Source organism: Myxocyprinus asiaticus, chromosome 8 (assembly GCF_019703515.2).
Source record: "Myxocyprinus asiaticus isolate MX2 ecotype Aquarium Trade chromosome 8, UBuf_Myxa_2, whole genome shotgun sequence".
Lineage (NCBI taxonomy): Eukaryota > Metazoa > Chordata > Actinopteri > Cypriniformes > Catostomidae > Myxocyprinus > Myxocyprinus asiaticus.
The window spans coordinates 4,734,372-4,803,188 of NC_059351.1; the positions used below are offsets into that span (position 1 = coordinate 4,734,372).

The 68,817-nt window shown below is 37.8% G+C and overlaps 1 protein-coding gene across 2 annotated transcripts; it reads right to left on the bottom strand.

Annotated features, from left to right (window-relative positions):
- Nucleotides 1-876: 876 nt before the first annotated feature.
- Nucleotides 877-43,615, bottom strand: LOC127444497 (testican-3-like). 2 transcript variants are annotated; one of them, XM_051703872.1, is made up of 11 exons: nucleotides 43,498-43,615; nucleotides 43,273-43,389; nucleotides 32,671-32,710; nucleotides 27,772-27,880; nucleotides 22,212-22,317; nucleotides 21,343-21,442; nucleotides 15,869-15,982; nucleotides 15,540-15,761; nucleotides 15,066-15,128; nucleotides 8,028-8,165; nucleotides 877-1,985 (listed from the first exon to the last, which is right to left on the bottom strand). In XM_051703872.1, the coding sequence occupies exons 2-11, from the start codon at nucleotides 43,387-43,389 to the stop codon at nucleotides 1,840-1,842; spliced, it is 1,155 nt and encodes a 384-aa protein (XP_051559832.1). In that variant the 5' UTR covers nucleotides 43,498-43,615; the 3' UTR covers nucleotides 877-1,839. The 2 variants fall into 2 exon arrangements, with proteins under 2 accessions (XP_051559832.1, XP_051559831.1); XM_051703871.1 differs by lacking the exon at nucleotides 43,498-43,615 and having other exon boundaries at nucleotides 43,273-43,395.
- Between the last annotated feature and the right edge of the window lie 25,202 nt (nucleotides 43,616-68,817).

A 68,817-nucleotide genomic window follows, 5' to 3' on the forward strand; every position in this document is an offset into this window, starting at 1 on the left:
CCTCATAAACCACATTTATAGCATAATACCCTTGTAACTACCAGTTTGTAACCTAAAAAAAAACATTGTATGGACCAATAGAGCTGAGAAATTCTTCTAAAAATCTTTGTTTGTGTTCTGCAGAAGAAAGAAAGTCATACACATCCGGGATGGCATTAGGGTGTGTAAATGATGAGGGAATTTTCATTTTTGGGTGAACTACCCCTTTAAGTGATAGGCATTTGATTATGTTTGAATGATTAAACAAGTGCCCAACCCCTCAGATAGCCCATTTTGCGTGCCTTCGAGAGAGTGTGTGTACTAATGAGAAATTCTGGAACAAAAAATATAAAAATTGTGTTTAAATAAAATGCAGCATTAACCAGACCATATCTCACAAACACTCTTACATGCACAAATGCACGTACACATAGGCACATTCACACAGAATTAAGAATAACTCAGTTTTGGTCTGTATAACTTTATTTCAGCAAATGATATACTAATTAATGTATACTGTAAAAAACAAACAAACCAAAAAAGTGTTATCTCTATGACAACAGCTGGACAGATGACAACACTGATAAAGGTTGTTTCTTTGACCTCTCTAATAGATTATCATCATTAACTCATTTGACCGAATAACTCAAATTATTATTATTTTTTTTCAGAAAACACAACAATGTCCATAGAAGGAAATCTGCATTGTCATACAGTATGCACATTTCGAAAACAAAAAGTCTGACAGAAATGCAGAAGCACTGAGAGAGACAAGGAGAATAAGTGACAGCAGCAGCATCTATTGTACGATTTGTTGTCGACAGTAACATACGCAAACTACCTAACATGTCGACTTTCTCCTATAGACCAAAACAACAAAGAGAAAACACCTCTCCATTCATTAAGCTTCATATGGCAGTCAAGAGTTCTTCAGTACATTCTAAATATATCACTCTTTCTTTCTCCAGACCTCTCTATTTCCTCCATTACTTCATGTTGCGTCAAAGGCACCTCATGCCCAAGGACTGCCAAAACGATGTCAAGATCAGTGTGCGTATGCATGTGTGAGTGTGTATTATCCATGTTTCCTCTCATAACATTGACACTCCAGGCTGTGTCTGAACCATTCCAAACATATTAATACTCTAGAATGTCCCCCCTTTACAAATCAAATACTGATTCATTTTGGCTAATCAAGTAGTTTACCTGCAATCTTTATTAGTGATTATAAATTCTGCTGATTAAAACCCAGGATTAATTAGTGTAGGTTTGTGATAATGTAGCATTGTTTTAACTGTTGTTAAAATGAGAGAAAATGTGTGAAAAGGGGTCATATTTTGTCCCTAATAGCAAAATCATGAAAAACAGGAGACAATCTGCATTTACCCTTCATGCCTGTAAAAATCACATCCTTAATTTCAAGAGTTATGGAGTGAGAATTCAAAGTAAGAGAGCTTCTCATGGAATCATGCCTTCAGGTGTGTATAAGCATGTATTTTATATGTGTATGTGTGTGTTTGTGCATGTTTATCAGTGCAAACAATAAACCCTCATTAATCGGTTAAAACGCTCACCAAACCTACTTCTGAATTCCTGAATTCCAAGGTCTGTCAATACACTTCTTCACTTTGGATGATTAAAAAAAAAAAGAAAAAAAAAAAGAAACGTGGTTATCAAATGTTGATATTAATTCTATACAAATGTTATACAGCACAGGGGCAGATGAATCCTTTAGTAATGTTAGTACTGTATTCTGCCAAGGTCACCTAGAAACGTGCTTTTAGACCAAATGAAAGTCCGTTTTTCTTTTATTTGGTTCCTTCTTTTGAATTTTTCTGAAAGTTAAAAATGAAAAACGGACTATGACAGGTATCCATTCTCATCATCAACTTGATCATATTCATCCTCATCATCTCCCATATCCTCTTCATCATTTACAGCATCACCATTCTCATCGTCTGTGAGCAGAGAGTCACCACTGCCAAAATCTCCAGAAGCCTCCATTGCTAAAGGGGAAAATGATAGCTGTTTTAATTCTAGGACTTTGAAAGATTCACCCAAATTTTAAAATTCTGTTAGTATTTACTCATTATTTACTTAAGCCCAAAGTATACTTCGGTCAGATGTGAATGCCAGGCGTATGTGTACAGGATGCATGATGCAAATTTTGTCATAAGGCAGGGTGCTTGAGCACTAAATGTGTGCGGCATGATTTTGTAACTGAACGCAGGTGCTCGAGAAGTTATTTCCACTAATTAGTGGGTCCACAAGGTGGCAATACTTACATTGGAGCTGTCGCATTGATATGTTATTGTTGAGGCAGTCAGATGTGAATGTGTACTACAGTGTAGTATACACATGTGGAGGAAGTAGAGAACGTGGCGTTTTGGCAGCTTGGTTTCAACAAATACTCTTTTTACAGTGAGGAGGAAGTTTTGAGTTCTGAAACTTACAGTATGTTTTTATGACACAGTGACCTCTTATATGTTAAAAGATCAAGGAAACTTTGATTCCTCATGTCATGAACCCTTTAAATGGCTGCATTTGCATTTACTTTATGTTTTAGAACGTCGCTTTCTGCAAAACCCCGGAGAAAGACATTTTCTTAAATGCAAATAGAAAGCGATTTATCTACAGGAGTCTGCAGTTGCGTTGTGTATATATTTGACGTGAATGCTGACATGGAAGTGGCAGCGGAATTGGTAGCCCTCGTGTAAAGCCCTCCTCGTGTGAAGACCTACTTGTGTAAAGACCAGTGAGTCTACCTGTGCGAGTCCACCGAGCAAGGACACCGACAAGGCGCCACTCACCATAGCACTTAAGTATATTTAATTGTATTTATTCTCTTATATTTTCCTTCTACATTAGAATATGTCTTCTTCATGAATAACATGTGCCCTAAAGCACATCCCTGTTATCTGTTACAGAGAGTTTACACGATAGATGCAGGACACAATGCAACCAACACAACATACGGCCACTCTGCACATAAGCGCCTGCTCCGCTCTCTTTTTAGTGGGACTCTGGAACTGCCAGTCAGCTGTGAACAAAGCTGACTTCATTCCAGCCTTCGCCACACATTCCACCCTCAGCATCCTTGCGCTGACAGAAACAGCAACACCCGCTGCTCTCTCCAACAACTTCTCCTTCTCTCACACCCCTCGACTCACCGGTAGGGGTGGGGGACCGGTTTGCTCATTTAAAACAACTGGACATTTTAACCACACTCCTCTCTATGAAACAATACTTCTTTTGAATTCCATGCTATTACTACAATGCAACCCACAAAAATCCATGCTGTTGTCATCTATCGCCCTCCAGGTCAGCTGGCAAACTTTCTTGAGGAGCTGGATGTCCTGCTGTCCTCCTTCGCTGAAAATAGTAGGCCATTTGCGGTGCTTGGAGATTTCAACATACACCAAGACAAGCCCCAGGCCACTGATCTTCATGCTCTTCTGGCCTCGTTTGACTTGGAAAGAATAAGCACAACAGCAACTCACAGATTGGGCAACCAGCTGGACCTAATTTTTACACGTAATTGTACCAACTCAAATATTCTTGTTACTCCTTAACATGCCTCTGATCACTACTTTGTTCAATTCAACATCACTCTCCCATCTATATTAAAACAGACTCCGCCTTTGGTTTCCTTTTACCGTAACCTCCGTTCTCTTTCAACCTCACGCCTTTCCACTGCTGTCTCTACCTCTCTTCCCACACAAAACTTATTTTCCACACATTAAGCTCTACTTTAACAAACTGTCTAGACAGCATCTGTCCTCTCTCCTCTAGGCCAGCGCATATGACACCATCCAGCCCATGGCTCTCTGACATCCTTTGTGAACATCAGAGTGACCTCAGGGCTGCTGAGAGGAGATGGCAGAAATCTAAAGATACAGCAGATCTGGGTAAGTATCAGTCTCTGCTTGCAACTTTTTCAGATAACGTTAAATCTGCAAAAACTTCCTATTACCAGAACAAGATCAACAGCACCACAGACACTTGCAGCTTGTTTAGAACATTTAACACACTTCTCTGTCCTCCCTCTCCACCACCTGAAATATCACTGACAGCAGATGTCTTCGCCACATTTTTTACTAATAAGGTTACAGCCATCAGCAATACATTCTCAGCACCACACCCTCTCAAACACCCCCCTCCTGTATGCAGCTCTTCTGTCTCTATGTTCTCTCCTCTGACTGACACTGAGGTCTCTAAACTCCTCCTCTCCAACCACCCCGCCACCTGTTCCCTTGACCCCATTCCTTCTCACCTTCTCCAGGCCATCTCTCATCCATCCTACCTGCACTTATACACATAATTAACACATCTCTACTTACAGGCATTTTCCCCACTACATTTAAGCAGGCTCGAGTAACCCCGCTGCAGAAAAAACCTGCATTTAACCCCACTCAAGTACAACACTACAGACCAGTCTCTCTCATCCCATTCATGGCGAAAACACTTGAAAGGGCAGTTTTCAATCAGATCTCTGCCTATCTCTCACAGAACAAGCTGCTGGATGACAATCAGTCAGGCTTCAAAAGTGGACACTCCACCAAGACTACCCTGCTGTCTGTCACTGAGTCGCTGAGACAGGCGAGAGCTGGATCCAGATCATCCGTCCTGATTCTACTGGACCTTTCTGCAGCCTTTGACACAGTCAACCATCAGATCCTACTCTCCACCCTCTCTACTCTGGGCATCACAGGAACTGTGCTTGACTGGTTTAATTCCTATCTCTCAGGTAGGTCCTTAAAGGTAGCATGGAGAGGTACCTCAGGGCTCAGTGCTTGGGCTACTTCTCTACTCTATATACACAACATCACTGGGACCCATCATTCAGGCACATGGTTTCTCTTACAACTGCTACACCAAAGTCAAACAGCTCTACTTGTCTTTCCAACCCAACGACACCATGGTGACTGCTCAAATCTCTGCCTGTTTGGCAGACATCTCGGCCTGGATGAAGGAACACCACCTGCAACTTAACCCAGCCAAGACTAAGCTCCTTGTCTTTCCAGCCAACCCTGCTATTGAACATAACATCATCATCAGCTGGGATCAACTACAGTAACACCTTCCAAAACGGTCAGAAATCTAGGGGTAACCATCGATAATCAACTAAATTTTACAGACCACATCTCAAAGACAGCACGATCATGTAGATTTACACTCTACAATATCAGAAAGATAAGACCCTTCCTCTCTGAACATGCCACACAACTTCTTGTTCAGTCACTTGTCATAACTAGGCTGGACTACTGTAACGCTCTCATTGCAGGCCTCCCTGCATGCGCAATTAGACCCCTGCAAATGATCCAGAATGCAGCAGCATGTCTGATCTTTAATGAACCAAAGAGAGCGCATGTTACACCACTCCTTGTCTCTCTTCACTGGCTGCCGGTTGATGCATGTATCAAATTCAAGGCTCTGATGCTGGAATACAGAACAGTTACTGGATCTGCTCCAGCATACCTAAAATCATTTCTGCAGAGCTATGTTCCCACCAGAAGGCTGCAGTCGGCTAAGGAATGGCGCCTTGTTGTACCAACACAAAGAGGCACCAAAACACTTTCCCGGACTTTCAGTTTCATCTTACCACGTTGGTGGAATGACCTTCCCAACTCCATCTGTGAAGCTGACTCACTTTCTGTCATAGAAAATGGCTAACAAAACATCTTTTCCATGAGCACTTAACCAGTCACCAAAAAAAAAAAAAAAAAAAAAAAAAATCTTGTTGCACTTTAATCTGTCTTGAATACTACTATTCTGATGCTAGTGAAACTTCATTATGCAGCACTTCTCGTACCACTGTCTCCTAAAGATGATTCGCTTATAATGTATTCCTCTTTTGTAAGTCGCTTTGGATAAACTGTCAAATGAATAAACGTAAATGTAAAAATGCATGTCAACATGGTCAAAGTCTTGACAGAATGAAAGATACAGAAGCCTCAGAGAAGTGAAATGATGTCCACACAGCAAACCAACAAGAAACTATGCTTCTACCACAGGTAAAGAGCTGTTGTTCCAACCACACAACTTTGCGATGCTGTTTGTGAATGTTCATTGGAAATACAGTTTCAGGAATCACAGAATCATTGAACTATGTTGGTAATGATGGAACTTGCAACCATAGTTGGATAACAGTGCTTTTGGGAAAGGCACCTGGTCTTGTAGAATCACGTTACTATACCATTTTTGCAGAATTATTTTTAAGTGGCTCGTTGTACATATCACAGCAGTTTCCTGGTTAAATAAACACTAGAGGCGCTTCAACAATGACTTTTTTTCACTTTCACATAAATCACAAGTAAATGGCAGATTATCAGTTCATAAATACATACTTTTCGCTCTGTTCCTCACACAATTATATTTTATAACATCAAAACACGTTTACTATAGCGCATGACTTGAAAGGCAATACATTTTAATGTTTGCATTAACCAACTACATTTACAAGCTTATTCGAGTGCAAGCAAGTTGCGTAGTAGCTCAACTGATAGTGTTGTATGTGTGATGGAAAGGACTGTGGTATAAGTCCGAAGAGCATTTGATCTGACATGTGAATCGAAAATAAACAGTGTCACAGCATTTGTTTATTTTATGTCACATTTGCTTTTATGACATTATCGGTTAGGTTTAGGTTTAAGGTTTAGGGTAGGAACATAGGTTTTGTTGATTTAAATCTCAAGAGCCTGTTTCTCAAAAGCATCGTTAGCGAAATAGGGTTGCAAGTTCCATCGTTACAAACATAGTTCAACAATTTGGTGTTTCCCAAAACTGTAGTTCCTCCTGTGGTTAGAAGCTTCTTGTTATTTTACTGTGTGGACATCTTTTGACTTCGTTGAAGCTTCTATATCTTTCATTCCATATATATCTTTCATTCTGTCAAGACTTTGACCACGTTTTCATGCACTCAAGAAAACGGCTTATTCTGGGGGTATTCGCAAAAAGGGGCGTTATGAAACGTCATGCAAATATTAAGAGATTAAAGGCTATTAATAGAAAAAGCTTTAACACACATGGTTTCTCTCAGAAAACACAGCATATTTGTCCATGTTAATGCATAATTGGCATTCTTAAATGTTTTTGAAGTGTGCACATTTGCGTGTGTGCCCAAGTCAGTCAGGGGAACCCTGAAGTCTAATGTAAAGGGAAACCACACTATTGTACTGCAATGCATCTGTTGCATTACACAATGCACGCCACTTTTGTTTCTTCAGCAGCTTTCGCACCTAAAACAGCTTTCTGGTGTAAATCTTCATGTTCTTATTTATTTACATTTATGCATTTTAGCTGACGCTTTTATCCAAAGTGACTTACAGCGCCCTGATTACAGGGACAATCCCCCTGGAGCAACCTGGAGTTAAGTGCTTTGCTCAAGGACACAACAGTGGTGGCTGTGGGGATTGAACCAACAACCTTCCAATTACCAGTTCAGTGCTTTAGTCCACTACACCACCACCCAAATTGTTTTAACCCAATTTTTCTTAACAACAGAGTGGTGGCTCATTCAAACAGTTCTTTCATAGAATTGAATTTTGGAAATCATAATTTATGCATTTTTTAATATTTTATAAATATACAGTATATATTTGAAGTCAAAGAACAATCTCTAATATTCTGGGTGGTCCTAGGTCTAATTTCGGCCCACACTTTGCTACGCCACTGGGCTTCAGAAGACTAGGAATATGGGTCATATGGACTACTAATATTGTTTTTTTTTTTTATCTTTTAGAAGCTTGACAGCCCCTGGTCATTAATAACTATCGTTGTATAGCAAGAGCTGTGCAACAACTCTTTTGTGTACTTTTTGTTGTATGAAAAAATTTTATGGGTTTGTAGTGCATTGGAGTTGAACATAATTTTAAAATAAGTACTAATAAAGACAGAATTTTAATTTTTTGAAATTCCTTTAACATTTTAAACATTTTACAGTTAAAAGATGTACTCCTTTGTATTATTTGTATTACTTATTTGTATTTTCTCATTCCTAGATAATGAATCAAAAGATTTGAGGTAACATATGATGTCCCCGTTCTTACCGCAGTCAGCATGCCCAAGTGTATGTGACCCCGCAACTTCATTTCCATAGCGATCGACACACCAGCACTGACCACTGCTGCCGTGACACTGGTGAGCTTTATAGAAGCCATCCTCATCACAGGAGGGAATGTACGGACCTGCACATACAACATACATTAGCATCAGTCCTAATGTCATGAAACATTACTGGCAAGATTATATGCAGCCACTGAGAGTGTCTCAGCCACACTCACACAAAGAGAGGGAAGATATATTTAATGTCAAAGAACATAACAGTCACCTCTGACATCTCTATCTCTCTCTCTGTCTCTTGCACACGTTTTTTGCATTTCAACTTAACAGCTTCTTGCCAGAGAGTCAGCACAGTAAAAGATTTTTTTTGTCTTTTTATAATTCAGTGCCAGAAGCCATAGAGCCGTCATTGTGCGTTGCACTCAGGGGAGAAACGGCATAAAAATATCCTTCTTTTCATGTCCAATTTCCCCTCATCTCATTCCCCTGCTCAAATTAAACACAAGACCTTCAGAGAGACAGAGGGAAAGAAATTCCTAGTGTGCCTAGTGATTTCTAGTTTTTATAGAACTATTGTTGGCTTTTCTCTCACTGTTTGGCACCCTAGTTTTACTGTAACTGTGCTCAGGATGACATTTTGATGGTTTTTTTTAATACAATGTAAACTGCGAAATTATTTTGAGTTTTGGATTTTAGAGTATAAACAATGGAGAAATACTTCAGTAACAACATCAGAGGATATTTCACTGTTTTCATACATAGATGTTTCACAGTGTAGTAAGTACATTAGTGGTTGATCAATATATCGCAGAGGCAGATAAATCGACCAATATTTGATAATTAAAATTTTTGTCATTGGCCGATAAATTTTCCTGTTAGGATGATTAGTTTCTAAAGCCGAGAAGGTGCCGAAAATCACCTGCTTACATGTGAAGGAGCCGTCTGAGACATGTAAATGCCCAACCACAGTTTGCTTTGTTGTTACGTGCCATTGTGTTTCTACAATAATAGACTGCCGTGCAACAACATCTACTTTTAACTGTCCTGTGTATCAGAGCCGCAACAGAAGCACAGGAGTGTGTTTCAACTTCATATACCGTCTGCAAATTTGTGGGTGTCTCGTTTAAACAGATGTAATTCCCGAACCTCACGGAACTTGTGCAAATCCAGTGTTTTCTTCCTGTGGATTGCTCATAAATCTTCCTCTGAAGCATGTATTCTTTCAACCTGGATCAAAGCTTGGTTACTCAGACACCCCATGCAGGCGATCAGGGCCTTGTAAACTGAAAGCTGTCAGGAGATTGCTGCTTGCTGGATCCACACTAGCGTGAGAGAGCAACTTCAAAGTACAAGCGCTTCACATGTGCTATAAGAAAATGTCATATTCACTGTGCACTCTATGTATAATTAGGCTATTTCAGTCATTTAATTTTGTGAGGAAATGCGATTGCTAATGCTCACATACAGTCCGTGGTTGCTGGACTACTGTGTGCACTGTTGTTATTTCCTTCTTCCTAATGTATTAACGATATCTTTATGTGCATACAAATTACTAAAATGGGAAGCCTGGTCTCTTGAAATTTACGTGAGCATTGCAATGTTTTTGCAAAACTGAAATTACGTGCTTCATTACACGTTTGGCTGCAGTTTTTAAGTGAAATGTCCAGCGGGGGGCGCCAAATCCGAGCGACATGAGGTTGAGACCAGACATGGTTTTTAGATGGCCGTTTTAATAAGTAAAACGTACCTCCCTAATTTAAAACTGTACTCTAAACCTAACCAATAGTGTCTGGAAAGATAAATGAGAGTTTAACAAAACAGACATCTTACCCTTTACCAACACCTAACCCTAACTGATAGTGTTTTCAAATGCAAATTGAGAATAAAAAAAAGAAAACACACATTAACTGAAGCAGTCATGTCATTTTGTGTCATTTCTATGCCACTTTCACTTTCATGTGTCTTTGGCTGGACTTGAACTGCAGTTGTTGAGCCCAAACTCCAATGCTCTATCAGGTGAGCTACCAAGCAAGCTAACCATACAGGAATAAGTGTGTATATGTAGGTGGGTCTGTAATACAATTGTTAAAATGTTTCGTTTTTCAAATCATGCATTAAAGTAAAAGTGTTTTGATATCATAACATAGTGGGGGATGAGTAAAAGAGTGGAAAAATATGTTTTTATAAATCAAAATCAGCAACTGCACTCGTGATTTGTGTGACAATGATAAAAGCACACAGTTATTATAGTGCCTCTAGTGTTCGTTTCACCAGGAAACTGCAGTGAAACATAGAGAGCGGCACATACAAGTCAGTTTGCAAAAATTTATATAGAGTAATGTTCATTCTATGAGGCCAGTTTGAAAATGGGATGACTAAATGGAAACCAGGAGAAAATGCTATCTACCATTAACCCTACAGGCTATCACCACAAAATAACCAGTTAAAACAAAGACATTGGTTAAAGTAAATCAGTTAAGAATGTCAAACAATGTCTAAAATATCCTACATTTATTTAAATTTCTGTTAAAAAGAGCCATTGTGCTCCCTCGTCTCCCCTGCACTTACACATATACATGCACACGCACGCGCGCACATGCACACATTGACACTCGAGTCGCGACCAACAAATAGAGCCGCACCCCTGTGACTTGATCAATACAACAATTTCTATTATCCGGAATAACTTTTAATGTTTCGATGCATTTTACCCTAATCAGCATCCTTCGTTGCTAGTTTTAAAATGACGTTTTTGAATTAGCAATGAAGGCTTGAGCTGTATCAAAGCTGGATACACTTGATCAATACAACATTTTCTATATTATCTGAAATATCTCTGGGAAAAACTCTCGCGCTCCCCCTCTTTTTACACACTTTCACACTCGTGGACACACATTATACGCATAACGCACACACTTAAGGCCCAAACATACTTGTGAGAGAAAAACAGAGTCGTCATGTCAGCGCACTCCTGCATCTTAGTGGGGATGAAAAAAAGTTATTAAGGTTTACAACGGGAATATGGCGACACACGTCTTGGCAATTTTGAAGCAATGTTCTCGTCTTCTGACGAGAGCTGCAACAAAAAAAGGTAATCCCAGAAGCGATCTCTCTCATTTTCTGAGTTTCTCTCTTTCGATCCCTCAAACACACTACCTTATTACTCCAGTAAGTCCTCGAGTAAAGCAGTGCAATCCTCCATTGCTAGTTCTAATGTGACGTTTTTGACTTAGCAACGAAGGCTTGAGCTGTATTAAAGTAAGATGCTGAATCTGTGGCGGAAGAAAGTAGTTCCTCTCATAAGAGCGTTTTAGGGATGAAAACCAGAAAATGTCTTGAGATAAAACCCTGAACGATGTCTTAAGGTGTGGTAACCGTGGTATAAGCGGAATAATTGACTCTGGCCAGTTGAATTGTTGAAAAATAATGCACACCCGAGGTGCAATGGTCACTCCGCTGCGCGTCGAGACTGCATTACCACCTTGGGTGTGCGTTATTTTTCAACAATTCAACAGTCCGTCATCAATTATTCCTTACTTATACGACAGTTAGTTCCGGTTCTCTAATTTGACTGAACAATTGGTGATATTTTGTATTTTAAAATTTTTTTTTTTCCCTTTTTCACCCAATTTGGAATGCCCAATTCCGGTGTCTGAGACTGTCAACCCGTCAATCTTATCATGTGACTTGTTGAGTGCGTTGCCACAGAGACATAGCGTGTGTGGAGGCTTCACGCCATCCGCCGCGGCATCCACGCTCAACTCACCACATGCCCCACCGAGAACAAACCACATTATAGCGACCACGAAGAGGTTACCCCATGTGACTCTACCCTCCCTAACAACCGGGCCAATTTGGTTGCTTAGGAGACCTGGCTGGAGTCACTCAGCACGCCCTGGGATTCGAACTAGCAAACTCCAGGGGTGGTAGCCAGCGTGCTGGAGCTTTTAAAGCCGCAATGTCTCTCTGGCTACAGAAAAGTGAAATAAACCCGACTAATGACACATACACATTCAACTCTACCACAGAGTTGTATCAGAGTTGTACAGAGAGTATCACTTTTATAATGAAACAAACATTATAACTTGCTTGTTTGAGCAGTTAATTCACCCGTTCTCAGTATCAGAGCATTATTGCATCTCTTTACGATCTGCCACAGTGTTGCCAAATATTTCTCATGGGAAATTGCCAAGGCTCGCAAAAATGTCAATAGAAGTAGCTAAATCAAGTGATGAAGTCATTTATTACATAAGATGTCAAATTTACATATGTAAATGAATTGCCGTAAAGAGCTACGGTGTAGAACCATATTTGTTTTTATTGAACTAATGATTTAACAATTAGTATTTAACTACTAATCATTTAGCCATCACTAATTGAAATTGTCAAACATTTAGACAATGGGGGATTTCTATTAATTAGTTTATATATATTTTTTGTTATTTTGTTTTGTAATTAAACTGCATTATTGAACATTGGCAGTGTAGTGTTGGGGATGGTTTTTAAAAATTTTTTAAACATGGATCTATATGCCTTATAATGCCTCGTGTGGAGCTGTTTTGGAGACAATATGCAATATATCTTCTTTTTTTTTTACGTATCTTTTGTGATGCTGAACCATCAGTGTGTATTACTTGTGCCAGTTACTGTGTCACAATGTCTTTTTGACAGTGACACCTCATCTGTTCATATCACTTATCTCTACACTTTATTATAGATCAGGGGTACATATCCATTCTATTCTATCTCTTTCTCTCTCTCACCCTGCTAGATAATTTCTCAATGCTCTTCCAATGCTGTAGTCTGACTTTTCTTTTCTAAATGGAGAGCATGTATGTGAACTGAGGTTGAGACTGTCGCAACAAATACCAACAACACGTAAGCTCGTAAGCCATTCGATTTATAGAATATACGTATATACATAAATACAACTCCTGATGGCATACAGGTCAGTCATATTACTTGAAACACAGAGGGGTGCTAGAACACAGAGAAAAATTAGACATCATTCACGATAGAGCTGATGTTTTTTTGTGTCACCAGATGTCACTAAAGCAGACTACAAAAGTCGCTAATATTGTCGCTAGTTGCTAGATGGCTCTTTTACTCGCTAAGGGGTTCAAAAAGTTGCTAAATCTAGCGACAAATTCGCTAAATTGGCAACACTGCTCTACACAGTCTCGATGGACTGACTTTCTAAATTCCAATAACAACACATAATAGTGTGAGGGTGGGTCTTAAGCAATTAACATCCAATAAAAGGAAACTTGATGGCAAAAACCACGTTTTGCACAAGTGAACTTAAACCAAACTTTAATGTCTGCACTAGGTTTTTTAAAGAAACAAACACCTGTATATACCATTGCAATAATATTAACTTTTACAACCCATTAAAAAATCTAAAGGAACTTGTAATAAAGAAACAGTATTAATTAAAGCACTCCCTTCACTAAAAGCCTATGGGGCTATAGACTAATAAGAATATAAGGAAAATATTCTCAGAATGTATATTTAAAGGTGCAGTATGTAAGATTCAGAAACCCTTGTTATTAATGACACCTGTGGCCGTTAAGTGAACTGCAGCCAGCTACCTGTTGCTTGTGCTGGCACTCGTGCACACACTCCATAGGGACGCGAGCGAGCATCGGCCAGAACAATGACGTAACGAACAAAGAGACTGAACGTGATTCACCGACATCATGCTGACAGATGAGGTAGCATAATTAAAATTACACAGTTATGATTGTTTTACTACAAACTTTGAGACTAAACTAAAACTACTTATCAGCTAACATAGCATACTGATACACACATACAGCTACATACTACCGAACTATACCAGACAGTTTACTGTTGCACTGTTATGTTGCACTATTGTATGTTTTGTATGTCATATGTTGTACTACGATCAACAAACCAGCGTATTTGCTTAAATTGATCCTGTATACCTGACTTTTACTATAAAGAGAAGATCGTTGAAATTATTTGAAAGTTACGAGGTAGCTTACAATTCGTCAGCGTTAGCAGGCAAGATCAAGTTAGCTAAAATTACACAGATCAATCTTTATGGCACTATATTTCACATGCTTTGCACTTATGTAAGCTTACCTGTCCAATAAGAAGAACGCCAATTCAAGGTCGGTTTTGATCCCCAACACCGAACGAAGGTCCCTCCAGGAATCAAATACCCTGCCGATGTTCACTCTAGTTTTTGCTCGACCACGATCACGTTCCCGCTTAGCCAGACCAGATTCAGTAGATACATTTTTTTTTTTTTTTTTTTTTTTGCCTTACTCAGAGTTTGTGTAGGAGTTGATGTTGTGCTGGGAGCTGGCCGTTTGCTGGATTCCATCTCTAAGATAACGTTACCAAGTGTTGCAGTTTGTTGTCGCTGTTGAATAGCAGAAGAGACGCACTGAGGCAAGGCTCTCGGAAGCGCGCATAACGTCACATCCTTTGGATTTTCCCGGCAAAACCGACCCTCTCCCTTCCCTTCCTTGGCATAAAAATCAGTCTACAGGATTTAATAGGCAACCTAGGAAGTCCGGGAAGGGCTAATTTTTTAAGTTGTGTTACAAGCCGTTCACACATTGGCAAAAAAAAGCGAATATTACATGAAGATTGTTACATACTGCACCTTTAAGTGACTCAGTATTCATAAGTGTTGACTTTTCTGTATAGTGACGTCACTTTTAAGTGGGTTACATTTATGTTTGTGCCATTTCGGACAGGTTGTCAGTCTGTGGGTAGCTCGGCGGCAATTTCGATAATTGTGGTGTTGATTCTCTGGCTCAAAGCTCACAAAACAAAGAGTTGAGTAGTTTATATACTGTATATCAGTATATCAGATTGGTGGTATACATGATATTATCATTTGCTGACCAATATGGGTTGTTCAATGAAACGCCAACTTCTGTTAATCATCCAATTGGGAGCAGTTATCTTCTCCTATTTAAAAAATTACACAGTTCCTGCCTGTGAGGAAATTACATAAAGAAACAAAACACACAAGGGAATGGACTCACCAAGCAATTTCTTCCCAGCTAGCTGTTTGTGGATACTGGTCATCTCTGATTGGCAGGGAGCCTCTGCAACACATTGATTTCAGATCAGTGGTGAGGGAAGACACATTACCCCTACCAGCTCCATTCATTGCTATCAAGTTCATGTTGTAATTTCTCTTATATTCGTCTCTGAAGCGATCAACAAAATGCCCTGTCGCTCATCTCAGTCACGACGGTTAGGACAAAATCTAATATTTAAATGGAAGAGATAGATTTTCTCATATCACGTCTGGTTTGGATGCCATGTAAATTAACTGTTCTTTAACTGGAATGTGTTCTGACCTATTAGGCAATGTACATGTGAAGGTTTCTTCTGCAACATGCACAACAGTGGTACAGTATGTGAACAAACTCTTGTGTTTGGCTGTGTATGAGAAGACTGGTTTCTCTTGAAATACTTTAACTGAAAGCATGTGAAAAAGTGTGTGAGTTTACCCTGGTATCTCTGAAAGCAGGAACACCACTCCTGGCTGGAAATGAGCCTGTCTCTGTCTGGGTCACATGACATAAGGAAGTCATTAGTGCACACATCTCTCTTCTCTGAGCTCAGGCTGGAAAGCTCTGATTGGTCGAGCTGACGGTCAAAGTTTGTGTCCAGTCTGGAGAACATCCAACCCAGAGAGTCCTTACAGAGGGGCACCTTACTCGTGTCTACCTCTACACATAGAGAACGGAAATTGTCTGTGTTACAGTTGATTAGTTGTCAAGCTAGCTCAAATATTAGCAGCTATTATGCATTACTGCATGTGTGTGTATGTACTCACTCTTCTCTGGCTTCTGGAACATGAGTTTCTTGCTTGGATTGCCACTCTCATGTAGAGCTGTGATCCAGTCTCTTAATCTGTTAACCGCTTCAGTCATCTCTGCATTCCCGCAGTCTACAAATAAAAATACGCACAGAATATTAATACATACACTGTAAAAAGTGAAACTGTGAAATTATTACTTTTAGGGCTTGAAATTACTTTCATTGGTGTAACCTAATGTAGTCAGGTTGCATCAGTCATTTAAATTAATATTTTTGACTTAAAACCCATAACTGTGATTGAAATAATACCGCATGAAGCAGGCTACCTGATACTAGTGTACATAAATCAAACAGACTGTTGTTGTATGAGAAAAGTACATTTGAAAGTACATGCTTGGGAGGACCTAGCTAGTGATTGATCGACCAGTTGAGAAAACCTCTTGTGAGGTCAATGTCTTCTTCAAATAGTAGCATGGGTAGTTCACTGTATGTTTCATGTTTCAAATCCCTTTCTTTACTTTCTGACATTTTGGCCTTTAGCATTTGCGAGAGGCTCAACTGAAGAGCTCAGTTAATAGAGGATTATGCTTTTGATCCTTTAAGAGGGATATGTTAACAGATCTGGACTGCTAACATAAAAAGTTTGCAGGTTCATTGCTGGATAAGGCCAATCCATGAACTACAGAGTGATGTTTTATTCCCAACAGCTCTCTCCCCTTTTTGCCCTCAAGGAAGGTACTTATGTCTAGTTAACCCTTGGGGTAAGGGCAGCAATTCCTGCCATTATTTACTAGAGAGAGTGTATCCCTGCCTGATGTTGCTGTTTGCTAGAAATCCTATGAAGATATTCCAATATAATGGATAACATCAGCAAAAACTGTGCCCGCTGGTGAGATTTATACATCCAATGTATAAATAATTTCCAATTTACTTTGTCAAATGCATTTTCTGCACCACATGACACAATTATTTCTTCCAACTTGTTTTGATGTGTTCATTAGATTTAAAAGTCTTTGTATTTTGTTTGGGGATGGTGTGAGGCATTTGCTAAATCTTGTTTTGTTGTAATGAATTAATGTGCGTAACTTATTGAATTCTTGTTGCTAATGCTTCAGACATCTGTGCTGACTGTTGATAAGGTGCAATATCGGAAGGAAGTGTTGGGTCTAAGGATGCAGCTGAGAGGGGTTATATCCATGTGTTCTGGAATTTTGGATTTGTTCTTATGTCATTTGCTTGTACAGTAATGAAATGTTTTGGACCATTTTTATCTGGTTTTCTTAAACCCAATTACTGTTAATGGGAAGTCAGTGAAGTCAATAAGTATTGCGTGCCCTCGCAATAGTTTGCGTGCCCTCGCAATACATTTTGCATTCCCTTGCAATAGTTTTGCATTCTTTCACAATAAGTTTTGCGTGCCCTCACAATAGTTTTGCGTTCCCTTGCAATATGTTTTGTATGCCCTCGAAATAGTTTGCGTGCCCTCGCAATAAATTTTGCGTTCCCTCGCAATAAATTTACCATGGTTTTACTACAGTAACCATATTTTAACCTTGATATTTGTAGAAAAACTACAGAGTCCCTAAGAGGACAGGGTGGGAATTTTTTTTCTGAAATAATTTTGCGTGTCCTTGCAATAAGTTTTGTGTGCCCTCGCAATAAGTTTTGCATTCCCTCACAACAGTTTTGCATTCCCTCGCAATAAGTTTTGCGTTCCATCGCAATAAGTTTTGCGTGACCTCACAATAGTTTTGCATTCCCTTGCAATAAGTTTTGCGTACCATCGCAATAAGTTTTGCGTGACCTCACAATAGTTTTGCATGCCCACGCAATAAGTTTTGCATTCCCTCATAACAGTTTTGCACTCCCTCGCAATAGTTTTGCATTCCCTCTCAATAAGTTTTGCGTGCCTTCGCAATTCCCATGCCATGGGTTTTGCGTGCCCTCGCAATAGTTTTGCATTCCTTCGCAATAAATTTACCATTGTTTTACTACCATAACCATATTTTAACCTTGATATTTATAGTAAAACTATGGAGCCCCTAAGAGGACAGGGTGGCAATGTGAAAAGTAGGCTAAGTAAAGCAACCTTTTTTTTGGCGGAAATTAATTTTAATTTCAGTATGCTTTATTACTTCATTTTTATTTATTTATTTAGGCATTTATACAATTCATGACAGTTCATTGCATCCAACATCACCTTTATTTAAAAAAATTCTGAAAAGGAATAGGCTGAAGCTTATTATGCCTACAATTTTTACCTCTATATTTTTATAATCTCTCTTTAAATATTTAAATTTACAGTCCTATTCACAACTCATTCACCCTAACAAATTAATTATTTGAATCAAACTTGGTGTATTAATATGCCTTTTAGAATGTGAAGTCATAGGAATTTTCATTTTACAATGACTTTGAGTTCCAGTTCAAATCAGAATTTCAATTCAACTCTTATCTGTTTTAGATAAAATTTCATATATCATTGTGCAAGGCTGAGCAAAAAACATTTTTGAAATCAGACCCACTTTATATTAGGTGGCCTTAACTACTATGTACTTAACCATTTGATACAATTAACTTATTTTGTACATACATATTGTTGCATGTAATTACATTTGTAGTTACACTGTTTACTTTACCCATAACCATAACCCAACCCTTACCCCAAAAACTAACTCTAACCCCTAATCCTAACCCTAGCTTTACTCTTAAACCTACCCGTACCTCAACCTCAGTAGCAGCAAATGTGGATATTTTTCAGAACAACATGTAAATACATAGTTTTGTATGTAATTAATGTTAGTACATAGTAGTTAAGGCCACCTAATATAAAGTGTGACCCAAAAATCTATAAAAAAAAAATCTTTAATGAAAGCATGACAAGCTTTGATCAACATTGCCAAACCCCGAAAGCTGTGTAACATTCCCACACGCAAACAGAGACATAGCTACTGAAAATGAATGCCAAAGACTGCAGAAGAAAACAACAAAATACACTCTAAAGATGACCCTCATACAAACTAACAAAAACATACTACTGCAAACACATTTGGCCTGAATAACAATGGCCCTTCTTTTAAAACTTTTCTCTATGCTGTCAGATCTCCAAAACTATGTTTCATATACCTTACACTACATGGCCACACCTCTGGCTAATAAATGGGTTGGGCTATTTCAGCTACATCCGTTCCTAACAGGTGCATAAAATCAAGCATACAGTACAGTCAATACATTTCTTTAGACAAATATTTTCAGTACAATGTGGCGAACCTTTTCTGTACTAGCATTAAATTCCCCAGTGCACAGGTCCAAAAAGAAATAGTTTACTGAGTCTGGTGTGAAAGAACACAACTGGCCTAGACAAAGCTCAGACCTGAACACAGTTTGGGATGAAGCGGAACCCCTGCTCCGAGCCAGGCACCCTCCCATAACCCAACATCCGTGCCTGACCTCACTGATGCTCTTGTGTCTGAATGTGAGCAAATCTCTGCAGACATTTTCCAACATCAAGTGGAGAGACTTTCCTGAAAAGTGTTAGATGTTATTGCATCAAAAGGGAGGACCGATTTCCTTTTCATGCCCATGATTTTGAAAATAAAAGTTCAACCTGGTATTACAGAAATCTAGCTCCTCAGACACCTTTTTAAAGAAAATAAATTAGGCCTACATAGGAAGAGCTTTGGTCTTACTGATAGTTGGCAACTGGAAAAACTGTACACTAGATTAAACTGTACACTTCGTTTTAACTGTGAGCTGTCACTGACAGCCTTTTGTTGACGAAGGTGAGTGAATTTCTTCTATAGCCTGCAGTTGAAGACAGGACTTATGTTCATTGGGATAATGATGAAAAAAAAAACATTACTGAGGTGTCTTTTTCTTTCACACACACATGTTGGTGCAGCTATCATTATGAGGACTCTCCATGGACATACTGATTTTTATAATGTACAAACTATAGATTCTGTCCCCTAACCCTAACCCTACCCCTAAACCTAACCCTCACAAAAAACTTTCTGCATTTTTACACTTTCAATAAAACATCGTTTAGTATGTTTTTTTAAGTGATTTGAATTATGGGGACACTAGAAATGTCCTCATAAACCACATTTATAGCATAATACCCTTGTAATTACCGGTTTGTAACCTAAAAAAAAGTTCTCATAAAGCACTTAAACCTGCCCACACCCACCCACACACCCACACACACACACACACACACACACACACACACAAATACTGACATAAACAATCTGGAACAGCAAACATTTAATAAGTTCCTAAGGGATTCAGTAGGTTTGAGATCCTACACAAAATATAGACTAGTTTGGTGTATTGAAATGTCTTTGCAAACTCGTTGTTGCAGAAAGCATGCCAAGTATTCTCCCTAGAGGGTAAGCATCCCTCCCCACAGCTAGAGGATGAAAGATTGTTTTTTTTAGATAATATAGTAGAATAATTTGCTAGTTCATCCACTAACTACTACATATCATCATTACCATAAAGTATATGAGGACTCAAGAAAAAAAAAGAAGTATGCACTATTTATATTCTACACAGTATGACATTTTTTTCCATGCATAGAATCCCTGAATGACCGACTGCCTTTGCCAAACATGCAACATACAACAGATCACAATGCACTGAGTGCTATCCCTCAATGCAAGGTGCTCAACTTGACCTTTGATTTCAAGTGTGACAAATGAACTGAAAGTCATGACAACTCTCTGAATATTTGAAGTATTATACTGGATATGACAAGTTGATCTTGGTGGACTAGATCTGCTTGAGCTGCTGCTGCAGAGCAAGTACGAAGACTGGCTAATGCTAGAACACACAGACATGCTATGTCAAGCATGCAACATGCTGCTTCACAATTAGACACACTGTACATACAATCACCGTGAAGCAGATCTAGACCAGTGATGCTGGGGAGGAGGAGGGGTTTAGGGAGAAAACTCTCATAGCGCACCACAGAAAGACCAGCTACCGGCAACAACACTGAGGCAATTTAAATGCTAGACAAAGAGGGAGTACACTAGTTGATTTGCTAACAGATTATATGTTCAAAAGTCCTATCATGAAACTCAACCATATAGAGTTTCATGACTGAACTTTAAGTAATTATATCAGCTGCGATTTAAACATCCCCTTCTTTACTCATCATTTAAATTGGATTGCCAAGAGAGTTAAGATACTTTTACACAAAAATACGTATTATTTAAATATATTTTCCAAGATGATAATTTACTGAATTAAACATGGAATATGATGAGGTGATGTGACAATACTTACTGTTTGAACTTATCATTGCATAATACATACTGTTTCACATACCATTTCAAAACATTGTAGGCAGTATATAGTGTATACTACAAATTATGTACTAAGCAGTATGCTAGTATTCCATTCCAAAGAAAGCCAATGTGTGTTTACTCTGTCTGTGCACAAAGCCATATGGGACTAATAGAAATGAACTGCATCAATATGTACCTCTCTTCTCCACAGGACTCCCTGAAGGGCAGGGGCACTGTCCTGGACATTTCACAGAAATCTGCTTCCCAGAGATGCAGGCTTGATATTCCAGTTTACACTACAACACACACATACACAAAGCTGAGATTAAGTAAATAAATTACTTTGTCAATCAGGGATTAATCTCTCTTGGTTGAATACCTCTGTGACACAGCTTTGTGAAAAGCAATTCAGACCGTATACACATACAGAAACTTACACACATTGTTGGGTAGGGTACATGTAATAAAGATGATGTAATCAGATTACAAAAATCTATTACTTGTAATTAATCTAAAAGTGTCATCTAAAAGATTAGATTGTGTAATTTGCAATCACTATGAGATATCTTTTCAGAAGTTACTGTATGTTCCCTAATACTGCTTACTTGCACACAAACATGTGAACTTAGCTATCTAAATGGGGACATAAAGTATCATAGGCTACAAATTTGTCCCCAAATTATAAATACGCACACACACACACACACACACACACACACACACATGCTGGTGCGGCTATCCTTATGAGGACTCTCCATAGACATAATGATTTTTATACTGTACGAACTATAGATTCTATCCCCTAACCCAAACCCTCACAAAAAACGTTCTGCATTTTTACATTTTCCAAAAAAAACAAAAAATAGTTTAGTATGTTTTTTAAGCGATTTGAATTATGGGGACACTAGAAATGTCCTCATAAACCACATTTATAGCATAGTACCCTTGTAATTACCAGTAATTACCAGTTTGTAACCTAATAAAATGTCCTTGTAAACCACCCAAACCCCCCCCACCCACACACACAGTGAAAATCATTGCAAACAGGTAGAGAGCGTGTATTACCTTGGTGGAGTAAGTATGTCCATCTGTTCCACAAACAGGTGAAGGATGCACCACTGGACATCTCTTGCAATTTAGCAGTGGTGAGTTCAAATTCACATCTTTAAAACTGCACACAGAGAGATTGAGAGGCACACAAAATTAAGAGGCCCAACAGTGCTGACCTGCAGAAATGCAGCCTGATTTTGTCCCTTCACCTTCTATTATCTAACGCAGTGGTTTTCAACTGGTGGTCCGCAACCCAAAATTGGGTCCCAGGTCTGCTCTGATAGGGTCATGGACAGAATTAAAAAACAAAGCTAAATGCAAATAACAAAATGCAACTAACCATATAATCATGCATATTTAGGATAGCAAATTAAATAGTAGCTATTATCAACTTTTTTTCTTTTATCCCCCATTGCCTGTCTTTTATTGGGTTATTGAAGGGATAAATCACCTAAAAATGAAAATTCTCTCATCATTAACTCACCCTTATGCCATCCAATATGCGTATGACTTTCTTGCATCTGCAGAACACAAATTATGATTTTTAGAAGAATATTACATATATTATATAATATTGCAGCTCTGTAGGTCCATACAATGCAAGTGAATGGGTGCCAAAATGTTTATGCTCCAAAAAGCACATAAACACAGCATGAAAGTAATCCATACAATTACATTGTTTTAATTCATATCTTCAGAAGTGATGTCATAGGTGTGGGTGAGAAACAGATCAATATTTAAGACATTTCTTGCTTTAAATTCTTCTCCCTGCCCATTAGACGGCGTATGCATAAAGAATGTGAATCGCCAAAAACACAAGAAGAAGAATGTAAAGTGATCTGTTTCTCACTCACACTTATTATATCACTTCTGAAGATATTGATTTAACCACTGGATTCTTGTGGATTACGTTTATGCTGACTTATGTGATTTTTGGAGTTTAAACATTTTGGCACCCATTCACTTGCATTGTATGGACCAACAGAGCTGAGATATTCTTCTAAATATCTTCATTTGTGTTCAGTAGATGAAAGAAAGTCATACACATGTGGGATGGCATGAGGGTGAGTAAATGATGAGATAATTTTCATGTTTGGGTGAACTATTCCTTTAAAAAACATTTGTGTTATGTTATCAACCCCAATTCACTTCCTGATTAGTTTCATAACTCTAGCATTGCAAAATCCAGGTCAGTGCATTCCTTATTTTCAACACACACACACACACACACACACACACACACACACACACACACACACACACACACACACACACACACACACACACACACAAACACATACACACACACACACACAAACACATGCACACACACACACACACACACACACACAAACACACACACACACACACACACAAACACATGCACACACACACACACACACACACACACAAACACATACACACACACACACACAAACACATGCACACACACACAAACACATACAAACACACACACAAACACACACACACACACACACACACACACAAACACATACATACACACAAACACATACACACACACACACACACACACACACACAGGGGTGTAAAGTAATTGAGTAAAAATACTTAAGTATTATACTTAAGTATTTTTTGGGGGATTTGTACTTTACTTGAGTGCAGTTTAAACGGAATACTTGTACTTTTACTTAATTACATTTCCAAAGAAAATTCTGTTACTTTTTACTCCTTACAATTTTATTTATTTAATTTTTTTTGTCCTAACCTTTATTCTACACCTGCTACTTCTACAGATGGGACAGTAATAAAGTCAAAAATGATCATTCACGTTGCAAATATATATATAAAAACAAATGGCTTTCGTAATTAAAAGTGTACATGTAATTTATTTCTACACTTGCCTTCATATTTAAATCATATCTATGAATTTCTTATTTGCTGAATTATTGTTGTTATTGTTAGGCAACAATTAATTATAATAATAACTATAAAACCAGCAATGATAATGATGATAATAATGATAATAAAATAATGGAATTGAGTAAATGTTAATTATGAATTTTATTGAATTCATCTATCTGCTCAACAGCAAGGTTTGGTAGCAAACCTCAGAAAATGATTCACAAAACCAACAGCATTACTAACTTTCCTAAAAGCTTACAGTATTTAGAATTTTGTCAATTTTGTCTCTATGTCTCATGGGGTTGGATGCTCTGACATTGCAATTCGTGAGTGCCTTCTTCCATACAACGAACACTGCATGACAGTGGCAACGCTTTTATGAAAATGATGTGGTTCATTACATGTCTCAGGGCAGTTCCGAAAAAAAATGTCATGTTTATGTGTTTTGTTCATGTTTTGTGCTCATGTCTTTTATTCTGAAAGTTTATTCCTGTTTCTTTGCCATGTCATGTGATCTGTTCCCTCATGTGATCCTCTCTTGTTCCATGTGTTTTGTTCTCATTGGTTTGTGTTCATGAGTCTTGCTGTCTTGTTATCAGTTCTGTTATGTCATTGGTTCATGTTTCATTGTCTTATTATTAGTTCAGTATTGTGATTGGTTGTCTTGTTTACTTGTTACCCATGTTTGTGTACTTAGCCCTAATGTATGCCATTGTTCAGGGTCAGGTATTGTTAATGTATCGTTGTTTGGTGTAATGTTGTTTAAGCCAAGCCAAGCCAAGCCAAGTCTTATGTTTGTTTTGTGTAACATAGTTAGTCTAGTCTAGTCAAGTTCATGTTTATGTTTTGTTTATGTTTTGGATTCACATTTGTTGGATAGCACTTTGTAAATAAACTGCACTTGGGTTCTTCACATCATCATCAAATTTGTCTGCCTGTCATTGCCAGCAATGTTACAGTGGTGCTAAAAGTGAGTGAAATGTTCTCCCAAGCAGATGAGGATTTTAAGGTTAATGTTCTATCAACATTTAAATCAACAAAACCAACCTCCCTACCCTAAACCTTAAACCTAAACATAACCGATAGTGTCATGAAGAGCAAATCTGAAACAACCATGTAATTTTGTGGTGCTTCTATTACACTTTTGGCTTACACGTCGACTTGCATGCTCTTCAGGACTTGTACCCCGGTGTGCTTTACATCACAAGTGCAAAACTCTATCAGCTGAGCTACCGCACAATTTGATCACACTCAAACAAGCTTGTAAATATAGTTGATTATGTAATGCAAATGTTAAAATGACTCAGGCGCTATAGTTAAGGTGTTATATGTCATAAAATAGTATTGTGTGAGGAACAGAGTGAAAAGCAAGTGTTTATTAACTGATAATCTGCCATTTTACTCATGATGTGAGTGAAAGGGGATAAAAGTCATTGTTGTTTTACTGCCTCTAGTGTTCATTCCACCAGGAAATTGATGTACTTGTTACGTACAACAGGCCACATAAAAATAAATTGGCAAAAATGTAGTTATTGTAACATGATTCTTTGACCAGTTTGCAAATGCCACGGGGGGAGAAATATGTCAGTTGTCGGAGACAGTTAAAAGGCGACTTAAACCAAACGAATTTAACAACATCCTCTCTCATGCAATCTCCTCTCTTGAATTCAATCTAGCTAGGAAAAAGTACAATTTTATGTGGATACTTTTTTACTTTCACTCAAGTATGCTTTTGGCTAGATACTTTGACTTTTAACTGAGTAAACTTTTAACTCAGTATCCATAGTTTCACTTAAGTATAATTTCTGAGTACTTTTTACACCCCTGCACACACACACACACACGCGCACGCACGCACACACACACACGCGCACGCACCCACACACGCGCACGCATGCAGGCACACACACACAGAACTTCCCCAAATTCCCAGATGCTGTCCAGTTAGTATCATAAGTTGACTGAAGTACATAAAACAACTCTAGTTACAGCTTTAATTAAGCTTTTTTTTTTTTCAGTTAACATCAAACATGCTCAAGCAAAAGTACCATGTAACATCAATATTAATAAATATAAAAAACTGCTACAACCAGCCCAGAACCAGTGAAAATGATAACTTACATATTCTGACAAAAATCACTTACAGTAGTGACCAAAAATATTGGCAGGCATGCATTTTTTTTCAAGTTATGCAATTGCAAAAATGCAATTCTGACCAGAACATGTTGAAATTAATACATCTTTTCTTTAAAAATCCACACACTTGGGGTCTGGGTAGCTCAGCGAGTATTGACGCTGACTACCACCCCTGGAGTCGTGCGTTCGAATCCAGGGCATGCTGAGTGACTCCAGCCAGGTCTCCTAAGCAACCAAATTGGCCCGGTTGCTAGGGAGGCTAGAGTCACATGGGGTAACCTCCTCGTGGTCGCTATAATGTGTGGTTCTCGCTCTCAATGGGGCATGTGGTGAGTTGTGCTTGAATGCGCTCAACAAGCCACATGATAAGATGTGCGGATTGACGTCTCAGATGCAGGGCAACTGAGATTTGTCCTCCGCCACCCAGATTGAGGCAAGTCACTACGCCACCACGAGGACTTAGAGCACATTGGGAATTGGGCATTCCAAATTGGGGAGAAAATCCACAAACTGTTTTTATTTCTTGTTAAAAAAAAAAATACAGTCTTTCCTTAATAACCGCTAATGACATTATTTTTTGTCCATTCTTTTTTTTCCTAACTGTTCCAATTCTCTAAGGTTTGAAGAGTGCCTTCTTCTAAGTGCTGTTTTCAGATCTTTCAGTTGGACTCAACGACTCAATGCTTTCCATTCTAGCCCAGTAGTATAGTCCAACTATTCCTGGGTGCTTTGTATAATGTTTAGGAACATTGTCCTACTGGAAGACCTTTGATAGATACACCCCAAAAATGTGTATCAATATGTCAAACGTGTATGGCTTTCTCTCCTATGGGAAATACAAAAGATGCTTTAATGGATATCACAGCCCATCTTTTCAATGGCAGTGGATACCTAAACCTTACAGTAAAAAGGACCCACACTATCATAAATGTAGTCCCGGTGTTCATGTTTCATGTCCTCTGAAGGCAACAATAGGTTTTGGTGAGAAACAACCTGAAATTTAAGTCATTTTTCAGTGAAAATCTTGACTGCTGTTCCGCGTTCATGAGCGCTTTGAGAGAACCTTTTTCACAGTGACACGCTTAAACATGCCAGCCACTGTGAACAGTCTTCTCTCTTTGTGCTTACATCAATATTTTAGCTGAAAAACGACATGTGTGATATAATATGTGATATAATAATTATATGTTTTGGGTTGTTTCTCACCAAAACCGTATGCTTTGAAATAGGATGCACACTTTGCAGGGACTGCTTTTATGATAGCTTTGGGTTCTTTTTCAAGCTTTTAAGTTACTTACTGTATCTAGTTGTACTATTTAATGCCATTGTATTGAAAAGATTGGCTTTGATGATAGAAAAGTTTCAGTATAAGAAAGTCATACAGGTTTGGAACAACATGAGGATGAGTAAATTGTGACAGAATTTTCATTTTTGGACGAACTATTCTTTTAAGGGTGCCAATATTTTTGGCCATGACAGTACACTGGTTTTCTGCTGCTTGAGTAATGAACAGGAGTCCAGTAAGTGTGAGTCAGATACAGTGGGGGAAGTTTACCTCATACTGCGTTGACTGATACAGGTGGGTGTTTGGTAATCTTCCGCCACACACACTTTAAGGCGGCCACATTTTATCTTGAGGCATGGATCTTTGGCAGGGTCCAGAGCTGAAACGCATACACACAAATAAACTAAATGTCAGAGACCACTAGTGAAAATCAGTCTTTTATTTCTATTTTCTGTCTTTTTAGAACTTAGTAATATGTGCTCTATGGTATTCTGGTTGACTCTTCTTGTGCTTGGTACAACAATTCTGGGCAAAAAGTCCAGCTAAATCAGAGTCGTTTTACGTATACATCTATCATTTACGTAAACCTTCAGATGAGAAAACAGGTAGCTACAGTAACTGAAATTTACTGTAAAAAAGTAGGCAACCTACAGTGATTCTATTCTACTTCACTGCAGTTTAGATGTCATGTACTTTACTGTGTTGTATAACAATACATGTCCAAAACACTTGTTCTGATCATTTGTGAAAATGAATTTCTACTTTTCTAACCCAAAAGTTATTGTTCTGTACTGTACTGTTTCTACAGAACTGAGGAGAATCTTTCAATGCAGAGTCGTATGTTTTTTTGTGTGCCAAATTTTCCTTTTTATACTTATGGTAATTCATGCTAATTTCTCTGTATTTTGTCAGTGTAGTGTCACTGAATTTTCTTTTTGACAGAGATTTTAATCCAGCATCACTTCACAGTACTGTAAAGTAGGCTTAGGGCTCTATTTTCGCCAGTGTGCAAAGCGCAGCGCTACTACAGCACGCAAGGTCTTATCCAATTTTCGTGAGAGCGCTAATTCTAAGTGCAATTTTCTTGCCAGTGCAAAGAGCAAGTGGGCGTGGGAGTGTTTGTGCACTCTGTGCAAAATGTGGATGTATGTCAATGAAATGGTGCAAAGTGCAATTTGCTATTTTTCTGTGAAATAGGTCATTGCACTAAGACGTTTCAATACTTATCTCAGCGCAAGTTATAAACTTAGTTCCTGCATTTGCAGTTTGGAGACTCTACCAGCAGGTGGTAATAAATTACATGTCCAAACTCTGAAAATACAGCGGGATCACTGTTGTAGCCTCTTTATGAAACAAATATTAAGGAGATTTCTGTTAAAATATCTTTAGGTCATGTTTTTGTTTTTTCAATTATTATTATTATTATTATTATTATTATTATTATATTTACAATTGTATTTATGATCTAATTTGCATTAGTAATTTTCCACCTGTTATCGTAGAGTCATTTTTAAATCACTGCAAAAGGGGCAGGTGAAAGAAGTTGAAGAGGGTAAAATTTCTGGATTTAGGAAGGTCATTATATGTGATTTTTTGACCACTTCTTTATTTTGATTATATTTTCATTTCGTTTGAAGTGTAATATGAATTTAGAAATATGTTTGGTTTAATATTTTCATGTTTCAATACATGAATTAAAAATTTTTTCAATCAAAATCGACCGGTAGAAATGAAGTGTGTGCCGAGACAATCACTGTTAACACTGACCATGGTTTTTGTGTTAGAAAATGATTAATAATACTTTTATTCTCTGTAATTTATTGGAGGATACATCCAAATTCTGACGAGAATCACATTTTAGATGTGTATAAAAGGAGCGTGTCACTGTCATAGAATAATGCCAGACATTCATCAAGAATGCAATTATTGCACAAAAAAAAAACAACATCATTTTCAATTCTTCAAATTTATTGCAAGCAGTCCATTTACATTACCAACTTCTCATGAATGTCTTTTGTTTATATTGCTGGTGCTTGAGGGAATGGAATATATAAAAGGACGCAGATGGTGAAATAACTGGAGAAGAACCTCAGAATTAAATTGCACATGACCCAGCCCCCTTGCACGTTGTACGTGCGATTTCGCCACACCCACTTGTGCCTACACTTAGCGCATGCTTGCACGAAAATACCAAAACTTTGTGGCCATGCCCATTGACTTTGCACCTCTGACTTATGACATAGTGCCGCGCTTAATGCTAGCGCTCTCACTGTAAAATAGGGCCCCTAGTCTCATTTTATATACAGTAGTATTATATACTATAACCACAAAACATATAGAGATTGACCTTTACAATTCTCCCTGGTTAATAGAGGTTTTTACAGCAGTGTGTTGAATTGATCTCACCGATGTGTTGTGAGCAGATGCAATAGTTTATGTCATTAAAAGTCAATGATTACGTTTTTTTGAGTGAAATATTTAATTTTGATGAGGTAGTTTAAGGTTTGTAGAAATTGGTGTGTAGTTTTGAAATTGTGTATATAGTTTTGAGAAAATGGTAAATTGTTTCATGAAATGTGTCTTAGCTATTGAGAAAAACTGTTTTAGTATTTTTTGTTTTTAATTTTTTTATTTCACCCTTTTGCTTTAATTGCAACATAAACCCGAGCTGCCAAACATCTTTGAACAAACCACTTTCCCCCAAAATACACATGAAAGAGAAATACACATGAAACACACATGAAAGAGAAATGTGCTGTATACTGCTGCAGATAGCATGATCTGCCTCATTTCACTGTGTGTGTGTGTCTGTGCGTGTGTACATAAGTGTTTCATTTCTGTTATTGTCTAAAATATTATGAGGCAGTAGCTAATGCTCTGTGATGAAAAAGAAAAGAGAGAGAGAGAAAAAAGAAAGAAATAAACGTCTAATGTCATTAACTCCTTTTATAGTCCTTAGATGCTAACAAACACATACAGTGGAAGAAACAGACTCACAAATACTCTTCCTTTATCTTACCCTTGTCAAAGCATACACTCATACACAGCCACACTTCAAACGCTCTCTGACCTCACATGGTAAGAGCCTTAGTCAAATCCTGCACAGGCTTTAGAGCTTATCCAATCCCAATCTCCTCAGCACCCTTTGAGTCCATTGTCCCTGAGTGTGTGTGTGTGTGTGTGTTTGTGTGTGTGTGTGTGTATGAGTAAATGTGTGATTGATTTGTGCATCATCCTGTTTAAGTGTGATCAGAATACTGTTAACAAATAGCTCTCCTTGCTCTTTTTGAGTCACTCAATGCTATATCAATAGTAATTTGCATAAATATCAAACCTGTAATGATTTTCTCGTAATGAAGGGATTTCGAATGACTTTCCATATGCATAATCTTGCAAGATTTATTGCATAATGAGAGCTCGATGTGAGAGAGTCTCAAGAAGCAGTATTCTCATTTTGTCAGACGGATATAGCGTGTTGATACGGGTATTAGGCCACAGCATGTGACTGTGAATTAGCACAACAACTGAGTTGTCTATGACTTCTGTCTAATTAACATTCGCTCAACACTAATAACCCACAAGACAGCTCAAAATGACTAGATATCGAGATCTCTCCATTTCAAATTACCTCAATAAAATGAATGTAACAAAAAACGTTCAATCATTCAATCACTAAGGCAGATTCTTCTGCCATTTCTACAGTACTACTAATAAAATAGTATGCTTTTTTCCATCTAATCTTCAGTAATTTAGAAGTCATTACAGTTGCGTTGAGTTATGTTGAGATTTCCTAGCTGCTAATTTCTTACTGCCTATATGTGAACACCTCACTCCTCTGGCCTCAAGAGGCACACTAGCGACTGACGCTAGAGGCTGTAGCCTTTAGCCTTCTTGTTAGCGTTCCCACCTCCCATGCCAAGACACTGGTTTGAATTCTGCTTGGAGCGAGTTGAGAAGGACCGGTTACAGTAGTGCCATGACCCGGATGGGAGTGAGGCTTAGGGGGGTGAGTATAACGGGAGCCAGCTGGTACGTGATAGCTGTGCGGTATGTGTAAACCTCACTCCCTTGGCCTCAAGAAGCGCACGAGCAACTGACGCTAGAAGCTGTAGCCTTTAGCCTCCTTGTTAGCGCGCCCACCTCCCATGCCGGCTGACACCAGTTTGGATCCCGAAGCAAGTCGAGCAGGACCAGTTACATAAGCACCAATATGTGATCCTGTAACCTTAACTAACAGCTATCCTATAAGTCTCTCCAAGGATCCAAAGTATGACCTTGTACCAAATGCCACACTCATAACTTGCCATCACCATCCATGTCCACACTTCTGTGATGCTTCCACTATCAGGTAGTAGTCCACTATGAAGTCTGCTTCAAAGGGGCTTTTTTAGCATGTTGCGGCCACAAAAGCACCCTTCTGAATCATAAAACACCTTACGGACACACACAGGGCCATAGCCAGTGGGGTCTACAACAAATCTGAAACTGTATTATTTTAATAGGTAATGGGCCCAGAGCAATATATAGTCAGGGGACCCAGAATTTCTTGTTATGGTCCTGGACACCCTACAGTGACAGCCTCATGGGCTTTAATGGACATGTGCAAGCAAAGGCCACAAGACACACATCAAATGCATCATTTTGGACAGTGCCCAAAATATTATTTCTATTTCTATACTGTTCAAAGGACAAAATAGTTTTGACAAAAATTATTGGACACTTTCTGGTTGTCAAAAAGTGTCCATATACTTTATGGGCCACTGTCACATGGGCTCTGAGGACTTTCGCTATTTCACATAGTGTAGAGAGTGAAAACTCGTATGACTTTATTTCTTCTGTGTAATGTAAAAAATAAAAAAAAAATAAAAAAACTGGACTGGACTGGAGATGTCTCAAAAAGTACAAAAAACCCCAGTAAAAGTATGCTTTATATTTATATTGCATTATATTCCAAGTCTTCTAAACCATTAGAATGGTTTTGTGTGAGGACCATTTCAAATTTTATTCAGCAGCCTCCAAAATATCTCCTTTTCAGAAGAAAGTAAGTCATACAGGTTTGGAACGACATGCGGGTGATTAAAAGATTTTTATGTTTAAAATGTACTTTTATTTTCAACTCTTAACATGTAGAAAACACAATGAAGGTGCATGTTTGGCTGAAGATCTTACCTTGATCAAATGGCTTTCCTGGGTTCCATGTTCCTGGTTCCTAAGAAAAAAGACAGAATCTTGAGTTAATCAACAGCCTGCATTTGTTTTTCTGAACTTTTATGCTGAGATTTAAGTATTACTTGAAATCTAAAAAACAGCACATAAATACAGTAAAGAAACTGGTCCTGGCACTAAGAAAGTACATGTTTTTAAATTGCCTTGCACAATGAATGTAACAAAAACCCATGAACATTGTAATAACACTGCAATTAGTTATTTTAAATGCACACAGCATTATTATTTTGTCATGCAACTACAGTGTTATTAAGGGCACATACTGTAAACTTGGATGAATTTCCCTGCAATCAAATAGAAGATTAAAAAGACTCTGTTCCAATGATATGAAGATGAAAACAAAAACACAACCATACAAACCTCCACCTCCTTATTGTAGAGGAAGCATTGAGGAGAAAAAACAAATCAACATTAAACACAAACATAACACTTCAGCACAATACAACACAAAATGAACCCACGGTCACCTCGTGTTCATAGGTATTTGTACGTAAAGTGTACACTTACAAGTCACTAAGTGCAATAATCAGACACAATCACATAGTGGGACTCTATTTATCAGTAAATGATGGGGAACCATTGTCAGAGAAAGCAAATCTATTCATAAATGAAATTCAGATGGGACTGCTAAAAATCATTAGCATGCTTTGTATTGGTCAACAAGTATAAAAGTCAAACAACGTCAATGAAATGATATCTTTTTCCGAACCACAATGGTTTCGAACAGTCTTAAGAAATCACACAATGAAACCATAATAATGTCAAACGTGTTTTCTACGTCAAATACTGTCATTTCAAACTAGGACTCCCATGAATCAATTTTCTACGAACCTGAAAAGATTCATAAACATTTGTACATCACTAAAGTTGTTCATACTTAAAATTGTTTTTGTTTCAGATGCTGTCAATATGTTGATATTGCACATTTCAGTGTTTCCATTGAGATGGAAAAAAGTGTGCATGCTAGACCCATACTTCAAATACAAATACCTACAAATCCTAATGAGATCATGTTGATCTCACCACAACAAAAAAATCGAATAAACTCATACCTGCACATTAAATAATAAGGAAATTCATATATATCACTTGTCATTGTGCCAGTTAATAATGGACTGTTTGTCCGCCTGTCAGATTCAGTAATTGGTCTGCACTTGCCTTCATGCTTAATTAAGACAGCTACTTACTTTTTAACTACAGTTAAAACCAACCAAGCTACTGTACAGCGTTCCTCCTTCTCACTTGTAAACAGCGCTGCTCTTCCGGCTGTGTCGCACGTGCGTCAGTTCTCGCGTGTTTCAAATGTCAATGCGCTGCAGAACGGAAGCATGATAAAGAGTTAAAGAAAGTACTTAAATATTTATCTTTTTCACACCAAAAGCGATTGTGTTGCTTTAGAAGACATTCATTTAACAGCTGGTGTCGTATGTATGACGTTTATACTGACTGTCTGTGATTTTTGGAGCTTCAAAAGAGAAATCGCCATTCACTTGCATTTTAAAAACCTACTGAGCTAAGATGTTTTTCTTCAAATGTGTTCTAGTGAAGAAAGAAAGTCATACACACCTGGGATATCATGAGGGTGAGGAAATAATGAGAGAATTTTAATTTTTGGGTGAACTATCCCTTTAACATTAAAAACATCTTCATTCTGGGAGAACATTTAACTTGCTTTTAGTGCCCCTCAATGGAAATTTCTCCTCAAAACTGCAACAAAGCATTTAATGAACCATGCCATTTTATTTAGCAAAAATGTTGTGACATAATTTTCATCAGATCAGGCTGCTTTTGGGTGCTGGTCCCCAGTCAACCTGGTCAGAGCTTACCGTGGTTGATATATTTGCGTGGCTATCAGTGGACAAGACTGCTTTACATAATAAAGCTGTCAAATTAATGGGTTAATTCAGTGTGATTAATTATATAAAACAATTATAGGTTTAAAAAATTAATGCAATTAATCATGTCCCTGGACCGTAATATGGAATATTCCTATATCGGAGCAATTCAAGCTTGAAGTACCTCCTGTTTTCAGAAGGGAACAGTAAGCGAAACACCAGCTGTATAAGCAACGCACACCTGAACAGAGAACAAACCACACTCAGGTTTGACACTAGCGACAGATAAGAAGAAGTGAAAGCGTTCTTTTGTTCAAACAAAGCTGGATGGTGCGCTGTTATTTTAAGTTTCAAACTACATTTATCTTGGCACAGTGGCCTAAAACTTCTGCAATTATACAACAGTGAAATGCTCCAAAGTATTTGTCTGATTCAGCTGCACACTGACGCGTCCTCAGACAAGCCCTTATAATAAATCTATTTTGGACAATTGCAAAGTGGATTGCTGTGATCAGGCCAATGATAGGCTGATGCAGTGTTATTATAGTTTTAGATTTTAATTTAATTTTTATTTCTATTTTATATTCAATTTGTCATAACAATTTAGTTTAGATTTCGTTATATTTCACAGTTTGTCTTTTAAGTTTAGTTTTTGTTTTCTTAGTGTTTTGTAGTTTCAGTTTAGTTCGTTTTTATTTTAGTTTTAGTATTTTTTATGGCTGCCAAATCTGAGCGTTTACTGGTCTAATATAATTTCAATTATCAGGGCAGTCTTGTGTTACCTCTATCTGGTGGTATTTTCATATTTATATTTTCACACCTTTCATATCACTTCTGAAGACATGTACTGAAACACTGGAGTCATATGGAGTACTTTTATGCTGCATTTATGTGCTTTTTGGAGTTTAAACATTTTGGCACCCATTCACATGCATTGCATGAACCTACAGAGCTGAAATATTCTTCTAAAAATTATAATACAGTATGTGTTCTGCAGAACATACGTCATACACATCTGGGATGGCTTGAGGGTGAGTAAATGATGAGAGAATTTTCATTTTTAGGTGAACTATCCCTTTATTGGCTGAATTATGCAAATCAGGTAATGATCAGGGCTTCATAATGATCGGTTTCTCCAAAGAGCACCCCCCCCCCCCCCCCCCCCCACGCCCTCCACCAAATTAACATCTTGGAGTTTGTCGAACAGTCAACTTTGCCTTGCTCAATAGGGTACCTAAAGACAACATATTTTAAGGCACGACTTTCAATGACATATTTTTTTTTCAATGAAATTGCTCAATTGGGACTTTAAGACATTTAAGACTTTAAAAACATTACTATTAAACAATGATTTTCTGTAAAACTGCTTTGAAACAGTGTATATTGTTAAAAGCGATGAACACTGCTGGAACGTGCTGGATCCCAAAAATGGAATCCAGCATCTAATTTTTATTTGGGATCCCCCATGTCACATGCCTTTGAAAGAAATGTATGCTATGAGCTATAAATACGTTTTGGGGGAAATCAGCTATAGTAATTGTAATAATCATATAACTTGTAAACAACTTCCAATATCCAGCAAAATGTAAAACAAAAGCAGGGATGTTGTTGTTTGTCAAAATAAGCTGTCTGTTAACACTGCAAGAGTGGCACACGTTAGAGCTTGCACGGCAGACAAGAGGTCTTTGTTGATTTAGCTTGTCACGTCGTTCGCTTGCAGTGATGATTACCCCCTGCCGCCCAAAGAAAAAAAAAACGTACTTGCTAGATTTGTCACATGTATTTGATCCGGGACCCCAAGACATGCCCCAAAAGTTAGAGATGAACGCAGTTTGCATGCCACAATTCCTCATCTTGCGGGTCGGTTGAGTACTCGGTTGTGAAGGATGCAGCAGACTCACCCCATTCACCCCATTCACTTCCATTGTAAGTGCCTCACTGTAACCTCAATTTTTGTACTTTTATTAGATTTTTTTGTGGTAATCAACATTTTGCCACAAGTGCTGTCAATTGAGCTTAACTTGTATTGAACCCACAACATTCCTTTAAATACTCATAGCGCAGTGCTATTACTGAGTGTTTAGCGGCTGTTTAAACTGGATTGCAGGTGACTAGTGTATAAATCAAACTGTTTAAATTTTTTTTTTTTGCTAAAATAGCCCACTGCAAGCAAAAGTGTAAAGCTCGGTTTGTTTCATGATTAGTATCAGCTGATGTGTTTGATTCAGTGGAGGGAGAGTAAACGTGTATTAGCATCAAGTCTGCCTGTGTTTGTGTGTCCTTGTGGATTGTCCTAAGGGCTATTTTCATAAACACAGTACATTTTCTGCTCTCTGTCTGTCTCTCCATTAGCTCAAGTCCTGAAACGGACTGCCAAACTCCATTCCATTAAGAGGACAAAGAAAAGAGGGTGAATGATAGAACAGAGCAACAGACATGGAGACAAAAACACAATGACGAAAGAGAGAGAGCGAGAGAGAGAGAGAGAGAATATACTATACACAGTGTAGGGCATGGATGTGGTATTATCAGTTCATTTACATTCTAACTTTAATAATCTCTCAATATAATAATGGACTTTATGAAAGCAAAGGAGATATCAGAGTGGTCACAGTGTGAGAGACAACTCCAAATGGATTAACTATAATATTAGCTAGAATGACGCTCACATGCTTAAATAGCCGACACACTCATTGACACGCATTACTGTAATATGGGTAAATCACATTTTCATTCTCAGTATGTCCCAGAAATGTTGGTAATATCTATATGGATAAGATCTTATAGTGATTTCCCACAGGGACATTTTCCCAACAGTCCCACACATAAATACATATACTGTATGCAGTATAGGCTATTTATATACACAATGTAGAAGCAAACCAAGGGCGATTCTAAGATTTCCTGAATATTTCTTGCTTTTAGTGTGAGAGATCGCAATATCAGATCTGGCTTGACTTTTTTTTTTATGCATGCACAAATGCATCTGTTTGTCAGCAGATTTATTTGCACTTTATTTTGTGATTTCACTGTAATGGAAATTGGGCAGATAAGCGATACAGAGGTGCAGAGAGCGTCTGAGAGCTGTGTGCGGGGGCGGTACCTCTTGTGTTTCTCAAAATGTGTAGTGAAGGGGTCCTCCAGGCCCAGGATTGAGAAACATATCTGAAAACAAGCTTCTTAACAACTAGTAAGGGCAGGATTCAGAATGAAATAACATAACAAAGCTAACTGCAGATGCTGTCTTCACATAATAACAGAATTTTGGGGGCTGAGATGAAAGAAAAAAACAGAATTCAGGGTCTAGAATTGCCTATGCTGGGACAACATGATCACACGGGAAGTCGACATCAGAATGGTTCAGTACCCTGCCAAGTTATTGGTGAGCGGCATCTCCCGCAAGACATTTTTTGTATCAATTCAAATGTGTTTAACTTATTCTGTGGCACTACTGATAGCATGTTGTACGAGCAGTTTCAGAACGAAGTGTTCTGGTCCTGTGGAAACCAGGAAGTCATAACGTTCATCTAATCAATGATGAGCTTGATTCGGAGGTTACGTTTTCCGTCTAAGATTGCATTTTTACTCCACTGATTGTTAGGTTTAGGGTTGGGGTTTACGCTAGGAAGTATGGTTAATAAAATATACATTCCTGTTCATGGTATTACATTAATTACAACTAAAAGCAATGTGCTTTGCAACTTGCTTTTGCCGTCAAAAAGCATTGTCTGTAGACATTTCACCCGTAAACTGGATCTCACATGTGCCCATACATTCAATAATACTTCCAGCTTCAGCCACTGGGGGCAGTGCTTCAATTCTCAATAACAGACCAATTTTAGCTGAAGAACTTTCGACCTACTGTCGCCGAATTCACAGTGAGATCAGTCTGGCTGGGAACACACACTGCAACTGTTAACAGAGATGTCTCTCAGTTGGCCCTAAGTGAATGTTTTTTCTTTTTCAACTGCAGTGATGACAGCTCATCTGTTTCAGTCCAAAAACTCAGACCACACATTTTTATAGTCTGCAGATATAGACCATTTCAAGTCTGTAAACAATTACAAAGGAATTAGAACGCAACTATTCCTGAAGCACATCCAGTATCATTAACGGATCCTTTAAATAAGGCTCTGAGTTAACATGTTTTCCTCAAATGGCATCAAATGTTTACCTGAAGTGACTTAGTTGGACATGTTGTTTACTGAACACCATTGCGAGACAGGCGATGAAACTGTATCGTAGTTTAGATGCTCACAATTATTTCCTCAGCAGAGAGATCGGGAATATTGGATTGCTCCTTTTATAATCAATGAAGCTGTCTGTGTGACCTGCGGACAAGGTAAGGATTTCTTTTTTGTGTTCCTACTTTCTAAGTTGTTTAGGATAAAAGTGTCTGCTAAATGACTAAATGTAACAGAAAATTACTTGTGCAGCTTCATTCATTATAATGGGAACAATCTATAGTCACTTTTAGAGCTATACTTATCAAACTTACAGTTAGTGTGCATAAATGTCGTTCACCTACCAGAGATAAGACGTATACTATAGTTGTTCGTACTGCACATATCCAGCCATCTCGCTTCAGTGAAGCAGTTCCTGCATCCATCTGTCATTGCTTTTTCAGAGATCTAAGCATTTTAATTTCCATTATTTCCAGGCATCCAAGGAGCATCCGGCCACCAAACAACATGGTCCATATTTTAATAATTACATTTTTTGACAATCTTGTTAATGTTAGTAATGATAATCGTGTTGAGGTCACTATGAATGAAGCGCCTCCCACTGTTGTTTTGAATGATGGTGCGTTCAGAAGTGACAATCCCTAAGCACTATTCTCTTCGAAGACTTTACCATCCACTGTGAGAACTTTGAAAGTCTAAAAGGTGTGGTGCTCAAAAATAAGGGCCATTTGAAACTCACTTTTAAAGTCATTTTTATTCAAAATGATGTTTAAAGCGATATTACAGCATGACTATCATGATTGTTTGACTATCAAAGTGCCCTTCGAATGGTGATTTATCCTGTTTGGACCTCGATAAATCACCATCCAAAGGGCACTTTGAAGGAAATGGTTAAGGAACAAAAAGACTTCACTTTCTTAAACCATCTTGAAATGGTCTATAGGAGAACCTTACCATGAGTTATGTAAATTACCGGTAATCCATCATTATTATCACAACTGCTTAATTGATGTGCTCTATTTAAAAAATAAATAAATAATTTTATCATTATAATAATCACTTTAAAATCCGAGACTGACAAAAATTATTTTTTTGATTGTATTTTTTGGGGACAATGGCACTTTAGTGTGTCATCTTGAAGTGTTACAGTGGTCTTTTCTGTCACTGTGGTGGCTCTACTCCCAAATCTGACGTTTACACAGGAATAGACTCCCTAACACTGTTCGAGATGCAGACACACTCAATTTAAGTCTAGACTAAAAACTCATCTATTTAGCCAGGCATACACCTAATTTATCCTTCAACTCACAATTAGGTTGCTTAGTTAGGTCTGCCGGAACTAGAAACATTGATCATGATCTATAACTCTGCAATAAACTGAATGGCATCTATGCTAATATTATTCTATTTGCATCCCTCTCTCAACCTCGGGACTCCTATCCTGAGGTCACCAGAACCGGCCAGATCCAGCTTCCATTCCTGCTTCGTGCTGGACTCCACTGCTACGTGTCTCTGAGTGTTGACGACAAAATGCAGCCAGTGCCAGCCAAACATCACTTCAGTCTATTACGATGGACTTCAGAGGATGAACTGATGCCAACTCCAACCATAAGACATGGGATACTTCATATGCCATTGCCTGAGCCTTGGATTTAGGATAGACCTCACCAAATTACCGGCCGGTTGAACTGCGATGCTTCTCACTGATCTCTGCCTGCATCACCTCGGACTAATGATGGACTACACTCTTATAATGGAATACACAGACTATCAATTCATTGCCAACAAAACCCTTCATCAGCCAACTAACAAGGACAATGCATCTATGTGAACTTCTGCAGTTAATCCAGGATGAACTTTAAAGAGATTAGTCATTAATCTTACAGTTCATACAAAATCTTTGTTTAAAAACTGACGCTTAACACTAACTTAGTTTAATAATTTTAAACCATGACTTGCACTGTACATAATTATGTAATACTGGCATTGTATTCATGATGTTAGCCAGAGAGGAACTGGCCCCCACAGTGATTCTGGTTTCTCTCAAAGTTATTTTTCTCCATTAACCAACATCTTATGGAGTTTTGTGTTCCTTGCCACAGTCGCCTTCAGCTTGCTCGCTGGTTTTCTAAATACAATTATTATTTAAGTACTTATTTTTAAACACAATTCACAATCGTATTTTATCAAACTACACAATGATGACTCTAAGACATTACAGATATTACAGTTTCATTTTTTGTTATTGCATTATTTCCTGTAAAGCTGTTTTGAAACGATGTGTGTTGTGAAAGGCGTTATACAAATAAAAATGACTTGACTTGACTTACACCAAAGTCATACACATGACAGGTAGTGGCTCTGTCTCGCTAACAATGTAACCAGTAGAGTCTCATCAAAGCTTCTTACAAAGCCAAGTCATTGACTTGTGTAGAAATTCTACAGATTTTTTTTACTGTCTCTTCTGCTTGCATTAGCCTGACATTGATAGAGTGTTAAAGATGTCACTACAGCACAGCTGCCAGAGAAGTCAGGACAGGAGTGTGTGAGAAGATGTTTGACACTGCAAGGGGATCACTGATATCCATTTTCAGCCTGTCAATCTCACAAAGCCATACATACACACGCTTAACCAAACAAAAGCTTAACATGCCTAGCTTTCCATACATACACAGTGCTGTCTCAGAGTCTTTCAGTAATTGATTTGCCGTTAGGGCCAGTTGATTAAGAAGAAAAAAATCTCTCGGCCAGCCAAGATTGCTGAACAACTCATCTGCATAAATCACTTTTACTGACGGCCTTAAGTGTCACATGGACAGGGGCGGGGCCAGAAGGGTGGCACGGGGTGGCAGCTGCCACCCTAAAAATGAGCTTAGCCACCCCAACTCTATCCCTGCTCGCATCCTGGAGACGGTGCGCAATGGCTTAACCCGCATGGTACATAACAACGTTCCACCTTTCCGCCTCAGTAGACAAATTCACAAGGCCATAGCTAATGGGGTGAAAAGTGGTAATGATCCTAGGGGCCCAATGGTCCAGGGGGGCCCACAGCAAATTTGAAACTGAATTATTTTAATAGGTAAGCCCAGAGCAAGAAATATTCATAGGGCCCAGAATTCCGTACTACGGCCCTGCAAATCCCACCCACCCCCACCCCTTTGCCACCCCTGACAAAAAATCCTGGACACGCCTCTGCAAACGGAGAGTTTAAATAATCTTTGATGTGCCTTTAGCGGGGAAGCTAGAAATAGACAGAGAGAAGCAGAGTGAGAGAGAAGAGCCGTATGTGTGTGCGGACTAAATACTCTTGATATTAAAATGCATGTGTATTGAATGTCATTGGTGTTATTGATTCTACAAGCTTAACCATTTTTTTTTAGTTTTTACAGACATGTCAATAAACACATTTGAAATGAATATTTGGCGGAAATGAGAGAGGGTGTGAGACAAAATGTGGCTCAAGGAATCAGGCAGTGAAACTAATCTGCAGTTGCCTGCATTGAAGACCTTGGCCACCCATGTGACTGTCTTAACAACAGTCCTTACATAAACAACTACCACAAATAGACACTCAAGAGGAAGTTGAGGTCCTCTGGTCCAGATGATGTCATTACACTTAGTGTTCGCTTTCAATTAACATAATTTTAAAGACCTCCTCGTTATGTAACTCAACATATCTTGATAAGTTTGTGTGGAGACTGTTAGGCCTACTACTATTTTACAATTCAAAGAAACACTTGCACGTGTATCAGGCCTTGCACTAGGATTGCCACTTTCTGTTTGCCAGTTCATGCTTTTTGTTATGTAGGCTGCATTTCAACACCAAGTTTCCTTTGATAACTTTGTGCTTTCATACAGTAATCTAATAAATATGTTTCAAAAAAAGCAGTTTGATCAGTAAATACTGCTAGAGCCATGACTTACTGAGGTCAAAGATAATACATGTCACCACGGGGATTAGACTGTATTTTTGTCTGCACACATATATGCGGACACGCGTCAAGCATTTCCACTATCCGCAGGGGAAAAGAGCAATATTTACGCGCGTCGATTTTAAGATACCTAACATTTCTGATCTGTGTGCATCCCCCATGCCAAGTGCTCAGCCTGATTGACCAAAATCTCAATATAGTTCATACCAGGTCTTTCGGTCTTAGTGTTGCATTTGACCGTGGATGTTTAAAATAATACCCAAAGGCTACTGGTGCGCTCCGCCACTTAGCGCATGAATGACGCACTGAGTGTAATTGATTTGTGACCGTGCTGCGTAAAAATCTGATTTAATACAAAACAGAGATTTGTATTAAAATACATATTTATGCAATGCGTAATTGAGGCTTTATAGAGGCCACGCTCATACAACACATGCAAAACAACGAAATCAACTGAATTAGCTGCCTACCTAGACAGCATCGATTCAAACGCGCCTATGATTACCAAAAAATGCTGTCTAGATAGGCAGCTCACTCAGTTTGAGAAAATCAGCCCCTACTATAAAGCAGATGAGCCGTTATCAAGCCACTCACATCTCTGAATTTGTCCCATCTCCCGGTCAACCATTTGTCGTCCAGAAAATTGCCGTTATCGTTACGGGCAGAAGCTCCGGCGATCAGTAGCGCGCACACACCGATCAGCACAAGCATCTGCATCGAAAGAGAGAGAAATCAACACTCTCACACACTACACAGTGGTAAAGACACCGACAGAAAATACACGTAGAATAACAGTTACAATAACCCGTTATGCGTCACCTTCAAGAGGAGAATGCACGCGCTGTCATTGACTGAAGATGTCCGTGCCCGAGACTCAACTGATCTTCTTCACCAACAGCTCGCGCTCGCTCTCTCTCTCTCTCTCTCTCTCTCTCTCTCTCTCTCTCTCTCTCTCTCTCTCTCTCTCTCTCTCTCGCGTATGCTAGTCAAGGCAGACGTGGGCGAGCGCTCTCTTCCCCCTTGCTGCGATCTTCTCCTATTTTGCTTTGCAAAAACGAATCTTTATACTCATTATTATTATTATTATTATTATTATTATTATTATTATTATTATCATTATTATTATAGGCTATTTAGTGGCAGGTACCCATTGTGACAAATTGATGAAAAGTAAAAAGATGCCAAATGTACTATAGCCTACAAAAAATAACAAACTATTGTTTTGGACAAAAATATATTGTAATGAATCAATTATATAAAATGAAAACATTTAAAACACACGTGACAAACTTGCCCAAACCTGACAGAATTTTTTTTTTCTTGAGCTGAGAAACATTTTGGTTGAAAATCTACCATTGTAATATAGGTGGTCCATTTTTATTGTGTTCGCTTATTTACATTTACATTTATGAATTTGGCAGCTTTTGTCCAAAGCGACTTACAGTGCTTTCAGATCGACATGTTATCAGTTTGAGTGTTTCCTGGGAATCAACCCCATGATCTTGCTGTTGCTAGCACAATGCTCCAGTTCCCTGTTTACCTTTACCCAAGAGGTTTGTCAAAAACATGATGATACTGGAATTTTAGTTGGGATGATAGAATTCTATCTAGTTTTGAACTAGGTGTTTGAAATCAAGATACAAAACCACTGCTAAAGAAAAGAAGTATATGTGCAATCTGACTTTGAACTCATAACCTTATTGTTAATGAGATGTAACCCCTGTGTCAACTTCCCCATGTGACAACTATTGCTGGTCTCCCCTGTATGTACCCCTACCCATCCAACCAAACACACATGATGCAAGATACCTTTTAATACCCAAGCTGCACTTACTTTTCCTTCAAAATCTGAAGAAATGTCACAATTTTCCAAATTAACAGAGTGTATGTATGATATCAAAGAGTGGATGGCTAGGAAATTCCTTCTACTCAATTCCGATAAAAGAGAGCAAAAACCGGCGCTAAAATATAATCTGACTCTTGATGGATGTACTGTAAAGTCAACTTGTACAGCAAAGTTATATTTGTTAGCAATCTTACCTTTGAAAAAACAAATTTCCAATATTTGTAGAACTGCATTCTTCCACCTCAGAAATACTGCTAAGTTACAACACATGCTACCTGTTTCTGATACCGAGAAACTAATTCATGCGTTCATGATCTCAAGACTAGATTATTATAATGCATTACTTGGTGGATGTCCTGCAGGTTTAATAAATATACTTCAGATGTTTCAAAAGGCAGCAGCGAGAGTGCTAACTAGAACCAAGAAATATGATCATATCAGCCCCATTTTATTGGTGGTATATTGGCTACCTGTTAAATATCATATCGTATTCATTTTAAAATTCTGTTAATTACTTACAAAGCTTTGAATGGTCTAGCTTCAAAGTACTTAAGTGACCTTCTATCGCACTATAATCCTTCAGGTTCACTATGATCGCAAAACTCCAGCCTGTTAACAATACAGAGAATATCAAAATCCACTAAAGGAGGGAGATCATTTTCATATTTGGCTCCTAAACTATGGAATAGTCTTCCTAGCAGTGTTCGGAACTCAGACACAGTCTCTCAGTTTAAGTCTAGACTAAAGACTGATCTATTTGGCCAGGCATACACCTAATTTATCCCTCAATTCATAGTTATGCTGCTTTAGTTAGGTCTGCCGGAACCTTTAACCCTGCTTTAAAGTGAAAGGCATCTATGCTCATTTTATTCTCTCTCTTTCACTGTCTAAACCTCGGAATTATATACCAAGGTTACCAGAGCCTGCCAGATCCATCTCCGGTCCTGCCTGATGTCTGACTCTGAGTCCGTGTCGCTGAGTGATGATGACCAACTGCAGCATGTGCCAGCCAGACTTCACTTCAGCCTACTAAGACAGACTTCACAGAGGATGAATTGATGCAAACTCAAAGACATGGGATTCTTCATGAGCCACTGTCCGAAGCATGGGTTCAGGATGGAGTTCACCAAAATTACCTCCCATAAGCTTCCAGCTGGACTGCGATGCTCCTCACTGAATGATACCTATATCAACTTGGTCAAAGGGACAACATTCTCTTTATATATATATATATATATATATATATATATATATATATATATATATATATATATATATATAAAGAACTACATAGAAAATGAATTAACCACTAACAAAAGCCTTCTTCACCCAAAATCAAAGGACAATGCATCTATATGTATTTCCTCAGTTAATTCGGGATGACTTCAAGGACGTTAACACTAAAACGTATAGTTCATACAAAATTATTTTGTTTAATCATTGACCCACAACACTAACTTAGTTTTCTAATTTTAACCACTAATGTTTCTAAACATAAACAACTAATAATAGCATTATATTCATTCATTTTCTGTTATAGCATAATTTCATGTACAGCTGCTTTGAAACAACGGCTGTTGTGAAAAGCGCTATATAAATCAATTTGACTTGACTTCAAGAAAATGTATTTATCCTCCATAAGACACATACAGGATACTCTTTTTAAGTGATGGATGCTCACAGTCTAAAGTCGGCAAGTCCTGTAAGTCTCCCTCCAAGCCACCAGAGGGAGTATTCACCTTCTTAGACTCAGCTACACTAATCAATGGTGCTTCTCATTTCTGAAGTTGTGCATGCTTGTTTCCTTGCCATGCTTCCTTTCCTCGCTTCCTAGCTCCTCCCTTTTAGAAAACATGGAAAGGATGCAAGGAAAGGAAACGAGGATTTTGGAATTGAAGCAAGGCTGGTTTGTAAATTGGAATGTCCTGCTTACTCCAAATTACTTCAAAGCACCTTCTCTGCACAGGTGCATTACATTGGAGCGCTTGCCGTTGTGTTGTGGAAACTTGCAGAGTTGGGGTACTCGAGTTCGGACTCGGACCAAGTCACAAGTCCAATTTTAATGAACTTGTACTTGTCACGGACTCAGATGCATTTTTACTCGGACTTGACTCGGACTCGAGCCTTTGGGACTCTAATGATGCAATGTACAATATAAATAAAAATAACGAAACAGAAATAAATGGACACTCTGTCTGCAAGCAGGTGTAGCACCCCCCTGATGTCGTAGACATAGCTAGAGTTTGTTTCACCATGTTGAGCAATCACACCTGCAGAGCAGCACACTCAGTCAACCAGTACGCTTGAACTATGGAGACTGCTGCTCGATTACCGAGGTGGCTGGCACAACGAACACATAAAGACAGGTATGTAGCCAATGTACTAGAAACTGCAAGGCAGTTTCGCACAGCACGGGACCTGACGGCTGGTCAAATCACCCACGGCGTTTGTGCAGCCAAGACGTTGCTCGCATCGCGGTTTCGTCGTGATTATGAACTTCACTGTGTCAAGTCACCCATATCATGTCTCTCACAGTTTACTAAAACAAAATAAAACATATCAAAACAAAAATTCAGAAAATATTATTAATATTGGGCTATTAAATCTTTTTAGGTGTAATGTATCCACACATGTATGCATCTGCAGTCTCAGGGCCGTTTCTAGGCATAGGCGAATTAGGCGGTCACCTAGGGCACCACCCGCTGGGAGGGCGCCAAAAGAGGAGGCCTCTGCCATACCAGCCCCCACCCCTAGGGCACCAGAATGGTCTGAAATTATACTGTGTAGTCTCTTGTGGTCCACGCAGTGTTGTCAAATTTAACTGGTCCTTGATGAATTAACTGAAACTTTTTTATTGCTAAAGCAGACTGCAACACTGAAAAACAGATAAACAGCACCTATTTATTGTTTTCTATTTTAAAAGCATTGACAAGCTGCTTAAAATATGTTCTTTTACAGTTTTTTTCCACAATAAAATGCTCAATGAAATATGAAGTTATTTTGGGCAGCGAAATGTTTTGTTTATAATTTAATTATAGATTGGGTGACCTGAGGTCCGGTTTATTACACAGGACAGTCCCGGTTTTTGATAGTACAAGCACTTAAAGGAATATTCCGGGTTCAATACAAGTTAAGCTCAATCGGCAGCATTTGTGGCAGAATTGATTACCACAAAAATAAATTTTGACTCGTCCCTCCTTTTCTTTAAAAAAAAGCAAAAATATGTGTTACAGTGAGGCACTTAAAATGGAAGTGAATATAAGAGATAAAAGATTATATATTTTATGTAGTACTGCCCTTCAAAAGCTTCATTACACAAAATGTACAGTAATTTACACAAATCATCCGGTTCAAAAGTTTGCATCCCCTTGGTTCTTAGTTCTTGTGTTGCCTTCTTCAGCATCAATGAATGTTTGCACCTTTTGTAATAGTTGTGTATGTGTCCATCAATTGTCCTAAGTGTCAAAAGCTGGATGTCTATATCATTTAACCACTGTTGGAAAGATCTCAAATGTGCAGAAGATGCTGGGAAACCAAAGAATGTACAGCATTTTTCTTAAGAAAAGTGGGCAGCTTCACAGCTCTGGACAAAGCAGGGACTCATGAACAATTATTACACAAACAGTCATTTATCGTAGAGAAATCAACACACCATATTAAAGGGTTTGCTCTCGTGCCAGTAGCTCTAAAGCTCACATGCAGTCTGTCTCATGAACGCACACAGGAGACCAACGGTCAGTCAAGAGTTTCACTTAATAATACATCAGATTTCGGTTTGTTTCTCACCAAACCTTATCGTATTCCTTCAGAACAAGTCATGAGTCGCATACAATAATTTTTTAGACTTCTGAATTATATTTTTGCGTCCTTTTGAAGCTTGAAGAAGTGGTCACCATAAACTGCCATTGTGTGACATCACTGAGCACAATTTTTTTTAACTTCACAATTTCTCCCTTTATGTTAAGAATAAGAAAGAAAATCATATGGAGTTATAACAACACAGCGGTGAGTAAACAATGACTGAATTTTCATTTTTGGGTGAACTTATCCTTTTAGAACCAAGGGAATGTAAACTTTAGAACAGGATCATTTGTTTAAATTCAGTTACTGTTTTGTCTTGTGGAATATATGAGAGTATCTGTTGTCAAATAGCTTCTTCAAGGTACAGTAGTACTAAATACATTTCTATGATACCTTTAAACAATAACACACGGACACATCAGGGTTCTAGGTGCACAAGCAGTGCGTAGAACTGCCCCACGTTTTCCGCAAATTAACAGTCATGTCTGTGTTAAATGGCCCTAATATTAGCAGTGGGCTTTACCAGTGTTTTCGGATGTAGCATTTGCAGTCAAATCGTGAGATGTAACTTCTCAGCAAGTGCTAATTACTAATGTGTTGACTCATTATTTTCCCAAACCAGTCGGCAGATAGAGACAAAAAAGAAATCTCACTATATATTATTTCTTTAGATAGGGATCCTTTTAGATTAAAGTAATCTAAATGGAAAGGACAAATTGAAAATGAAGTAGAAATAAAAAACGAAATTAAAATTCGGAACAATAATGACTAACGCAGCTTTCACTTTCTTTAGTCTATGTTTGAGTGGAGGGGAAATGCAACAAAGAATTGAAATGTCAACAGAACGCAATAAGAATTGTGTTGAAGGACAGTTTTGTCTTCATACACCTAAAGCATATGCTTTCATTCTGAAACAACTTTGAAGTTTGTTCAGCAGGAAACTAATCATAAAATATAGAGGTGTTTTTGTTACATTTATATTGATAATTGTGTTTTCTTTGCTTTGAAAGTTAAAATAAGCTTAAAATATTGATGTTGAGTTTACAGTTACAATTTGAATTCAGATTCATGAACAGATTCATTCGGACTCGGCCTGTTATGGACTCAGACACGATTGTTTAAAGACTCGGACTTGACTCGGACTCGACTAAGGTGGACTCGAACCCAACACTAGAAACCTGATTAACTGATAATTTCATAATAAAACCTATTCAAGATGCACTGTTAATGTATCTTTAACAGTGGTTTATTTAAGCTGCAAATGAAACATGAAAATTGCTGTGTCAGATGTGAAAGGGGAAATAATTTATGCATGCTTCAGGTGCTTCGACCAAAAAGCCTTCCGCATAGGATGCTCCTGTGCTTCCTTGCTTAAGCATCCTTAGGAAGCTTCCTCTGTCCTTGATCCTCACCTCCTCATGGTGCAATTAGAGAACTGATACATCCTTCATGATGGAGGACTTTGATCGGTTTCTGGGTCACGGGCATGAGCAGGGTGGAGCGAGGAAACGAGGATGCACAATTTAAGAAATTAGAAGCACCCCATGTCTCACCTGTTTCCTGTGTGCAAGTCTAAATAGAGTTATTGTTGAATTACACCTTTGTGCAAGTCTTGCCAGTTGCTGTCTGGATTTGAAGGGGTTAATAGGGATGCATTGTGTGCCGAAAGCTAATTAAAAATGGCTGTTAAATATGTCCCCTCTCCATGCTCCAGGCTACTTCTTGCAGGACTTCTGAATTCCCAACTTGCAACTGAGTGATCTGTTCTAATGTCAAGTTAATCACCAACCTTCCACCATTTAATGGCTACCTAGATATATAATATGAATATATTGATAGATGTTCCCAATATATTTCAAGTTTTAGCCTTAGGTCATACATAAGTCAGCGAAAGCTACAGAGTGTGCTCAATCTGAGTGCTTAAAGGCACATTTCTGTGCCTTAATTAAACTCTGTTGTCAGAACTTGAGGTGAGTTTATCTGGCTTGTGAAAAATGAATAAGTAATGGTGGACAGGGAAAGAACTGCAGCATCCAAGAAATTAGATGAGTCTGGGGAACATCTAACTAAGAGCAATAAAATATTTAAGGAAGAAAAGAGGTAGTGAGAGCTACTATTGTGGGACACCTGAATAGAAGATGGAGAATGACGTGGATATGAGCTTATAACATTTATGTACCCTTTGGAAGAACCTGCAAGATGTTTATAATTTTTAAAAATAAGAAGGATCATAAAAAATAGCTTTAGTTTTTTTTAATAGACTACTGTCCAGATTTAGTGTTTTGACATAACAAATAGTTACATTCTACAATAAAAATTAATAACTGAAATAACAAATGATCCTATTCAAAAGAATTCACACCCTTGGTTCTTAATATTGTGTGTTGACTCCTAGAGAATCACAGCAGAATCACAGAATCACTGTTTGTAGCCTTTTGTGAGGGTTGCATCACAGAGTCTTTGGTTTGTCCTGGGCAGTAGAGTTGTCTGCTGTTCTTAACAAAAAGCCTCCATGTTCTGTAAGTTCTTTGGTTTCCTTACAGATTCTACACTATTGAATTCTGGCTTACAGCAGCTCAGTGATTTCATTTATTTTCTCTAAAATAGCTGTTTTGCAGCTTCTTAAGGGCAGCAGCCTACAAAAAAAAAAAAAAAAAAAAATATATATATATATATATATATGTTCTCTTCTTTTTAAAAATGCTAAACTTACTGATTCTACGTAAATTTGTGAGCACAACTGTATACACACAAAGACGTGTTCTGGTCATGGTGTATTATTTATAGCATGATTAAAAATGCAGTACTGGGCCAGAGACATTCAAAAGAGTGATTTCCTGGTGCCCAAACTCGCATGAGACACCTCTACTTTCACTCTGTCTTGCACCTTTATGATGTGTATGCTGGCAGGTTGGAAAAGGGGAACAAATATTCTCAGTTTCTTTGAGAAAATTGATCAGGGGAAAGTGAGTGACTGATTTCATATCCAGTTCTTTGCATTAAATGATCTCTTTTCTTTTCTCAGTTTCCAAACCTTGTGTTAATGTATGCATATTTATTTTCCATTTAAAAGAGATGTGAGAATGTGGACAGATGGCTCAGCAGACGATTGAAAGAGGAAGTCTGCAAACACAGACTTAACACAAACAGGCACACAAAATTTCTATATGTATTGCTTGCACTAGTTTGCAATTTAATCTGTATCAATATAACTATTTATAAAAATATCAATTGTTGAAGATAATACATGAAAAATTATAAAAGAGATTCTATGAATAGAGTTGCAGTTTTTATCTATCTATATGTACATACTGTGTGTATATATATATATATATATATATATATATATATATATATATATATATACATACACACACACACACACACACACACACACACACAGTACTGTGCAAAAGTCTTAGGCACATAAGATGTGAAGCATTTGTCTTAAGATGGTTATTTATATCTTCAGCTTTAGTGTGTCAATAGGAAATATAAATGTTAGACTCTCAAACATTACTTTTGCAAATAGAAAAGATCAGAATAGAGGAACAGGGAGCCCTGCAACAGATGTCATGGCCCCCACAAAGCCCCCCACTGAACATCGTATCAGTATGAGATTACATAAAGAGACAGAAGCAATTGAAACAGCCTAAATAAATAAAAGAACTGTGGTGAATTCTCCAAGAAGCTTAAAACATCCTATCTGCCAACAACCAAGAAAAACTGTGTCCAGGTGTACCTAGGAGAATTGGGGCTGTTTTAAAGGCAAAGGTGGTTACACCGAATATTGATTTAGCTTTTTTATGTTTACTGGACTTTGTTTGACATTAAGTGATAAATGAAAACTATTTATGTCATTATTTTTGAGGACATTCAAACATTTTTCACAAGTGCCTAAAACTTTTGCGCAGTACTGTATATATATATATATATATATATATACACACTGACCTACACAATATTAGGCAGGTGATTTTAATGTTGTGGCTGATCGGTGTATATATATTAAAGCAATATCGCAATATCGAATAATGAAAAATACAAATTCTATCAGGAGAAACTTACCTTCTTAGGTCATGTGATCTGCAAAGATTAATTATTTTATTTTTAGTTTAACCTTTTGTGTACTGTTATAGATGGCTTAGAAGTATGCTATAATTTACTCTTTGATATAGTGATTGTTTGATCCTTTTAGAATTATAGTACTAGTTCTTTCTTTAAAAGAAGGGGAAATGTTGTGTTATTTGCATAGTTTGTAACTGACAGTCTATACAGTTCAGCCATTAGAGGGCACCAGTACACTTGTTGTACACCTGGGAAGAAGAAGTATAGATTAAGTTAGAAATTATGCTTGGTGTCTGCATGGTTCATACTACATAACAAACTGGCTCCTGTCATTGATAAACCACTCTCCTCTCTTTCTTTACTTGACAAATACACATTTTGTATGTTCATACAGGATTACAATTCTTACACATTTTATACATGTATATACAGTATGTATATATACAGGGTTGGGGAGTAACCAAATACATGTAACGGGAATATGTATTTTCAGAGAATGTATTTTTAACGTGTATTTTGTCTTACTGTACTGGCAGAGTATTTATAGTCAAAACAAGTGAAAAAATCTACCAGTGCTGAAGAAGTAATCCAAAGTATTTCGAATATGTTACTGACCTTGAGTAATCTAACGGAATACGTTACAAATGACATTTTACAGCATGTATTCTGTAATCTGTAGTGGAATACATTTCAAAAGTAACCCTACCAACCCTATATATATATATATATATATACAGTATATATGACTTGCTCACACCTTCACCTGATCTCATTAATTTTCAATGAGCACTCATACCACCGGAAGTAAGCATGCACACACTCATATTGCGAAAGCTCACAGGTGCCATCTTGTGCACCGAGCCATGAATAGAGTGGAAGAGAAAAACAGAATGATTGACAGGCAGACAGAATGTGAGAGAGAACAAGAAAGACAAAGGGAAAGTGGAGTGCAAGTTTAGCCAGCAGGCTCAACAGACATTAGGCCAGAGTGAGAAAGGCAAGATGGGTTCAAGATCTCAGTAGGGATTTTTTTTTCGCGTGACAGGTTTGTCCTTGTACACCTGAGAGAGAGAGAGAGAGAGAGAGAGAGTAGGAGGAGAGAGGGAAAGTAAATGAATAAATCTTTAATTAAATCGAGTTTTCAGTGGACACGTTGTGCCTTAGGCACGACTGAGTTTTTAGTGAAGTGTAATGATTTCATACTCCCAGGTTAGCCGTGTGTATCAGTGCACAAATAAAACACACAGAGAACAATTAGAAATAATCAGAAAGCAAATACATATGTCCATGGAAAAAAAGAAGCTGAGAGATCAGATTAAAGAGAGAGTGAAAGCAAAATAGGCCTGTGTGTGTGTGTGTTCCGCATGTGGAGAACATGAAAGGAAAATCTTTTAGGAACTCTAATGCACTTTAGTTATGGTTTTATCAACATTCATTGTTCTGAGGAAGTGTGTGTGTGTGTGTGTGTGTGTGTGTGTGTGTGTGTGGTTGCTCTCACGAGAAACAAATTTTGGTCATGGCATGCTGAAAGGCAGACATGATCCTTTCGTTAGAAGTGAAAACGTGACCCCTAGTGGTTATTTTACATAACTACATTATTTTGATGTGAGGCATGAGAAATTTCTCAACTTATTTCTCTTACTTTTATTCAGATTAATGTACTTCAAAGTCACTATATGATGTTATGTTAACATTTTTAGACATATTGTTTTTCCATTTTAGTATTATTCTCTACAAAATTAGGGGTCACAGTATGTAGCTTGGCAATGTTAAAGGGACAGTTCACCCAAAAATCATTAACTCACCCTCATGCCATCCCAGATGTGTATGACTTTCTTTCTTCTGCAGAACACAAACAAAGATTTTAGAAGAATATTTCAGCTCTGTAGGTCCATACAATGCAAGTGAATGGGTGCCAAATGTTTAAGCTCCAAAAAGCACATAAAGGCATCATAAAAGTAATCCAAAAGACTCCAGTGGTGCAATTCAGACACTGAAGCGATATAATAGGTGTGGGTGAGAAACAGATCATTATCAGAATATTTAAAAAAAAAAAAAAATTAAAATTTTTTTTTTACCATAAATTCTCCTCCCTGCCCTGTAGGTGGTGATATGCATAAAGAATGTGAATCACCAAAAACAAAAGAAGAATGCAAAAGTGAAAGTAAAAGTGGAGAGTGATAGTAAAAAAGGACTTAAATATTGAACTGTTTCTGACCCACACCTATCATATCACTTCAGTGTCTGGATTTCACCACTGGAGTCTTATGGATTATTTTTATTCTGTGTTTATGTGCAGTTTGGAGCTTCAAAATTTTGGCACCCATTCACTTGCATTGTGAGGACCAACAGAGCTGAAATATTCTTCTAAAAATCTTCATTTGTGTTCTGTAGAAGAAAGAAAGTCATACACATCTGGGATGGCATGAGGGTGAGTAAATGATGAGAGAATTTAAATTTTGGGGTGAACTATCCCTTTAAATCATAAATACAGATAAAGATATGTATTTACAGTATCTGTTTCTTTACTCACAATGGTGCATTTGTGTGTTCATCCTGGATGTCTCAACCGAGTGGAGAACATTGATCTGTATCAATGGCAATGCGAATATGTCACACGAGAGATGCTTGTGAAGCGTTGGATTATAGTTAAAAACTACTTAAATATTGATATTTTTTCGCACCAAAAGTGACTGTATCGCTGATTTTTGGACCTTCAAAAGAGAAATGAAATTCACCCACTATGCAATTTTTTAATTTTTTCTTCAAATGTGTTCTGGTGAAGAAAGAAAGTCATACATGCCTGGAACATCATGAGAGTGAGTAAATGATGAGAGAATTTTCATTTTTGGGTAAACTATCCCTTTAATATGTCGCCCTCTGCTGGCACGTCATGGACAGTGCAATACAGTTATCAAATTTCACCTCTTGTAGATGACAGTGCTATAAAACTAGCTACCAAATAGTAGAAAATTAATTTGTATTCATCAATACAAACTGTAGTAAACGCATGCCTATATTTGAAACTCTTCAAATAATTCATTTTTGGGGGCAGTGTTTAAGGTGAGTGAACATGCACCCTCAGCAGAGTAATTTTTTTATGTAGGCACTATAACCAGTAGAAGGACATTTAAGTCTTGCACTTTCCAAAATGCAGTTTTAAAATATTCATATACTCTGATTTCTTTGGCCTTCATTTTAAGTTGTGATTTATTAATTATGAGTTTCTCAGTCCCTCTCCGATACAAAGTCCCTCTCCGTGCAGTCGTTCCAAAATCTGCTAATAAAGTAGTTCATGAAATAGTTCTTTGTAATTTTGCAATGTAATTGACATCTCCAATCAAGGATTGTGTCATTCGTACTGTCCCTTTTCTTGAAAATTATGAAAATACTGTTTCTTAGGATTTTATACTTGTACCTGGGATGTTATCAAACATACATTAGTTCAGCTTGGGACATTACATCCTTATGCTGTCCATATGCATCACACATTGACTTTAACAAATGTTCAGTTTTAGGACATGTGTATACTTGTTTGTGATAAGAGGTATTAATGCATGTTGTCACATTGCTGTATACCTCTTTCCAATCACTGATCTTTAAAAAAAAAAAATGTTTACAAGTTTAGAAAAATCATAAAACATTATGATAATTTTGTGGTAAACATTTTCTTTTGAAGATGCTTCCTCATTTATATTCTTTTTTAAAAACTTAAATATTAACAGTATTTCTCCAGTTTTAGCGTGTTGTGACTGGTCCTTTGACTGTCTATAAGGTAAACGTTCAAGAACATGACAGAGCTGAACCAAGGGAAACATTGCAGCAGTAACTAACAAAATACTAAATGGAAAATCATTTTAATAACCATAAAATATGCAAATATTGTTTAAAGTCTTTACATTGATTGTCCACCTTTTGTGACTACAGGATGTTGTAACTTATGAATTATGTACTCATATGTCATGTTAAAACACCAACTTCAGATTTTAAATATACAATCACTGCATGTGTGTAAATTACATATTTACATATTTATAAATGAAAGCATATATGATTAAAGTTCATTAGAATTGTGTCATAATGATGAAGTAGGTAGTTTATAAAGGAAAATTTTAAAATACATGTCCTGAACAATGAATTATTGTCATTCAGTTTTAAAATTCAGTTGTGTAGAGGACTTTACACTGAAAAAATGATCAGGGGTCCAGTATAAGTCTTTAAAGTGCATTTTATTAATTCAGAGGCATGTGTTTTTGACTTTTCACAACAAAGGGTTTTAACCATGCCTCAAATATTCATATATTATAATGCATGGCTGTGTATTATGAGTACATTAAAGAGAGCAGACTGTAGAAATTATATGGTTAGTGAGTCACAAAAATCATATGTTTTTTTCTGAAACTTTACTTGACACTCTTTAACTCTCTTCCAATGATAATACAGTTGACAATGTTAATAACAGTCAAGCAACATCAAAAATGAACACGGTTTAAAGTGTGTTCATAATAAACCTTGATAATGGCAATCACACACACACAGACATCCCTTCCTCCATGTGTGCTAAGTCACTGGTTTGGTGTTGTGGAGACAAGGGCATGGTCGAGCGTTTGTCTGGAGAGAGAGGAAGCGGTAAGAGTTTTCACCCGAGATGAATTGCTGGTAATTGCTGTTTCTTTGTTCGCAGTGAGAGACAGGGGAAATAAAAGGGGCCAGACTTCAGAGTGAGGGGGAGAGAGCCCAGCTGAAGCTACCAGTGTGTTGGCTGCTGCCAGTCACACCATATATATATATATATATATATATATATATATATATATATATATATATATATATATATCGTTTGAGTGTTTATGTGAAGCTTTACCATTACGCATTCAAACAAACTTGTTTTTGTGAGAAAGATTAAATTTTACTTTCAGTTGGATTCGCCGTTTTCCGCTTTCCGAGTGAGTGAGTCAATGAGTGAATGTGAGTGAGTGTAAGTGATTGAGTCAGTGAATGTGAGTGAGTGAGTGTGAGTGAGTGAATGAATGTGAGTGGGTGAGTGTGAGTGGGTGAGTGAATGTGAGTGGTGAGTCAGTGAATGTGAGTGATTGTGAGTGAGTGAATGTAGGTGAGTGAGTGAGTAAATGTAAGAGATTGAGTAAGTGAATGTAAGTGAGTGAATGTGAGTGAGTGAGTGGGTGAGTGTGAGTGAGTTAATGTGAGTGAGTGGGTGAATGTGAGTGAATGTGAGTGAGTGGGTGAGTGTAAGTGAGTGGGTGAGTGAATGTGAGTGAGTGAGTCAGTGAATATGAGTGAGTGTACGTTAGTGAGTGCATGTGAGTGAATGAATGTAGGTGAGTGAGTGAATGTGAGTAAGTTAATGTGAGTGAGTGAGTGGGTGAGAGTGAGTGAATGTAAGTTAATGTGAGTGAGTGAGTGGGTGAGAGTGAGTGAGTAAGTGAATGTGAGTGAGTGAGTGGGTGAGTGTGAGTGAGTTAATGTGAGTGAGTGAGTGGGTGAATGTGAGTGAGTGAGTGAATGAATGTGAGTGAGTGGGTTAGTGTAAGTGAGTGGGTGAGTGAATGTGAGTGAGTCAGTGAATGTGAGTGAGTGAGTGTGAGTGAGTGAATGAATGTGAGTGGGTGAGTGTGAGTGGGTGAGTGAATGCGAGTGGTGAGTCAGTGAATGTGAGTGATTGTAAGTGAGTGAGTGAATGTGATTGAGTGAATGTGAGTGGTGAGTCAGTGAATGTGAGTGATTGTGAGTGAGTGAATGTAGGTGAGTGAGTGAGTAAATGTAAGTGAGTGAATGTGAGTGAGTGAGTGGGTGAGTGTAAGTGAGTGAGTTAATGTGAGTGAGTGGGTGAATGTGAGTGAATGTGAGTGAGTGGGTGAGTGTAAGTGAGTGGGTGAGTGAATGTGAGTGAGTCAGTGAATATGAGTGAGTGTACGTTAGTGAGTGCATGTGAGTGAGTGAATGTAGGTGAGTGAGTGAATGTGAGTAAGTGAATGTGAGTGAGTGAGTGGGTGAGAGTGAGTGAGTAAGTGAATGTGAGTGAGTGAGTGGGTGAGTGTGAGTGAGTTAATGTGAGTGAGTGAGTGGGTGAATGTGAGTGAGTGAATGAATGTGAGTGAGTGGGTTAGTGTAAGTGAGTGGGTGAGTGAATGTGAGTGAGTCAGTGAATGTGAGTGAGTGTAAGTGAGTGAGTGAATGTGAGTGAGTGAGTGAGTGAATGTGAGTGAGTGGGTGAGTGAGTTAATGTGAGTGAGTGAGTGTGAGTGAGTTAATGTGAGTGAGTTAATTTCCGCATCCTCATTCCTTAAACTTTGTTACAGGTGTTTATTCAACAACAGTGGCAAGTTGAGTGTGTGTGTGTGTGTGTCTGTGTGTGTGTGTGTGATTGTGATTGTTTGTGAATTTTTGTTTACTCTAAAAATAAGCACCTGGTTTGGAATATATCAGTTGAGTTGACCCTAAGAGTGGGTGAGTGAGTGAGTGAGTGAGTGAGTGGGTGGGTGGGTGAGTGAGTGAGTGAGTGAGTGAGTGAGTGAGTGAGTGAGTGAATGTAAGAAAGTGAGTGAGTAAATGTAAGTAAATTTAAGTTAGTGAGTCAGTGAATGTAAGTGAATGTGAGTGAGTGAGTGAATGTAAGTGAATGAGTGAGTGAGTCAGTGAGTGAATGTGAGTGAGTGTAAGTGATTGATTGAGTGAGTGTGAGTGAGTGAGTGAATGAATGTGAGTGAGTGAATGTAGGTGAGTGAGTGAATGTGAGTGAGTGAGTGAGTAAGTGAATGTAAGTGAGTGTAAGTGAGTGAGTCAGTGAGTGAATGTGAGTGTAAGTGATTGAGTCAGTGAATGTGAGTGAGTGGGTGAGTATATGTGAGTGAGTCAGTGAATGTGAGTGAGTGTAAGTGAGTGAGTGAATGTGAGTGAGTGAATGTAGGTGAGTGAGAAAGTGAATGTAAGTGAGTGAGTGAGTTGGTGAGTGTAAGTGAGTGAGTTAATGTGGGTGAATGTGAGTGAGTGGGAGAGTTTAAGTGAGTGGGTGAGTGAATGTGAGTGAGTGTAAGTTAGTGAGTGCATGTGAGTGAGTGAGTGAATGTAGGTGAGTGAGTGAGTAAATGTAAGTGATTGAGTAAGTGAATGTAAGTGAGTGAGTGAATGTGAGTAAGTGAATGTGAGTGAGTGAGTGGGTGAGAGTGAGTGAGTGAGTAAGTGAATGTGAGTGAGTGAGTGAGTGAGTGGGTGAGTGTGAGTTAATGTGAGCGAGTGAGTGGGTAAATGTGAGTGAGTGAGTGAATGAATGTGAGTGAGTGTGAGTGAGTGAATTTGAGTGAGTGAATGTAGGTGAGTGAGTGAGTAAATGTAAGTGATTGAGTAAGTGAATGTAAGTGAGTGAGTGAGTGGGTGAGTGAGTTAATGTGAGTGAGTTAATGTGAGTGGGTGAGTGAGTGTAAGTGAGTGAGTTAATGTGAGTGGGTGAATGTGAGTGAATGTGAGTGAGTGAGTGGGTGAATGTGAGTGAGTGTGAGTGGGTGAGTGAATGTGAGTGAGTGAGTCAGTGAATGTGAGTGAGTGAATGTAGGTGAGTGAGTGAGTAAATGTAAGTGATTGAGTAAGTGAATGTAAGTGAGTGAGTGAATGTGAGTAAGTGAATGTAAGTGAGTGAGTGAGTGGGTGAGTGAGTGTAAGTGAGTGAGTGAGTGAGTGGGTGAATGTGAGTGAGTGTGAGTGGGTGAGTGAATGTGAGTGAGTGAGTCAGTGAATGTGAGTGAGTGTGTGCATGTGAGTGAGTGAATATAGGTGAGTGAGTAAATGTAAGTAAGTGAGTGAGTGGGTGAATGTGAGTGAGTGTAAGTGAGTGAGTGAATGTGAGTGAGTGAATGTAGGTGAGTGAGTAAATGTAAGTGACTGAGTAAGTGAATGTAAGTGAGTGAATGTGAGTGAGTAAGTGAATGTAAGTGAGTGAGTGAGTGGGTGAGTGAGTGTAAGTGAGTGAGTTAATGTGAGTGAGTGAGTGGGTGAATGTAAGGGAGTGAGTGGGTGAGTGTGAGTGAGTGATCGCAAGTGAGTGAGTCAATGTGTATGTGAGTGAATGAGTAAGTCATTTAATAGACTATGAACTACACTGGGTGTGTCAGATTAGTGAGACACCTAAATGTGCATTGTGGGGGACCTGTATGGATCGAGAAAACCTGAACAGTTGGTTCATCACGCTGCTTGTGTGTAAATAGTGAGATTATTTCTGAAAAGTGATCGAAAAAATGTTGACATTAAAAAAGTAGAAAACTGGACAATTGTTTTCCAGTTGTTGATTAGTTGATTTTTGACAATCAATGAAATTTGGCCTGCAATTAGAGAATTAGATGAGTGAGTGAATGCAAGTGAATGTAAGTAGGTGAGAGTATGTGAGTGAGTGAGTGAGTAAGTGAATGTAAGTGAGTGAGTGAGTGGGTGAGTGTGAGTGAGTTAATGTGAGCAAGTGAGTGGGTGTATGTGAGTGAGTGAGTGAGTGAGTGAATGAATGTGAATGAGTGGGTTAGTGTAATTGAGTGGGTGAGTGAATGTGAGTGAGTGAATGTAGGTGAGTGAGTGAGTAAATGTAAGTGATTGAGTAAGTGAATGTAAGTGAGTGAGTGAATGTGAGTAAGTGAATGTAAGTGAGTGAGTGGGTGAATGAGTGTAAGTGAGTGAGTTAACGTGAGTGAGTGAGTGGGTGAATGTAAGTGAGTGAGTGAGTGAATGAGTGGGTGAGTGTGAGTGAGTGTGAGTGAGTTAACGTGAGTGAGTGAGTGGGTGAATGTAAGTGAGTGAGTGAGTGAATGAGTGGGTGAGTGTGAGTGAGTGATTGCAAGTGGGTCAGTGTTTTTTCTTTTTTAAAACACGCACACACATTTTCCCTTAGCATTCTAAGAAAAACTCGACCTACAGCACAGATAAAGTTCTCTCTCCTTCTTTTAATTTCACTGCACTTCAAACTAGACTTTGTACAAGGCTGCCTCTAAATGTGATAACAGTGAAACGCTATTCTTCGTGGTGGTTGTGAATGATTAAGTAGCTTGTGTAAACCACTCTCTCTCTCTCTCTCTCTCTCTCTCTCTCTCTCTCACTCTCTCTCACTCACTTCCCCATTCTTTGTATAATCATTCCCCATATTCTTTTCTCTAAAAATCCCCTTAGATTGTTATTGACACACCAAAATTATATTTTTATTCTCTTTTTTTCCTCCAATGGCACTATACACTATACTGTGCCAGCCACCCCTCCTCTCTCTATCTCTCAGTATCAGTTGGGGATTAAGTATTAATATCAGTCTCAAGTGTCTCATATGATACCAGCCAAGTGACAGCACACACACATACATTTCAGAAAAATACTAACTTAAAATTAAAAGTAAACCATAATTAAGTGAAAATGGACTGTAAATAGGTACAGGGAAATGTTCTGAGTCAGATTCTTCTGTTTGTGTTTAGTCCAAAAATGCTGCATGAATGAGAGTTCATGTACTGTATAAATGTGTCGATTTACGTTTCACACTTATATGTCTGTTTGTAAAAGTGAGAAACTAATTATGTGTGAGCTGGCCATGCATTTTATGGCATACATCTTTCTGCTATTTCACCTTTTCCACAGTTTCTTATGACACATCCTGGTATTTGGTGAAACAGACAAAAGAGAATTTTAATCCTGAATTTATATCTAAATGGAACCACCATGGTCCAAGGATCTGAGACTGCTCAACATTAAAGTTGAAGTTTGTACTTTTTTTGATGTTAAAATATTTTCTCCTATCCCAGCTTATTATGCAACTATAAGTAAGCCGTTTATAGGTTGATTTCCTCAAAAACTGCAAACATTGTCTCTTTTTGGTGCTATAAAAATCACTGTTTGTTTTGAGTGGCCTGTTCAGAATCAAATTAAAATATATAAAAACAATTCGGAGTCAACACCAGTTTTGGATCCAAATGCAGTGACTTCTTTAAAAGAGTGAAATCAGGATACCAATCTAGAGACAATCTGCACAACAGCGTTAGTGAAAATTTTGTCATAATTTACTCACCCCATGTCTTTCGAAATCTGTATGACTTTCTTTCTTATGGAAACACAACAAGAGATGTTTCAATGAATATTGCAGATGTTATTCAATACAATGGCTGAGAATAGTGTCTTATTTTAAAGCTTAAAAATGTATTCAAAAGTATCATAAAAGTAAGTCATATTCCAAGTCTTTTGAAGGCACACAATCCCCCATTTTTTGAACGTGGAAGTGTTCCACGATTCATAACGGACGGCTGCTTTCATTTTCCAGTCTCCAGTGTTTTCACTCACATTGGTGTATGTTCTTTGTGGACAATGTGATGTTTAGCATGTTAAGTTAGTAAAAATTTTCAAAAAAGCATGTGGCTCCATAGTGCTGATATTTTAGCGAGTTGCGATGATGAGTTTATCCTAAATCTCCACTTTAACTTTCACTTCAGATGTGAAAGTGAAACTAAATGGCACTACATGTGACTTTGAGATGTAAAAGTGAAAGTAGAGATTTAGAGAAAAAAAAGGACTTACATTTTTAAATGAAGCTGTCAGCTGAGCACATGTGAGGCGTCTATTTCTCAAACAAGAGACTCTGATGTACTTATTCTCTTGTTTAGTTGTACATCTGTCCTTCCACATCTCTTTCTGTCCTTGTTAGAGCCAGTTGTCCTTTGTCTTTGAAGACTGTAGTGTACACCTTTGTATGAAATCTTCAGTTTTTTTTGGCAATTTCAAACATTGTATAGCCTTCATTCCTCAAAACAATGATTGACTGATGAGTTTCAAGAGAAAGCTGTTTCTTTTTTTCCATTTTTGACCTAATATTGTCCTTAAGACATGCCAGTCTATTGCATACTGTGGCAACTCAAAAACAAACACAAAGACAATGTTAAGCTTCATTTAACGAACCAAATAGCTTTAAACTGTGTTTGATATAATGGCAAGTGATTTTCTAGTACCAAATGATCAATTTAGCATGATTACTCAAGGATAAGGTGTTGGAGTGATGGCTGCTGTCTAGATTTGATCAAAAATGACTTTTTTCAAATAGTGATGGTGCTGTTTTTTACATCAGTAATGTCCTGACTATACTTTGTGATCAGTTGAATGCCACTTTGGTGAATTAAAGTACCAATTTCCTTCCGAAACAGCAAAATCTGTACATTATCCAAACTTTTGGCTGCCAGTGTATGTTTCCTTTATGTAATTTTGGAGCTACAAAGGTTTGATCGCCAGTCACAGACCTACAGAGATGAGATATTCTTCTAAAAATCTTAATTTGTGTTTTTCTGAAGAAAGAAAGTCATCTACATCTGGGCTGGCATGAGGGTGAGTAAATGATGAGAGAATTTTCATTTTTGGGTGAACTATCCCTTTAACACTTGAAAAGGCTGTTGTTCTTCATCTGGAACACTTGTATTGGTTTCTTATGTAATTACAGTAAAACAGTCCAGCAGCAGTTCGAATCATCATGGCACCAGTGGTTAGTCAGAAAAACTGTTGATATGTTTTGGTGAGAAATAATCTGAAATTGAAGTATTTTTTTTTTTTTTTGTTAAAATCTTGATGTCAGTTCATTCATCAGCCTTATGGAAGAAACCTGTGTTAATTTGAGTCACTGTGAACGAGCTTCTCTAATATCACTCATGAATGTGCAACAAACACATTTTTAAAATTTCTGAGTGGCAAACTGTATGTTGAAAAAGGCCACTGGCTATTAAAAGGGGGATGAGCCCTTCCATGTGTCCTGCCACAACTACTTATTTCAATAGGAAATCCATCAATAAAGGAAAGAAAACTGCACTCATTAAGGCATTTCATGGGATCTTTAAGACTTTGAGTCCCAAATTATAGCATGTTGAATGTTCTTATATCTTAACTTGTGAAATTTTGGCAATGATTTTGAAAATATGACAGATCATGTCTGTCTTTTATTTAAGGATAGTGATCATATGAAGCCATTTATTATCACATAGTTGTTTGGCCCCTTTTTAAATCATAATGATAACAGAAATCACCCAAATGGCCCTGATCAAAAGTTTACATACCCTTGAATGTTTGGCCTTGTTACAGACACACAAGGTGACACACACAGGTTTAAATGGCAATTAAAGGTTAATTTCCCACACCTGTGGCTTTTTAAATTGCAATTAGTGTCTGTGTATAAATAGTCAATGAGTTTGTTAGCTCTCACGTGGATGCACTGAGCAGGCTAGATACTGAGCCATGGGGAGCAGAAAAGAACTGTCAAAACACCTGCGTAACAAGGTAATGGAACTTTATAAAGATGGAAAAGGATATAAAAAGATATCCAAAGCCTTGAAAATGCCAGTCAGTACTGTTCAATCACTTATTAAGAAGTGGAAAATTCAGGGATCTCTTGATACCAAGCCAAGGTCAGGTAGACCAAGAAAGATTTCAGCCACAACTGCCAGAAGAATTGTTCGGGATACAAAAAAAAACCCACAGGTAACCTCAGGAGAAATACAGGCTGCATCTGGAAAAAGACGGTGCGGTTGTTTCAAGGAGTACAATACGACGATACTTGAACAAAAATTAGCTGCATGGTCAAGTTGCCAGAAAGAAGCCTTTACTGTACCAATGCCACAAAAAAGCCCGGTTACAATATGCCTGACAACACCTTGACACGCCTCACAGCTTCTGGCACACTGTAATTTGGAGTGACGAGACCAAAATAGAGCTTTATGGTCACAACCATAAGCACAATGTTTGAAGAGGGGTCAACAAGGCCTATAGTGAAAAGAATAACATCCCCACTGTGAAGCATGGTGGTGGCTCACTGATGTTTTGGGGGTGTGTGAGCTCTAAAGGCATGGGAATCTTGTGAAAATTGATGGCAAAATGAATGCAGCATGTTATCAGAAAATACTGGCAGACAATTTGCATTCTTCTGCACGAAAGCTGCACATGGGACACTCTTGGACTTTCCAGCACGACAATGACCCTAAGCACAAGGCCAAGTTGACCCTCCAGTGGTTACAGCAGAAAAAGGTGAAGATTCTGGAGTGGCCATCACACTCTCCTGACCTTAATATCATCGAGCCACTCTGGGGAGATCTCAAACGTGCGGTTCATGCAAGACGACCAAAGACTTTGCATAACCTGGAGGCATTTTGCCAAGATGAATGGGCAGCTATACCACCTGCAAAATTTGTGGCCTCATAGACAACTATTACAAAAGACTGCACGCTGTCATTGATGCTAAAGGGGACAATACACAGTATTAAGAACTAAGGGTATGCAGACTTTTGAACAGGGGACATTTCATTTTTTTCTTTGTTGCCATGTTTTGTTTTATGATTGTGCCATTCTGTTATAACCTACAGTTGAATATGAATCCCATAAGAAATAAAAGAAATGTGTTTTGCCTGCTCACTCATGTTTTCTTTAAAAATGGTACATATATTACCAATTCTCCAAGGGTATACAAATTTTTGAGCACAACTGTATGTGTATATATCCTCATTAGACATCCGGGAATTTGCGAGAATCGTGCAAGACCATATGAAATAGCCAACTCGTAAATTATGTATGACTTTTCATGAGATCAGGTTGAAATAACTACATCGTTTTACTTGTTACATTGTACCATTCAAGCTCTCTAGAGGCTGTGTACTAAAGTACATTTTAAGTGCATCATGTACATCATGCACATCTCTACAAATTAAAAGTACAGTCATAAGTAACCTAAAAGTAATATAATCCAACTGGCAGGAGGACCTCTCTGTAATCTCCAATATCTCAGTCACTGCCTGACTCATCTACATACAGTAGGCTATATGTTTTACACCTATCCCTGTGTAAAACAAAGAAAAAATAGAGGATTTAAACAAAACACTCAAAAATAACAAACCTATTCAGAGAGAACTAACAGAGCACAATAAAGACCTTAAATTAACTTGATGTGGACTGGATAACATCAGCAATGGAATGTTAAGATTCAGCAGCCAGATAGTAAATATTCAACATGATTTTATGGCCTGTTTTATTACTATTAACGGCAATAATGATAACAACTATAGTATACTTTAATATCACTCTATGTTGCATTGGAAACAATATGAAAGAGAGAAAGCAAGTCAATCAGTGTTCAATATTTGTGACTGTTTTCATTTACTCATTCCAAATTTTAAATACCAATTGGTACACGGCAGTCATACACTGAAAGTCTGTCTCTCTCTCTCTCTCTCTCTTTCTCTCTCTCTCTCTGTGACTATATGCCAGGCTGTGGTGAATGACCTCTTTGTAACCCCCTACTTTTCCCTGGGTTGCATCAATTACATATTTCAGTCCGCTTCTCTCTTTCTTTTCTTTTTTTATCCTTCTGGGTAATTCTGCAGAAGAGATGTTTGTTAAATGGATAGTTCACCCAGAAATGAAAATTCTCTCATCATTTACACACCCTCATGCCATCTCAGATGTGTATGACTTTCTTTCTTCTGCAGAACACAATTGAAGGTTTTTAGAAATATATCTCAGCTTTGTAGGTCCATACAATGCAAGTGAATGGTGATCAGATCTTTGTAGCTAAAATAATAAATACAAAAACACATAAAGGAAACATAAAAGTAATCCATATGACTCCAGTGTTTAAATCCACATCTTCATAAAAAAAAGAAATAAAAAAAAAATTCCTGTTTCCTGCAATTTACGGTAAAAAAAACTGGCAGCTGTGATTGCCAAAAATTCACCATAAAAAATATGGTAACCACATTTCAGGCTTTACGGGATGTAATTTGATGCATGTTTATTTTACGGTGCATTACCGCTGTTTATATTTTTAAATAATAAACTTGATATATTAACCTTCTGAAACTGTAAAAATCTGCTTTTCACTTTATAATGTATTGTTAATCACCGTAGTATTTACATAAGCGCACATGATAACATGAAGTTCAAAAATATGTGAATTACAGTGCTCAGTGTCACTCACATAAACATTAAACAACATCAGGGTAACACATGTCAAATTAAAATAATGCAGTAAACATTAACTAAACTACATCAAATATAACACAGAACACCCCAATGTACATAACTGTTTTTAAAAATAAGAAGAAACGTATTCCCATAAAATATAATGAAATGAACTGGGTCACGCAGGGAATTCTGGGAACACCCTATTATTGTTTTCCACTGTCATTTTAACAATAATTTACCTTAAAAAGTACATGTACTCTCTTGTTAAACATAATATAAATGTTTACTGTTAATTATACAGAAGATCATACTTTTTACATTAAAAAAAATATTTTTACAAAATGTTACTGTAAAATTACATGTATTGCCTTTTTAAATATATTTTAAAATTTTATGGTATATTTTACGGTAACTACCTGTTAACCGATTAACGTTTTTTTACTGTAGAATTTTTACACATTTTAAAATTAAGAACAGTTTTTACAGTGTAGGTGTTGGTGAGAAAAAGAACAATATTTAAGTCCTTTTTTCCTCTAAATCTCCACTTTAACTTTCACTTTCAGATGTGAAAGTGAAAGTGGAGATTTAGGGTAAAAAAATGACTTACATTTTTATCTGTTTCTCATCCACACCTATTATATTGCTTATATTTAAGCACTGAAGTCTTATGGATTACTTTTATGTTTGATTTTTTTATGTGAAGCAGTCTATTTTGGTTTGTTTAATTAAACTATATGCTGTGGTGATTACTATTGTTTTTTTTTGTTTTTTTTTTAATTATTATTATTATTCTAGAGTCTACATTAATTCTAGTGTCAGAAATAGTTTTTATAATGTTTTATCTGTTTTTATTAAGGGGCAACGTTTGCCCCAAAGCAATTTTTATGTACATTTCTTCCATTTATGAAGGCATATTTTTCTAGCTATATAAAAACACAGTGTGTGAGTCAATTTATCTCAAATACTTAAATTGAATCGGTACTTAAATTGAAATACATTTGCAATCTGGACAAAATAATCAAATCAACATCACATACAAAAGTAGCTGTAAATAATGTACAATATATCATGAACGGTCTTTCAGAAAACATTTTAAGTAGAACAATTTTCAAGCCACATCGTATAGACCTTATTTACGCTGGCACCATCTTTGATTTTGAATGGGAATGACAACGAGGCTGTGAGGGATAGACTTCCAGTCTCTTCAGTCCGCTGTACTGCAGTTTAAAGTGTTTTTGGATAAAATATCTGTCCAAGAACATTCAGTATACAAAGAACTCCAGACAACATGAGTTGTGGAAAATAAGATGTGATCTAGGAGCTTTATACAGCTTTATACCATTCATGCCATTGAAGAGACTGTAAGTCTATCCCTCACAGCCTCATTTTCATTCCCTTTAAACAATCAAAAATGGAGCTAGCGTGAATAAGGTCTATTATCTACTACACATTCAACAGCACTTGTT

Bases quoted from the DNA above. Each gene is read 5' to 3' on its own strand.
- LOC127444497 (XM_051703871.1), bottom strand. From the start codon at position 43,395: ATGCAGATGCTTGTGCTGATCGGTGTGTGCGCGCTACTGATCGCCGGA. The intron at 21,443-22,211 runs GTAATACACGCT...TGTGTGTTGTAG, and splicing joins GACATACTTACTCCACCAAG to TGTAAACTGGAATATCAAGC. The intron at 15,983-21,342 runs GTACATATTGAT...TTTTATTTGTAG, and splicing joins GAGTCCTGTGGAGAAGAGAG to ACTGCGGGAATGCAGAGATG.